General features: G+C 49.2%; 3 long non-coding RNA genes across 3 annotated transcripts; all 3 read left to right on the top strand.

The window, feature by feature from the left end:
* The first annotated feature begins 35811 nt into the window (after window positions 1–35811).
* On the top strand, window positions 35812–41478 carry LOC146894318 (uncharacterized). The gene is made up of 2 exons (XR_015002376.2): window positions 35812–36329; window positions 36633–41478. It is a non-coding gene; the product is annotated as an uncharacterized LOC146894318 (long non-coding RNA).
* Window positions 41479–57592: 16114 nt separating this feature from the next.
* LOC146894317 (uncharacterized) lies at window positions 57593–61081 on the top strand. Its single transcript, XR_015002052.2, has 2 exons — window positions 57593–57868; window positions 60560–61081. It is a non-coding gene; the product is annotated as an uncharacterized LOC146894317 (long non-coding RNA).
* Window positions 61082–63752: 2671 nt separating this feature from the next.
* On the top strand, window positions 63753–66156 carry LOC146894316 (uncharacterized). The gene is made up of 2 exons (XR_015002051.2): window positions 63753–65016; window positions 65975–66156. It is a non-coding gene; the product is annotated as an uncharacterized LOC146894316 (long non-coding RNA).
* The last annotated feature ends 5175 nt before the right edge of the window (window positions 66157–71331 follow it).

The following is a 71331-nucleotide window of genomic DNA, read 5'->3' as shown; positions in this document are numbered from 1 at the left end:
ATGCCTGACTCTCTAGGGTTGTCATTACGATGATTTTAGTTATTTGATTGTTTACCAGTGTGTGTAGTGTGCTATGTGTGTTGAGCTGTGTGTATGCTCTTCTGTGTACCTGTCTGTGTTGGGGCTCGAGGTAGATGTTGCAAGTCTTTCCTGGATTACTGCCCATCTTTGTTTCTTGAGACAGGGTCTCTTGCTGAACCCGAAGAGGATGGACATGGTTAGGCTGGCTGACCAATGAACTACGGGACCTCCACCATCTGCCTCCCCAGGGCTGGGATTCTGGGCATGCATTACCTTGCCTGCTCTTTGACATAAGTGCTGGGGATCTGAACTCAGGGCCTCACGCTTGCACAACAGGCCTTTCGCTGACTGACCCATCTCCCCAGTCCTGCAGCATGAGCCTTAAACACATCTCACAAAACAGCACAGGTCCACAAAGAGTAGTCGAGAATTACGAGGACTTATTTTGTGAGTATTTTTAAATATATATCTTTTATTAGTAAATTAATTTTTTTAAACTATATTTTCTCATTTTACATACCAATCCCAGTTCCCACTTTCTCCCTTCCTCCCGGTCCCTCCACCTTCCGTCCAAACCATCCCCCATCCACTCCTCTGAGAGGGTAAGACTTCCCAGTGAGCCCTACTTCCTGAAGAGGACCCACATCAGGATTGGTTGTAGACTAAAGCTGATGGAACCCTGCTCTAGGATACACCTCACCTGCCAACAGCATCACCTTGCCAAAATGGCCAAGGTGGTGCTGGAGGGAAGTCAAAACCTCGAGGCCAGCTGCAAAACTCCACCGCATTTTATACAGTTGTCCCCTGGGATGGGACGTGGACATGCTCTCTTAATTTTGTCTTCGTTTGCATGTTTATTTTCAGATTTACCGAAGATGTTTTTGTTGTTGTTGAAAACCATAAAAAAAACCAACAACTCATTCAGCATCATGGTTCCTATTAGGAAAGCCCCAGTTGCTGCTCTTTTGTTGTTTCTCTTGCTGCCACGGTCACTCCACAAGACACTGAGGCCTGGTCAGTGTGCCCTCTGTCCACCCACCTCCCAAGTTTGAGGCAATCGGGAAAGAAGAGATGGTATTCCACAGTCAAGGTTGGTGGGACTTTTATACGTGCTTCAATCTCTTGTCCAAAGTTTGGCCCTTGATCTTGGAGCAGTAAGAGAAACCCCCTTTGGGAGGTCTCTATGGATTGGTACCCAGCCTACGAGTTCTAAGGCTATCATCTCAGATGCTAGGGTCTGCCTTGTTAGAAGCAGACATCCCCAAATACTTCCAAGTATTCAACCTACAGGCCATTCTTATTTACATCAGTCCCTGAAATTTTTCAAACCTTGGATTGTTGATGAATGCGTGTGTGTGTGTGTGTGTGTGTGTGTGTGTGTGTGCGTGCGTGCGTGCGTGCGTGCGTGCGTGTGTGTGTGTGTGTGTGTGTGTGCGTGCGTGCGTGTGTGTGTGTGTGTGTGTGTGCGTGCGTGCGTGCGTGCGTGCGTGTGTGTGTGTGTGCGTGCGTGCGTGCGTGCGTGTGTGTGTGTGTGCGTGCGTGCGTGTGTGTGTGTGTGTGTGTGTGTGTGCGTGCGTGCGTGTGTGTGTGTGTGTGTGAGTGTGTGTGTGTGTGTGTGTTGAGACAGGATCTCTCTGTATAAGCCTAGTTGTCCTGGAACTCATTATGTAGACCAGGCTGGCCTCAAACTCACAGAGATTTGCCTTCTGCCTCCTGAGAATTGGGATTAAAGGTTATGTGCCTTCATATCCAGCTTCCAGCTTGACTTATATTTTTAAATAAAATATTGTTCTCTCAGAACATGGAAGCTATAGTCTTCTGTTTTAGAATAAAAGAAAGTTTTTAAAAATACTGTACATACATCATATAAATTGCTGAAAAGACATTGTCTACTCTCTACATAAGATTAGAATTCTTACTACTGTGGTGTTCAAAAGTACCCAGAAGCCCAAAGCTTGGAGTCCAGAGTAAGACTCTGTTGAGAGCCATCGGGTGTCCCAGGCCATCGAGCAGTTCTAAGAGAGAAGGGTCACTCACAAATAGAGTCCCCCTGCCCATCTCTGCTGTGGGGAATTAGCTTTGGTACTCCCAGACTTACTGACCCCTAACTAACTCTTCTAAATCCACATAATCCTCTGAAGATCAGCCCACGCACCCATCACTATCAGCTCGTCAAAGCCTGACAGCTTCCAGGGCTGGGCGGGAGGGAGGCTGGGAGGCTTGTGACTGATCCCCTGTTCGCTGTTCAGAATGATCTTCCAGGTCTGGTGGGGAGCATTCTGGCACGGCTGCCAGTCTGGGAGTCAGGGGGCTCTCTTCTTCTTTGCACATGGGGTCTGTCGTGGAGGAGGAAGGCTAAAGCCTGCACCAACATTTGCTTTGTTCTCTTTGGATCTCTTCTGCTTTGCAGAGGTACCCCAGAGGGAACGCTAAACATGGCACCCGGGTAATGCGCCGGTTACAGAAACAGATGCTGGAGGATCAACTGCAGAGAACCTGAAGCCCATTCCCAGACAGCCTGGGCTGGAGGCTAGATCAACAGAGACAGACTTAATCCCTGTCCTCACAGAGACCTGCCCACTGGGTTTTAGCAAAAGCCACTGTGCTTTTCCTGTGTTCCTGGAGAATTTTGACAAAACAGCCCCGAGCCCTAGGAGGAAGAAGGAGGGCAGAAGGTCCCTCTACGAATGGGGACTTCAGAAGTCTGTTGAACTCTGCCTCTGGAGGGACTGAGCAGGCTGCAGTGAGGAACAGGCCTTGTGAGGGAATCAAGACCAACCAGTCTCCAGAGTTGAAGGGAAAAAGAAGATCCACTGGATCTGATTCCTTCTCCACACAGAAATGAGCACTAGAAACAGTGTAAGACCCACCCATTTCAGACACAGCCGGGACATTCCAAGTGTACAACTCCCAGACTCCGGCCTAACCCTCTGCTCAGAGAATACAGTCCAGCAGAGGTGAGGTGTGAAGGTTTGTGAACCCTATGTAAGAGCTGTGGGAGACTCAGGGGAAACACATGCTCTGGTTAATTCCAAATGCCACTGCACGCACGCATATACACACGTGCACACAGCCGAGTGTACACGAACACATACAGACATGCAGACACCCAACAAGGAACAGTTCCGTTCTGGTATGAGTCCCTCCCACAATGAATCACGAGGACAAAAAAATGCCACAGGTCACTTAAGTATGGGTGTGTGCTGGGAGAGTGCACAGGGGCCAAAGTGTTGTGTTTCTCAAAGAACTTCCTGCCCAGCGTCTCAGCCAACTTCTCACCCCGAGCCCCAGCAATAATCTTATTAGGGTGCTCTCTGCCCAGATCCCCCAGCCTGGGTTTGCTAGTAACCTAGGGGTTGAAATCAGTAGATTTGACTCAAAGCAGGACTGGAGGAGAGAACAGAGATACCACCTCTTCCTGGTCTTTGAGAATTCAAGCCATTTAAAACCCGGGGCCGTTCTTCCTCCTGGGGTTTCAGGTTATGTGATGCTTCTGGAGGCTCTGTAACTATCACCCAGGGACAGGGGGACTGTGTGTCCAGGGATGGGTTTCTCTAAGGCAGAGTCGTGAGGAGGCTCTTCCTGTCACCTGTGGGATCATGGCTGTTCAAGGTTTCTGTGCTGGGAGGAGGAACACTGCTTCTGTCTCTAGGCCCAGTGGAGAGCCATGAAGGAGGGGCACAGTGTCCCCTAGCTGAAGGCCTAAGGAGAAAAGATCTGAAGGCAAAGGAACAATCAAAGCTAGTGACAATGAGCATCCCCGAATGGTATGACTAGCAGTGGTTGATGGCCACAGGCTTTCCCACCCAGCAGTGGCACCTACCAGCCTGGCTACAGACGCGCCACAGTGACACGGTCATCTTTAAATTTCAGGGCTCAGCCAGAGGCCTTATCCCTTGAGCCTCAGCATCCTTTTGATTATCCTCAAGGGCACTGATGTGCGCTCTGTGGGCAGCAAGGAACCATTCACCCTCATCCCGGATCGATGCAGGATGTTGCCTTCTCTTCCTCTCGATTGAGTAATGGTTCGTGACCTTCTGCAGCATTCGAGACCTTGCCAGAGCCTCTGGGAATCAGATTGATCCCATCTCTGACTTCTTGGAGCCAAAATCTTAGCAGGAAAGATAGACACTAAATAGCGCTATTGGAACACATACCACACCCTGAGGTGTGGGCCAGAGTTGGTCAGACGGACAAGGGAAGGGAAGGAAGAAGACACTGTGGGTTGAAGGATTGCAAGCACTGCACCCCCCGCCCCGCCACTGAGTTCCTACTGGGGACTGGGAGATCTGTGGAAGTATAAACTGGTATAATCTCTCAGGGGATAAAATGCTGTGGATAAAAAGACATGAAGGTGTGCCCTCTTTCACCCAGTGTTTTCATTCCTAGAAATGTATCCAAAAGACATAATTAAAAACACACGCAGAGGTATACGATGGGGGACATGGCCTAAACATCCCTCAGTAGGGTTGGGTGGATCCATCATAGAATATTTTGCAATAAAAGGCTATGTAGTTTCAAAAGTAAATACATACCATGGCTGTCCCTCTTGGTCTATGTCTCAAAGTCACACTGGCGACTTTGCACGAGAGGAGTCTATGAAGAGAAAAGGAGTGGAGACGCCTGGGTAGTTCTAGGGGGGACAGGGAGGTCAGGCAGAGGCTGGGCATGCAGAAGAGAAGGGAGACTCAGGTCCAAATGATTCTGACCTGGGGGAGGGGGTGGCGTGCTCTGGCCCTGGGACAGCTGGGGCCCTGGCACCGGCTCCAGGCTCCGGGTTTAAAGAGCTTTAAAAGCTTATTAAAAAGGTTCCTTAGACATCAAATGGCTCTTAAAAATCAATATTTTGATGATTTGAGTGCAAGGGAATCAGAAACATATGGATCAAATTGCCCTCAAATTATACACACTTTAAAAAATGTGTTGGTCTTTAGCGGGCTCCAAATATTTGAAAAACAGACAGGCACATTGTCCTCATCTCCAGTCAGAGGTCACCTTGAAGAGTCCATGGGAGCTGGCAGGCTCGAGTGGGGAGAGGCTCCTCTAGGGAGCCTTCTGCATAGGTAGGACAGCAAGGAACAACCACACACACGGGCACCCAAAGAGGTTTGCTACAATGGCTCTGGTTTCCCCATAAGACAGGTAGGATCTCAGAGCAGAGTTCAAAACCACAGTTCTCATCTTAAATCCCCGTTCCACAGAAGCCCAAGGCAGGAAGAAGAACAAAGGTGTAGCTAGACTCTAAAGAAAAGCTGTCTCATGCATCAGCTTGGCTCCATTCAAACCCACCCTGCTTATGCATCCACTCCGTTCCTTTGTTCCTTTGCTTCGGGAGACGTGCAGAGTCCGTGAGGATTGGTAGTCAGTCTGGTGGTGATGCCAACAGGGGCCTTCAGACTTCATTTTGGACAAAGGGCTTCCGTCTTCCAGTTTGTGGAGACGGCAGTTGAGCCGGGAGTGGGGGCACTGTGCCCTTTGAACTCTGTCCCTGGAGCCCAGAAGAGGAGAGGAGGCACACCTGGAGGGCAAAACAGCTCCAAAGGAATAAATAGGGATCTGTTTCCTCCTGGGTAAGCTGCGCAGAGGGAGAAGATGAGAAAGATGGTCCTGGAACGGAGGCATGAAGCTCAGCCAGCCCTGGATCTGTCCTTGGCTACCCCATATCCCGGCCTAGAACCACTTGTGGGCTGGGATTTGTCTTTCTCCTTGGACCTCTGAGCCCCCCATCGCCTTTCCATCAAAGAATATGCCGGGTTTGCATCAACATAGTGCCCACCTAATGCATTCCAGTCCCCCAAACGGCTGTCCCCCGGGCTCCACAGCTCCACTGCTGTCTCATTGGGTGGCCCTGTGTCTTATGCCTCAGGTGCCCCACTGTCATTCATAATTGGTGTGTGATGATTACACCTAGATGAATAGGCTCGTGGGTCAGGATCAAGGCTTGAGTCTCTCCACACTTCCCAGTCACTGTGCAGTCTGAGGATGGAAGCAAAGGGAAAGGCCATCAGAAACTGAGATGAGGGCATATCGGGCAAGGTCTCAAAGGGGACGTTGGCTGTCACAGGCCTGTGGGGACAGAACAGGTTACTAATAGGTGGCCACTGGCCTTAGGGGAGCCATTAGGAGATTCAAAGTAGATAAACAAGCTGTGTCTGCTCACTCTATAGATTCTTTACAGCCCTGCCCCCTGCACTTTCTTCAGGGAATTCTGGTGACAGACCTCACCACACCTGAATGGGATTAGGAGGGTCGGTAAAAGGTGGAGTGAGTGGGGCGGGCGGGGTGGGGTGTTCACTGGGATCTGGGTAGGATGCACTCACGAGGACATCTGGATGCTATCGGGTGCCTCAGAAAAGTGTTGCGAGCTAGTGAGTGATCCCTGAGGACTGTGGCTACTTTGTCTGTACAGACTCGTGTGTGGCATTAAAAAAAATGCGAGGAAAACAACAAGCAGGGACTTACAAGTGTCTCTTCAACACAATGAAAGGAAGGGGAGCAGGAAGTGGTCCCCGCCTCCAGTCGCTTCTCCTGTCACTTAGCGCTACCTCTGGAAACCCCAGCAAGGAAAGAAACAAGGGCCTGACACCCTGGAATGACAGCTCTGGAGAAAGAGCTACCTCTGTGTGCATGGCTACTTTCTTAGGGTGCTGGAGTCTGCTCCCAAGGACTCCCAGATGTGTCTCTGAGCCAAGGTCTCTGACCCTGCCTCTGCATTTCTGACCTCAAAGCCACACCACCACATACCAAACCAATCCATCCCCTCTGAAGTTTGGTGCAAACTCCCCACTTCTGACAGCAAGGACTAATGGCTTTCTCCCACAGCGACATGGTAGGGGAGTCTGGGGATCAGGCTAAGCTCAAATTTAGCAGGGGTGCATTCCTTGCCCCGCCCATTCCCTAACCCCCGATCCTCTCCTCTCCCCAGCACACGGATGTCTAGTCCTAGACTTCTCCAGAACCGTTACAATGGCATCCTTCTCCTCAGATCCACACCCTTGACATTCCATAAGATGCACAGACAAAGCTGACTGGTGACTCCTCCTCGTCTTCTGGATTTCTGTCTGCCATTGCCACTCAGTCAAACAGATCCTAATTGTAGGATCTGTCCTTGACATTGACCTTGTCCTCATCCCTCCACCCCCAAGCCAACGCATCATAAGCCTCCCTTAACGTCTCTAAAGGTCTGTCATATCTGTCCTCTTCTTCCCACGGTCCCTAACTATTTTTGTTTTTGTTTTTTGAGACAGAGTTTCTCTGTGTATCCTTGAATGTTCTGGATCTTACTCTGTGGACCAGGCTGAACTTGAACTCACAGATATCCTCCTGCCTCTGCCTCTGAGTGCTGGGATTAAAGGCACATACCACCATGGCCTGGCTCACAGTCTCTGACTTTACCCAGCCTTTTCCCTTTCTTTCTTCTTTAACACTAGAAATGGAATCCAGGATCTCAAGCAAGTTAGGCAATTGCTCTACCCCGATCTAGTTCTTTAACTCTCTTTTTATTTTTGAAATTTATATGTAAATGTGTGTGTGTGTACATGTTCAAGTGTGTATGATGGACGAAGATCAATAGGAAGTATTTTTGCCAATCATTCTCTACCTTATTATTCATTTACTTATTTATTTTGGTCACAGGCTGTCACAGAACCTGGAGCTTCCTCATTTGACTTGACTGGCTGGCCAGAGAGCCCCAGGGATGGGATTGCCATGGCTGGCTTTTATGTGGGCGCCTGGGAGTTAAACTCAGGCATGCGGTCCTGAGCACTTTACCACAAAGCCGTCTTTGCCCTCACTTTTTATTTTTATTTTTTGATTCAGAATCTCACCTAAGTTGTTCAGACTGGCCTTGAGTTCACTCTGTATCCCAAATGGGTCTTGAACTTGTGATAGTCCTGGCGGAGCCCCCCAAGTAGCTGGAATTACAGACCTGTACACGCCTGATTGACTTATGCCAGGTCCCATCTTCCTTCCCGCCAGCCTTTGCCGCTCTTTCCCACGGAGCAGGCTATCTAAAATGCAAGGCTTCTCAGGCTTTCCCTCAAGGACCTGGCAGGTTCCCCATTGCCTACCCTGCGTATCCCTGATTTCTGAGGCAGCACGTGGCTTCTCTGAACTGGTCCCATGCTTCTTCTAGTCTTCTCTCTGGCCTACCTCGCCCCACCTTCTGAGCCAGGCCCTGGAAACTCTTTGTTAGCCCAGGTATCTCCATTCTCACTATCTTCGTGCCTTTGTGTGTGCTGTGCCCCAAGCCTGCACCCATCCTGGCCAGCCCCTCTCTGGGCCCAGGCCTGGGGGGTCCCTGACATCCCCAGCTCCCGGAGGATCACACTCTGCATCGGCCCTGAACATTTATCTACTGCCCTGCTTCTTTAACTTCCGCCTAAAGGGCTAGCTCTCTGTGAGGGCTTAGCGCCTGCCAATGTCCATCCCCCAAAGGAGGCAATAGCTGTGTCTAAGCCCCTGTCATCGGCCATGCTCTCAAAACTTCTTTTGAGGCCCCATTCAGTATAGTCCTTTGGCATGCCTTGTTTCCAGGCATCTGGCCCTTTGTACCACACAATCCAGTCGTGATTTTTTTGGTGGTTGTTCATTTGTTTATGGGGGGGGGGGGCGTGCATGCCACAGCATACGTGTGGCTGTCAGTCAGAGGACAGATTTGTGTAGTTTGATCTCTCCTCCACCTTCTCGTGCGTTCCAGAGATTGATCTCAGGTTGCCAGGGTGGCACGGCAATCTCCATTCCCTGATCAGTCATTTCCTGACCCTTTTTTTTTTTTTTTTTTTTTTAAATTAGGTTGTTGTGGGTAAAGTCAGGCTACTCAGGCAGGCTTAGGGACTCTCTTTGTTCCTTATGACAATCAATGGAAAATACAGAGACCAGGGTTCCCAGCCAGTGAGCCCCTCAAGGGGTGAGCTTCAGACCTGGCACAAAGCAGAGCCTCCACATAGCTGTGGTAAGAGAACGGACAAAAATGTCCCCAAGGTCTCACTGCACATGGAGCCGGCTGGGCCCCTTCTGTAGTCTGGGTTTTCTTCAGCATCCCTCCCCAGCCTTCTCCCGCTCTGCTTGCTGGGGTTCGGAGCACTAACGCTGTCACTGGCCCAGTGGACGCTTTTTGGTGGGGCCGGGGGACGCTCTGTGTGTGTGTGTGTGTGTGTGTGTGTGTGTAGGCACGAGGGGCTCTGAGGGGGTTGGAAACAAAGGTCCAGAGTGAGATCCAGGGCACAGCTGAACTGCCCTGAACTCGCCTTTTTTGTTTTCAAGGAAATGCATAATCCAAGAACCACCCACGGCCCTGGCGGTCCAGCTAAGCGGGGCTGGAATGCATTGCCTTTCCCGTTAGTAATTGTTTTTTCTAGTTAGCCTGTAACCCTTCCCCTGCCGCTCCCAGCTCCCAGCTGCCCAGCTGCTGGGGCCTAGCTCTGCCTCAGCCTTCCTCAAAGATCCATGGGGCGGGATGGACACCTAGGCCAACTTCCTGAGGCATCTCCAGCTCTGACCCACTTGTGCAGATGGTGCCAGTGGGTTCAGGGACAAACTGTGGCCCCGCAGTTTTCTTCTCCTACTCAGACAAGCACTAGAGGGAACCTAGGCTGGAGAAATACAAAAGACAGGGTAGACCTGAGGGGCCCCAGGGTCTGCCTGTCTTCCAGCGGCTCCTCTGTGATTGTGGGTGGAGTCACTTTGAGCGAGTGGGAGAATAAAGGGCGGGAGCTTTCTTGTGTGTCTAAGCATATCCTTGGGCGCTGTGGCCATGTGCTGGTGCCAATGTGCCGGGAGGGACAGCCCTGCTCTGGGGTTACTTTAGACCCTCTCTGCCCACCTAACCGTGCCAGCATCCCTTTGAGCCTTCACTCTAGGAGGAGGCAGCACCCTCTGCCCCATGTTTCTGCCCTCAGCGACTTACACCTCACAAACACAAGGGCAGAGCTGGGTAGCTGTACATTTGCAATCCCGGAGGACAAGAAGTCAGGCGCTTAACCGATGCCCATCTCATCCCATCTCATCCTGTTCCAGCCCCAGCCAGTCCGTCTGATCCAAACTGGAGACCTCCTGCAGCATTCCTTAAGGTGGCTATGGCTCCAGGCAGGCCTCTGCTCAGGTGGAGGTGGGTGCAGGAGCAAGAAAGAGAACTGGGTGGCACTTGTGGTGCCCTCCGCCCCAGAACTCCCTGTAGCATGTACTACCCATGTCTCATCTTCGGTAGGCCTGGCCTCTGCCCAGGAGAGCTAGCTGCTAGTGGGGGACTTAGTGTTTTTCTCTCCAAAGGATGGGAAGGCCTGTCCCTTCCAAAAGAGATGCTTAGAACCATGATGGAGCTACAGACTTAGGAGGCTGGGAAATTGGAGCCTCTGCTGACAAAGACCTTGTCTTGGGTTGGGTCTCAGACCTTGGGGCCCACGCTGGCTAGTGCCCTGGGCTGCTGGCAAGACAGGCAGAGCCAGGACGGAGTCCAGCATGGCCACTGAACATTTGGTGTAAATCAAAGGCCTTTTCCCAGCCAGGATAGGAATGCTGCCGAGTGGGATTTGGGACCAGGCCTGGCAGGGCTAACACTGCCCTAATTGAGGCCCTTTTAGACTTTTAATTATAAGCAATATTTTCCCAAGCTTCCTAAATTGACCGTGGAGACCCGCTGGTGTTAGTGCCTGTGCCATGGACAGAAAGGGGCGGGGGGGGGGCGGGAATGGTCGTTAAAGTGTTCAGAGCAGGTTTATTTTAGTAAATTCTCTGAGGTGAGGTGGGAATACTCACACAAAGTAGAAACTGAAGTCATGTTTCTGGGAGGAATGGCCTGAGTTTAGAGGCAGATGCCTGCAGGCATGATCAGACACATGTGGGGGAACATGCACGTAGACAAACACCTGTAGAGAACCAGGCAGCACAGACAGTTGCATAAACACCAAGCTGGAAATCCCTCCCCGGCACCTGGAAGCTTCAGAAAGGAAAACACGGTCGGTGACTCCACCCACTCCTCACCTTCGCCCCCTCCCAGCCCTCTAGGCTTCTGCTGCCTTCCCAAGGCCTACTTACAGAGCCCAAACCCGTGTGCAGTCACCCCCAGCTGGGAGTTTCTGCTTGTGCTCCGGCCTCAGGGAGGCTCAACTGTCTGGGAAGGAACACCAAGCCTTTGTGGGGATGAGGAGTCAGCCTGCTACACCCCAGTTGAAATCTTGAGGCACCTTCCTGCTGACATAGCCACAGTAGTCTGAGAAGCACCCAGTCTGAATTACAGAGGCAGCGCCCTGAGGTGTCTCTGGAAAGCAGGCCTCTTAGGGAGCAAGCTTCTCCAAGCACAGGGCTGCCTACCTTCCAGCAGGCCTCCCAGAGCAGGCTATGGGGATTCCACAGCCGGCCTGAGGTCTAGCCTGTCTTTACACTACTGCTTGCTTCCTTGTTCTCCCGCCACCCCGGGAGCCCTTGATGCCTTTAATGTCACATGGAACAGTCAATGCTGGACTCTGAAGGCCCCCGCAGCTCAAAAGGGTAAACCCCTGATTCTTTCTCTGTTCCTGTCATTCGTATTCCATTGCCCATTCCACCCAGGGGGGACACAGAACCCCTTCCTAGTATCCATCAGTGAGTTCAGGAATGGTCACAAGTAGGGCCTCTCAGAGGGATGGGGACCAGACACAATCTTGCCTGCTTCAATATCCTGCCAAGAGTGTCCTGGGACCAGGACAGTGTGATTTGGGGAACCCAGTAGCCAGACCAAGACCTAGACAGAGCTGAGGCAGAAGGAACCTTGGTGCTTGGTGGCTGTTACAGGCCGTTGCTGTTGTCCTTATCTGGGGTTCCTTGTTCTTACACCACGTCCTCAACGGTCTCTGGAGTCAAGGGGCCCCGTTGTTCCCTCCCCAAACAGACCGTTATGGTTTCCGTTGTTTGAGGAGGGGGCTGGGGGGGCTGTCTGCTTAATTAATCATTTTGGGCCACCCTGGGAAACTCATTAAACCACCTCAGGCTGGAAGCCTGAACGCTGCCCTCGTAGTTAGATAGCACTTTCTAGGGTCCCTTTTTCTTTCCATTCAGACTCATGTGTAGGCAAGAGTGTGTGTGTATGTGTGTGAGTGTGAGAGAGAGTGTGTGTGTGTGTGTGTGTAGTGTAGCAAGCACGCCCTTGTATCTACCATTCTCTGTGTGTTTTTGTTTCCTAGATTCTGCAAGGAACTTCCCCTGATTCTTCTTAATTACCAGTGGAGAAGAAATTCAAGATGCCTAGGGCAAAGGTCAAACTCCACCTGCTTTCCTTGCACTTTATTTTCTGGCAGTTCCCACAATAGTATAGATAAGTAAAAGATTAAGGCAATCTTTTCTAATTAAAGTAATTAAAAAACGGGGGGGGGGTGATTGCACCCTTTCATCTGAAAGGGAAAATATTTACTCATCTAACTGCAGGCCCTTAAAAGCATTCAGGAGGTCTATTTGGACAAACGGATGCTCCTCCTGCCCCCCACCAGCCTACTCTCCTCCTGTGTGCATGTACACACACACACACAGACATGCACATGCATATGGACACACATAGAGGCGGGTTTATGGAGCTAGGGAACAATCTAACAGGGGCACCTTGAAAGTTAGGCAGGAAGGAGGGAGCCTAAGGACACTTGAGTCTGGAGCCCTGGGAACTTGGGTTTGACCTATGGTGGGGTTTTCCTTTGTGGTGTGTTTTTTTTTTTTGTTGTTGTTGTTTTTATGAAGTAGGGTCTCCTCAACACATCATCAAGGCTGGCCTGGCCTTGAACTCCTTATCCTCACTCCTCAGCCTCTGAAGCACCGAGACCTTAGGCTTGACTCTTGCTCTACCAGTGATGCTTCACCATTGCTCTTTCTTCCTAGGGTAGTGGCCCAAAGTTCTTGGCCTGTCTGAATGCTGTAAGCCCTTCCCTCTCGCTTGCATTGGGTGGAGAGCTCACCAGGAAGTTGGTCAGTCCCCTTTCCATCCTCCCTGGCTATGGCCCGACAGACAATTCTTATATTGGCCTTTTGTACAAGTCCCTGTGCCTGACAAATAAACACTTGATCAGTGACAGAGGGTGTGTATATGGCACAGGCTTCCTGCAAAATGGGCAAAATTCTAGGAACAGTCCTCTGGTCCTACCCCCAAAACCAAGCATGTGGTATGTTTTCTTTTGAGTTTCTAGAGGTAAAATACTCACCCACTTTTCTGATGGGTGATTATTTTGCCTCTAGAAACTTGAATGGCAAGTTGAATGGCAAAGTTGAAACCTTTCCCTAGATAGAGCCTTCTCTAGTGAGCTGTGGCAGTAGAGACAAAGGCAACCTGCTCCAAGGGGAAGGGGCTTTGAGGAATGGGATGTGTGCCCAGGCAAGGTGTTAACACCCAGGCCAAGAGGCTGGAGTGCCCGGTGTCTTCTCCACACCTAATCTCCACTGCTAGGGGATGATTGAGAGCCAGGCAGGTCCTCAGAACATGGCAGGAAAGTTCCAAAAATACCCTAGCTCACTTGTTCCCTAACCGGGATCTGGCCAGCTCTGCCTGTCCCAGGGACAAGCTAAATAGCAATCTTAGCCTGATCCTGGGCTGCTACCTCTCTCAAAATCACCCACATAGAGCCAGCTTGGGTAGATCCACGTCTACAGTGGAGCACTCAGTTCAGGAAGGACTGGGCAAGGAAGGGGGCGGGTGTGGCGCTCCCCCTCTATTGTGAGCTCCTTGTCAACAGCCCTGTCTTTGGACTCTGAACTCTCATAAAGCCACCCTCAACACCCCCCCCCCGCCTCCCTTGGCCTGCCTAGACTGGTTATGGCCTCCAGGATGACAGATCTCACTCTGTCCATTCTGCCATCTCTCTGCCTGATCACCAGCCATAGCTCCCCTGTCCCCCCCAGGGAACTGATCCACCAGTGTACCAGAAACAGAGGCTCCTGAAACCCACCTCACATTGCACGCTTGAGTAGGGCATGACCTTACTCCCTGAAATGTCTTACAGGTCCCCAAGAACACAGACTTGTGTGCACAGGTGTCCACTACAAAAAAAAAAAAAAAAAAGGCAAACACTTACAGGCTGCCCTGAAGCCCGTGCACAGAGCCCAGGGGGAAGCTTTTATCTTCTACCGCAGTGCAATGCCTGGGTAACTCTGGCTTCCTTCCAAGGCCAATGTTATCGCTCTGCACTAGAGCCCTCTACTCCACTGCTGCCTCAGCCTGAAGTGTCAGGGTGCCAGCAGCACAGCCCTGGCCTCCTTCAGTTGAACTGCGGGAATTGTGTCTGACCCAACCTAGGCATGATTTGGTGATTAACTTACTCAATGGAAACTGTCCCTGGGGAACTGGAATCCTTGCTGCAAAAATAAATTCTTCCTCTGGACCAGTTTTGCTAATCTTCCTTTATCTGCATTCTGCAATCACCCTCCTACGCGTGTGCGCGCGCGCACACACACACACACACATACACACACACACATTCCCCCCTGCCGATTTCCTTCTAGATTCCCAGTCAGCATTTATCTTTATTCTTTCCTCCCAAAGAGACCCAAACAAATCTGTTACACAAACTGTCAGGGCACTCTTAAAGAGAGAGCTCATGGCTGTTGCAACTCAGGGCTGCCAAAGATGAGTGGGGAGACAGGAGACGGTTTAGGAGGTGGTCCAGGAGGTGGTTCATCACTTAGGAGTCAAAACAGTCCAGAAAATTGCCCTAGGATCTACCTGTCATTATCCATACCGCGTGGAAATGAGGGACCAGGAAGGAGCTACTGCTGGGGTCATGAGAGCAGAGCCCTCTGAGAGGGACTGGCTGTTCAGGTCGAACATCTAGACCATTGCTTCTTTTGTCCCTGAGATCAGAAAAAGATTTCTTCTTTAGTAGCACGACTTGTAAAATGTTTTCTCATATGTACCTCCTCTCCTGCCACCAGACCAAGTGAACACATGTACGAAATGATAGAGGATTTAAAAAAAGATAATCACGGTCCTAGCAGTCACACACCGTCTTCCCAGTTGGGAACTGTAGGGTCTGTGGACGTCACCTGTAGCTGTTCAGATGTGGTGGGTGTAGTGACTGAAATCACGGCACGTGCGTGCGTGCGTGCGTGCGTGTGTGTGTGTGTGTGTGTGCCAAGTATGTGCACTCTTCATTCCCATCCAAGTCCTGGGTGGGAAGCTGGCAGCTTATGGAGGGCAGGCTGGGTTCATTCTATCCCCAGTGAATGGGACAGGTGACAGGTCTTGAAGTCTTCAGGGGATCCTGCACAGGCTGCTTGCTAAGATCCTGCAGGCCATTGGCTGCTCCAGGACCAAGTAGTGAAGTCTGGGAGAGTTAACTGCTCCTGCCGCTTCCTTTGAGGGGGCAAAACCTCCTCTGCCCATTTCTGCACCAGCTTTCAAGTGTCCAAAGCTGTTATCCTGAGCCCCCAGTGAGCCAAATGACATTGAGCGCGGGTGGCTTTTCCCCTTTAAGAGACCGCAGAGCCTTTCTCACTCCCACTTAGAGCCAGGAAGGGAAAAAAAAAATCTCCTGGTGGGCAGGATTATGTGTGTGATTACTCAGCTTTCCCAAAGCAGATCTGAAGGCTTGGGTCTAGAGTGAGTTTTTGTGTGAACCTTCCCAGTGATTTGTGACAGATGTGTCGGCCATCCCAGTTCACCTCTTTCCTTCCCTCTTCTGCACCAGTGACTTGCTACCACCTTCATTCAGGCCCCTGAGGATTCAGTTGTCAGAGAAGCCTGGGGTTCAAGTGGCTCTCCGATTTGGTGGGGAACGTAGCATGTCCTGGGCCCTGAATCTGCTTTGTCAAGTTCTTGTCATTCCATCACGAGCAGTTCTTGCAGCCATTGGAAGAATGACGAGAGGCTCTAGTAGGTTTTAGCAGGTCTGGCCCCTTCTTCAGTTTCCTGTAGTCTCTCTGTCTGTGCTAGACCCAGGACCCAGCTTCCTTGTGGCCCTTCGTTACCCGTGTCCGTCCTGCAGTTTCAGCTTAGATGCTACCCTGTACTTTGTAGTAAGCAAAGCCACAGAGCCCTGGCTGTTGTGCTGGGACAGTCTGAGAATGTCACTATGGATAGATCCAGGATTTGGCTTTCAGCTAGGAATTCCCAGCCGCCCTCCCGCACATACAAGTTCCCTGTGGAGAAGCCACATTCTCATAGCCGGCATCTCTGTAGGGGAACTTCTCCTTGGAGAAGTTGGTGGCAGGGAAATGAATCTGAAATAAATTATTCTTTCAGTAATGCCTGGGACCCTTACAGCCAGTATGATCTTCTTCTTAGACATTTGCCACCTCAAAAGTTCTCTAGGATCTGCTCGGATGGTCTGCAGGGAGGGGAGATTCTGCCAGTTTAACCGTGTGGCAGGCACTGGGGACTGCCAGGCCAGGTTCTTCTGGGCAGTTAGATCCCAGACCGTTTGCAGGAACCAGAAGCCTGAGCCCAGAGCAGCTTCCAGAATGCAACAGGCCCACAAGCTGAGTTCAGGCCGTCCGAAAGCTCTGCTGGTGTTAGCTCCTTTGAAGACCACCACAGTTATCACAGGTACAGGATCTAAAGCTCATTAACTGTCAGAGCTGGGGCTGGGTATGCACAGGTATGTCAGAGCTTACCTAGTATGCACAAGGGCACGGGTTTAATTCCCAGCACTGCGAAACAAAGTACAAAGGCTGGACAGACATCTACACGTCTCTGAACAGTCAGCTGGAATCACCTGGAGAGCTCTGGCTTAGTCAGAATGGGGCTCGAGGACGTGAATTTCCAGTAAGTTCTCAGATGATGCTGATGCTGAAAGGCGTGTGTTTTGGGAAGTAAAGCTGGGGACCAGAGAGATTGCTCACCTGGTAAAGGCTAAGCTCACAACCAAAAAGAGAAAACGGTGGTCCTAGACTGTCTCTTCAAAGGTACAGAAACCAAGGCCCATGGGTATTGTGGAAAGGGGGAATAGTTTAGTTCAAGGGGGTCGCCCAGGAGTAGGTTATAGAACTGAAGGAAAAGGTCTCGCACAACTTGGGTTGGTAAAGTTCTGCCTGCTGGCTGCCGTAGCTCGTTGGGCACCGTTTAGAGCCAGTCCTGACTTGGAAAAGCGGGTGTGTATCCCCAGCAGCAGTTGGTGCTAGAAATGGAAGTGGCATGCTTTGGCACATCCTGGCCTCCAGGTTGCAACTGTTTATTTGGACAATTAAGAACACAGCTTCAGCTGAACCACAAAATCAGACGGAAGCCTTTATCTTGGGTGGCACACTCTCAGTTTCCTCCTGTGCCTTGGCAGGGCTGGAGAGTGGGGCTGCGTTGGGCAGGGTGGGTCTGGGGGAAGGGCATAGCAGCTCTGGTCTCCACTCTGGGAATGGCCCTAAGCTTTTACGTTAGGGGCCCTAAAACATGTGGAGTCCCTGGAGGTGAGCGTGAGACTGCTTCTGAAATTGACTGTAAGATCAGTAATGTCTGGACCATCCTCCCTCCTCCAGAGATGTGTCTCAAGCCATCTTCCTTCCTGCCTCCAACCCAGATACGGCTAAACTCACACAGCCCAGCACCAAAGTCAACATCCCCAATACTAATTTCTCCTTCAATCCCTATCTGTATGGGCTTCCTGGGGCCTCCACCACGTGGAGGAGTTCATGGGTAGATAAGGAATCTGTTTGCTTACAGTTCTTAAAGTTGAAGCGGCTCCCACAGCAAAAGGGGCCTGAGGCCCAGGATTTCAACTCCCTCTGAGGATTATGGTTGGTGTGTGGGGGGGAACCAAAGACAATAGCCTTCTGGCCACCCCACTCCCACAAACTCCCAATCAAAGCAAACAAAACAAACACCAGGGAGTTGGAAAGATCCATTCTGAGAGGTTATTTCTGTTGACTAAACATTGGCTCAGTCACTCCACCAATATGGGGGCCACAGGGACCTCTGAGAGAGGGGCCATGTGCTGTGAGGGAAATAAGAGAGTCTGGAAAGAGCTCCAAACAGAGCTGCACCATGAGGAAGGGCAGCGGTTAGCTGAGGGCAAGCCCACACTGGCCTCATGCTGAGTAGCCAGATGGACTCAGAAAAAGCAAAACTCAAGCATAGCCCTCCCCGGGTTCAGTCTCAACCCTACAGCTGTGAGCAGAGCTGGCCCACTCTGGTCTTAGTTGGTCAAGGTTAGCCACTTCATGGAGACTTAGTCTCCTGACTGTTACTGCGGGCTGGCCACTCTGCCTCCTCCCTTCTGGAACAGAACAGTACATGCAGGTTTCTCTATCACCCATAGGATGTGTTTCCAGAATTGTAGACCCCTTGGTTATGCACACACACACACACACACACACACACACACACACACACACACACACTGAAAGCTTTTCTCAGGGCAGAAGCCAAGTCTGCTGCCCATCACAAATTCCTTCCCCCGTGACCCACCTGTGGGGATGAGTGGTTTGGGCTTTAACCACTTTGGATAATGAGCCTTATTCTGGGAGTGTCAGAGAAGGAGGATGGGACCCTGGAACACAGTTGGGCACTTTTTATCTGCCTGAGAGGCTGCATTGGAACTCCACCTCCCATCTGCCTGAGGATGGGGCATGAGGGTTAAGGGCCTGGGAGGTGGGAGTTGTCTCCCTTGGGTAGTTTCTTCTCATGTTGCTCAGTGATCAGTGGGGATGGAAGATAAACCAGCAACGGAATGTAGGGTGGGAATACAGAAACCCTGTAACCCACCCCACCCCATCGGTTTCTCCTTCCCAGTTCCGTGTTCAATCTTTTGGTTTTTGTTCGTTTGTTTGTTCTGTTTGTGTTGTTGTTGTTTTGTTTTGTTTTTCAAGGCAGTGTTTCTCTGTAAAACAGTCCTGGCTGTCCTGGAACTCATTCTGTAGACCAGGCTGACCTCAAACTCACAGATTTCCACCTGCCTCTGACTCCTGAGTGCTGGAATTAAAGGTGTGAGCCACCATCATCTGATGTTCAATTTTAAAAGTAAGAAATAGCAACAAAGAAAATAATAACCGCAAATGACGTGAGTTCCAGAGACAGAGATGGCACGTCGGGATGGCAGTGGGTACAGCCGAGGTAAATAAGTGTAGGCGGCCAGGGAGGTGAAAATCAAGCCACAGAGTGAAGAATTCTGCATTGTTTCAAAGCTGGCCATTTGCTTCCATGTTTATACAGACTCGCCAAGACCACATGGTCAGGAAAATGGGAGTGAAGCTTAAGCCGCATGCACACAAGTCTGGGAGGAGATGACGGCAGCCATAAGCCCGCCAGGCTGGTGGCCCAAGTGAGGGTATTTTCTCGTCTCTCTCCTTCTCAGCCTCTAGAGTCCAACCTTGTCCCTGTCGTGGAGTCCACTCCTCCAGGAGAGGAGACAAGGGGCAGGAGTAGAGAAAAGACACAAAGAATTCTCTCCTTGTTCTTTGTCCCGCAAGCATCCTTCAGCAAATGCTCCCTACTCGAGGAGACATCCTCCTAAACTCACGCGTTGGCGAAGAGGCCAGACTGCTGCTCAGTCAGGAATAAGAACCCATCTGGTTTCTAGCGCCAGGCCCCAGCCCCTGGGCTTAGCCTTGCCACTTGTACCTCATTCCCCAATCACAGAATCCTTTTAAGGTGGGAATTATCGTTCCTCATTTACAGAAGAGAAAAAAGATCTCTGGCGGGGGGGGGGGGGCTGTTCAAACCACAGGGTTCTTAAATGGCAGAGTTGGGAACTGGCATCAAAGTCCTTTGTTACCCAACCAGGCCATGATTCGCTCCAGGGGGCAGGGTCTGCCCCCTCAAAGTCCCTGTCCAGGGCAGGCGGGGACCCGACGTGCTGTCGCCAGGCCTGGCCTCTATCTGCAGCGATGTGGGCTGTTGTGACCCTGGCTATGAAGGCTGTCAGGCTTCCTGCAGGCGGGCAGCAGTTTCTCTGAGAGCCTAGCCCAGAGGCTAATCATCTGGGCAGGCCTGACTCCTCACCAGAGGTGTGAACATGCCTGGGTGTTGGGCTGGAATGAGGCTGCTTTAATGGACAAGTTGGAATCCGTTTGTGAGCAGTAAATTGCCCTAGTCCCCAGGGCCATTTTCCATCATAAATCTAAACTATTTGACTTTGCAGATTCCCAGTACTAAAGCCATAGCTGGGACAACAGGACGGCTGATGGGGCCTGTGGGGTGCTAGGACCAGCCCCAACAGAAACCTCAAGCTCTCCTGCCCTCCTACCCCTACTATGCTTAGCCCAAAGCTCCTTTTGTGAACTGCCTCCCACATGAATGGACCATTCGTTCCTCAGGTGGCTTCCTCCCTCAGGCAACTCATTTTATTGCCTCCTCGTGAGTCTGCTCAGCAGGCCTTCTCCTGAGAGTCTCATCTGCACCCGGGGCTTCTGAGGTCTCCCTGTGTGTGACATCAGAGTTGTGTCTGTAAGTACTGACTTTTTCCAAGCATTGTTCTGTAAGCTTCTCCTCCAGATGGTCCCATAGGAATCTCAAATCTGTGGTATCCACCTTGAACTCAACATCTTCTAGTCCTGCCCCACCAGCAGGCCCAAGGCCTATTTGAAATTCCCTCTGGCTCCTTCATCTCTTACCCACCAGGTGGCTCCAGGTCCTGACCTCTCAGAGGTCACGTCTCCATTTCTTTATCCCTGTCTCTTCTCCGTGAAATCAAAGCGTTGGGCCATTTATGGCAAGATCTTTCTGTCAGCCCCTCCAGCTGGTGCGGTGCGGCCTGTGTTCTTGTGTGTTTATCCCCCTGTTTCCCAGCTTGAACAGTCCTGATGGCTCCTTAAACCATCCAGGGTATCACTGATATCCACAGTCCTCCCTGGACCTGGCTCCCAAGTCTGTTTGCTCCCTTGCGTCTTAGAACTCAGATTACAGTTTCTCAACATCAACATTCCTCGACCTGTGGGGTGTGATCCCTTGGCGGGGGCATTGAATGACCCTTTTGCACGGGTCACATATAGATATGTACATTATGATTCTTAGCAGTAGCAAAATTGCAGTCATGAAGAAGCAGCAAAAACAATTTCATGGTGAGGGAACTATGTTAACCGGTCACAGCATTTGGAAGGTTGAGAGTCACTGCTCTGGACAGAGCTGTCTCTGTCCATTCCACTCCTTTCCCTTGTCCAAGGCCCAGTCAGACATCACACACCACCCAACCCAAAAGTTGGTTAGGAGCATGGTATCTATAACCAAACTAACCAGACCCAGGTCTCTCTAATACCTCTCTGTAAGTTTGACCTTGGAGCTAGTTCATTCCTTAGCCTTGGCGCCTTGCTTTACCCATCTCTACAATGAGGGGATAGTAGCCTGGTCCCACCAGCTGTTATGCAGAGAAAGGGAGATTGTGGAAAGCACTTGGGATGGAGGCTGGCGTGTGGTGAGTATGTCACATGCCAGTCTGAAGATTCCAGGTGATGCTTCCACCAGTTCCCTGAGCTGCACCAGTCTCTTCCTCACCCACACTCCCATTGCATTTTCTCTCCAGCAGCCCTTCCATATCTACCTGGTTCTTACAGTAAAATTCTTTGAAGGCAACTGGATAATTGTAAGAAACGAACTGGATCAAACCTGGAGGTTGCATCACAAACATACTGGCAAGCCTTACAGCTCCCAAGTCCAAGGGATGTAACAGGTTCTTGGGACACGGACATTAGCAGCTGGTCATACTATGTGGGCAGTGTATTGGGCAGTGTAAATATCTCACCCCAAACAGCCTGCTTTTATTTTGTAGGCGTAGGCTTAGCTGGAACTCACAGGTACATGCTACAGTTCAATATGGAAAGATGTGCTCCCCTACCACGCCCTGCTGTGTCCCACAGCGCCCCACCTCCTGATTCTAGTTCAGAGACTCTTACTAGCATTTCCAGACACCGAAGCAGGAGTCATGTGATACAGAATGATTCCTGAGGTACCCTAATTTTGGTAAAAGGCTGTGTTTAGGGACTGACAAGATGACTCAGTAGGCAAAGGCACTTTCTGTGCAAGCCTGGGGGCCTGAGGAAGACCTGTGGACTCACACACAGGAGGAAGGAAAGGATCAATTCACAGAGCTGTTCGCTGCGCACCCACACCCATCTCTCTCTCTCTCTCACACACACACACACACACACACACGCATACACGCTTACGCGCGCACGCACACACACACACATACAAATAAGCAAAAAATCAACAAATTTCATGGATATGTTTAGAGACATCCACACCAAAGACCAGAGGACAGTCCCGGATATCTCTTAGTCTCTCTTAGTCCTAAATTCCCAATGTTTTGGTATCCCAAACAAAGGCTACATTTCATAGCCTTGTTTGCACCTGTCACAGACATGTGACTAAGTTCCAGCGAAAGCGTCACTTCAAGGAGATAATATCCTTTTTGGCTTGTCCCTAAATACATCCTTTGGCCCCAGTCAGGGACTGAGGTGTGTACCTGTTAGAGTTGATTGCTTTAAACTTCTGAAGTGGATGGCCCAAGTTCAAATCTTGACTTGGCTTTGCATAAATTGTGTGACCCTGGAGAGCTTACATAATTCTTTTGTGCTCCAGTTGCCTGGGAATCAAAGGTTGTCTACGTGGTAGGACTCTTATGAAGGGTACATGTGTTAATAGGTGAAAAGTAGTTAGAATGGTCCTAGGTGTGTTCTGCTGAGTGTGGCTATGGTGAAGATAGTGAAGGGGTTACGGAAGGCAAGGCTAGAGTTAAAACCGCTATCAGATGGTTTGGGAGAAGCCATGTTTTGTGAATGGCCTGGACCCTTAACTATTGTTGGACCCTTGAGGACCAGCTCTTGACTGTTTACCTGAGATTTACAGGAGGGGTAAAAGGTCGTCTATCTTATTTCAGTCACCATTTTGGGTTTTCAGTTGCTTGTGACCTAATTTAATCGTCAATTATGTAACGACCTTGGAGATTTGCTACATATGCTTGCCCACGTCCCTTACTGCAGTCCCTTGTGGCTATGTCTCCTGTCTTACAGGAAAGCATTCCAAGCTGTTTTTGTGGCTTTATATTCCTTATAGAATCCTCTTCCTAGCTTAGGCCCAAGGACCTACTGAACGAATAGAAGAAAGATGTTCAAATTGTTCTTACTAGATAGACAACAGTTTCTTCAGCTGGTGGCAGAAAATGAATGATTGATGAGAGAGCCTTTATCAGGGACTGGAGAGAAGGCTCCGTGGGTAAGGGTCACTCGTGCAGAGGATCCCTGCTCTGTTGTCAACACCCCTGTAGGCAGCCCACAACCACCTGTATCTCCAGTTCCAGGCCCACACCCCTGGCCTCCTCGGGAGCTCACACACATGCTCACACCTACACACAAACACACATGTGTGCATAATTTTAAAATAAAATAAATCTATCATGTAAAAAATGGCACTCATCAAGCCTAGTGTGTGACCCAAGGACTCCACGTTGTGTGATCCTCATGGTGCACTGTGGTGTAGGTGTGTCATCAGCTCGGTTTGGGAATCAAGAAATGGCTTCCGAGAGCTGGATGTCATAGATCCAGCCAGATTCTAGAATAGGCAGTTTGCCTCCAGAGTCTGGTGTCTTTTAACAGTCTTGCTGTGCAACATCATCAAGGACTTTTCTCTTATGAGGTCTTTGGAAGGAAGAGTGGGATGACTCCCTGCCAGGTGCAGGAGCCAGCCAGACCACATCACAGGAAGCACAACCCCGCTCCTCTGTAGGCTTTGGAGAACTGTTCGCGAGGCTGGACTTCAGGGAAACCGAAGGGGAAGTGTTAGGACTTTCCTAAGATCAACCCGATAAAGACTTTCCCCTCCGTGTTCCCAGCACATTCTTGTTGACCTGGCAGCAGCTGGCTGGACTGGCTACATTTTGGCAACATTTTTGACACTGGTAGAGTTTGTCTTCATTCCTCCCCTTTCTGCTTGTTGTGCAATGCTTCCAAATCTTGTATCCTAAGCCCGGTTCACGCATTTTATCTCAACAAACAATGCTTCCTTCTGAAAACCAGAGCTACAAAGCAAACATCTTAATCCTTCCAGGTGAAAATGAGGGGTGGGAATTTTAGACAGCGGACTTTAGTATTTTAGAATATAGGTTGGGAAATTTACCTGTCTGCCTTCCCTCCTCCCTTAATTTTCTCTCTCTCTTTCTTTCTTCCTTTCCTTCCTTTCTTTCTTCCTGTAGCACTGGAGACTGAGCCTAGGCCCTCATGCATGCTGGACAAGCACTTTGCTTTTGATTTACATCCCCAGCTACCTTCTTCTCCTTTTAAAAAACAAAACAAAACAAAAGCCCACAAGGTCTTATTAAGGTGCCCAAGCTAGCCTTGAATTTACTGAGTAGCCATTGCTGGCCTTGAACTTTTGATCCTCCTGCCTTAGTCTCATGAGTAGTTTAGGATTATAGATGTTTATTTTTTAATTTATTATTATCATGCGACATACCCCCATTTCTTCTTTCTGACTGCAGATCTCACATGCTTTACTTCAGTCCCCTTAACCAAGGGGTCTTCCCTGCCTGGTCCCAGTTTCTTATGCCACTCCTGTCCGCCCAGCTCAGGACACCATGGCTCTTGCATAGGCAGCATGCTTTAGTTCCTCCGTGAGTCCTGCACCTATTTTCCAAGGCACGTCTTGGCTGTGTCTTTAAATTGTGCCCAGAGGTCAGAAGCTGTGTTGAATGCCCAGAGATGTTGTTGCTGGCTTGCCTTTCCATGGCTGTAATAAAGCACTCTGACCAAAGGCACCTTGGGGAGAAAGGGGTTAGTTTGGCTTATACTTTTAGATCACAGTTCATCATTGAGGAAGGTCAGAGCAGGAACTCAAACCAGGACCTGGATGCAGAAACCGAGGAAGAAGGCGCTTGTTAGCTCATTCCCTGGCTCCTGCTCAGCTAGCTTTTTTTTATACAGCCCAGGACCACCATCCTAGGGATGATACTGACCAGTATGCTAGTCTCTCCCACAAGAGCATCCAAGAAAATGATGTCAAGCATGCCCACAGGCCAATCTGATAGAGGCAACTCTTTAACTGAGGTTCACTCATTCCAGGTGACTCTAAGTTCTGGTTAAGTTGGCAAAAAAACTAATCCGGACAAGAACCACTGCCCACTTTGAAAAGACATTTTGACCTCTATAGGTTTTTTAAAATTATTATTATTATTGCTATTTTATACATGTGAGTATTTTGCCTGCACATATGTCTGTGTACCACATATATGCCTGGTACCTGCAGAGGCCTGAAGAGGGTGTCTAATCACCTGAAGCAGGACTTTGAGACAATTGTGAACTGGGTGCTGGGAGCTGAACTTAGGTCCCCTGGAAAAGCAGTCAGTGTTCTCAGCCACTGAACCATCTCTCCAGTACCTTCCGTGGGTTCTTAAAGGTCTTTCTCTTCTGAGATATAATGATTCTTGGGTCATCCACTCCTTCCTGCCTGGGAGCCTGTTTCAGTATTGGGTACAGGTAGGCTCTCACAAAGGACTTACTGTGTGTCTTCTTCCTTCTGGAATCAAATAGGCAGGACACTGAGAGCATCGTGACAAATGCTCTTGTCACCCAAGACCTTCCCACCAGTAGGGCAGGAGAAGCAAAGGACTTGCAAAGACCGAAGTCTCAGTATTTCCCTCCCTCCCTCCCTCCTTCCCTCCCTCCCTCTCTCCCTTCCTCCCTCCCTCTCTCTCTCTCCCTCCTTCCCTTCCTTCCTTTCTTCCTTCCTTCCTTCCTTTCCTCACTCCCTCCCTCCAACCCTTCCTTCTTTTCGATTATTTTATTTATATATGATGAGTTTTGTGTGAATATTTGCCTTGTTATGTGCAGGTTCCAGAGGAAGCCCGAAGAAGGTATTGGATGTCCATGTCCTGGAGCTGGAGTTAACTGAGGGTTGTGATCCTCCTATGTAGCTTCTGGGAATAGAACTCAGGACCTCTGGATGAGTAGCAAGTGCTCTTCTCTTAACCTCTGAACCATCCCTCTAGCCCAGCATCACTAGTTTCTAGTCTAACCTATTCTGATTAGCTAGAATGGACTCTTTAGGGCCTGCTCTGGCCTGGCCAGCTTCATATTCTTCTTGGTCCAGTCTTAGGGTAGTCTTCTGGCCTGGGCTGGGAAGCACAGCTGGCCCTTCATAAACTGACTCAGTATCCAGCTTGGACTCAACCGCGGCCCCTCCCCCAGCTCAGGGCAGCCAGTCCCTAGGACCACAGAGGAAGAGTCATTGTTGACCTAGGGTAGTCAGACCAGAAATTCTGCAAAATGCAAACGCAAGCACTTTCAAGCTACAGCCTCATGTTTTCGGTCCCCACGGCCTCTTTCCGCCAAAGGCAGTAATGTCCAGATGGAATGAATTCATCTCAGCAGGAACATGTGTTTCCCTCTGTGACTTTGCCCAGGACCCAGGTCAACGGCCCCAAAGAAACTGCCTGAACCAGGCTTCAGCAGGGAAGCAGAGCCTTTGGGGCCATAGCCAGAACAGAGCAATTCCAACCATGGAGCCTGAACCTTTAACCCCAGGACGCCTAGACAATGTGTCTTGCTCAGGAGCCTCGCTCTAGACAAATCCGGGTGAAATATTTGGCCTGGGTTTGAATTTGCATTGTGATCTGGAGGGAGGGAATAGCATCCATATCCCAGCATTCACCTCAGGGGCTCCCAACACGCCTTCCTCTTTCCCCTCTCTGCTTTCAGTCACAGGATAAAATGATGGCGGCGTGACTGGACACGGGGCTGGAAACAATAACTCACTCTTTCACATTTTTCTGAGGCCCCCTAAGCTCTTTGCATCTTGCCACATGTAGTTATTTCTCCCTTAGCACATCGAATCCATTACCAGGACAGACCTCCATGTCCTTACCCCAACCGCATCCTCCCCCATGCAACATGGTTCATCACGCCTTCACTTTCCTCCTTACTCTGAAGGACTCACAGCCCTCTCCTTTGACTCCTAGTGACTGAAGGAAAATGCAGCATCAATCCACATTCAACATGTGACAGTGTCTCTTGCTTCCATGTGTTTATAAATTATCATTTGAGCCGGGCAGTGGCAGCCCACGCACTCCGGAGGCAGAGGCAGAGGCAGAAGAATCTTTAAGAGTTAGAGGCCACCCTGGGTCTACAGAGCTAGTTCCAGGGCAGCCAAGGCTACAGGAAGAAAACTTATCTTGAAGAACCAAACATAAAAAACAAAGTGTCATTTGACAAAATTACAATTTAGAACTCTTAATTGGTTTTATTGTCCACTCTAGAATCAACAACATTTCATTCTATAAAATGAAAAAAAAAAAAATAAAGACGTTTTATCAACAGAGAAGGGCTGGAGAAAGCAATAGCAAGATATAATGTAAATTGGCCATTTCTTTGATTTTAAGACAGGATTCTCACCTTGAATCTCCTACATCAGCATCTCGAGTGCAGGGATTAGAGTTGTGTATCATCCCACCAGGCTGAGATTGGTGATTTCAAAGGTACTTACCCTGAAAGGTGGGAACAGCAAGACAGACCAATAGAAAACGGGCCGTTTCGGGGGTCCTTTTTTTTTTTTTTTTTTTAAAGTAAGAATTAAGGCAGAGGGAAGCTTCACTTGTATGCCTATTGCTTAGGAAATCTATCATCTCTCCTGATTTCTGGGGAGGTCAGACAACAATTCTGGATTGACTTTTAGTACAGTAGCTCCATTTTGGTTTTTGGTCTTGTATATTGGGACCTAATGTAGCATAATATAGAAAAATGATCTCCTATAACTTTTTATTTGAGAATATGTACATCTTCAATCCCCAGACAATTTTTTTTTACTTGTAAAACAGGGTTTCTCTGCATAGCCCTGATTGTTCTGGAACTCACTCTGTAGACCAGGTTGGTCTCAAATTCAGAGATTTGCCTGTGTCTGCCTTCCCAGAGCTGGGATCAAAGGCATGCACAGCCGCTACCCCGCCACACCGCCCTTTAAAGATGGAATCTTACTATTGTAACCTAGCCTTGAACTTGAGGTGGCCCCCCAATATTAGCCTCCCTAGTATTAGGATTACAAGTGTGAGGACGTGTGAGGACCAGGCCCTGCTCACAAACACCCTTTTTCTTTCTTTTTTCTTTCTTTCTTTTTTCTTTCTTTCTTTCTTCCTTCCTTTCTTTCTTTCTTTCTTTCTTTTCTTAAGACAGGGTCTCTCTATGTAAAGCAACCTGGCCTTGAACTCACAGAGATCTGCCTGCCACTGCCTCATGCCTGCCACCAAATCTGACCCAAGCATATTTTAAAGCAGTTCTGCCCAACAGAAGCTTAAAGAGTAGCATATATGTAATGCAGAAATTTCTATTGGCCACATTTTAAAGTACAAGTTAACCCAAGAAAATTTAATTTTAGCAAAATGTTTTATTTAGCTCAAAATATAAAAATATAAAATATCATAATAATCATTCTACTTTTTGGTCAAATTCTGATTTTGCATGTTTTGTTCTTACCTGCACATGGGAATTTGACTGTTATGTTTTCATAGAAAACTCAAAACTCATCTGTGTTTAGGCTTGTTTTGTTGTTGCTTTGTTTTCTATTTATTTCTTTTTGTTTTCTGAGACTAGGTTTCTCTGTGTACCCCTGGCTGTCCTGGAACTTACTCTGTAGACCAGGCTGGCCTCGAACTCACAGAGATTCACCTGTTTCTGCCTCCCAAGTGCTGGAACTAAAGGTGTGCGCCACCACTGCCCATCTCTGTGTCCCTTTAATGACGTCTGTCCTGTCCACTTAGCTTCCCTTTGACAGACTCCAAGATGGAGTCCAACAAACCAAGGCATTCTGGAAGTTAAGCTCCCAGCACCTGTGAGATCACAGAGCAGCCCTTGGAAAGTAAGGGCAATGATGCTAAGTTGACAAAGGACAATAGAGTCCACTGTCCCATGGGAGGGGCACACCTATAGGAGTGAGCAGAAGCAGCAACTGGGGTTGGGGGAAAAACACTGTGGGCAAAAGGAAAGAGCCTGGGGAGAACGGGGGACCCAGGGCACCCCAACAAAAATGAGCCACCTAGGAGTAGAAGCAGACAAGTGGGCAAAGAAAGAGGAGATGGGGCAGACGCTAGGGGCTCCTTAAAGTGCTGAGCCAGTCAGTACTCCAGGGTCACAAGGTAGCCTGGCCTGCATCTCAATGACATTCCTCCAGAGCTGGAACAAGGTGATTGCTCCTAACATCAGATATGCCAACCTTTTAGGAACAAGAGCCTCACCAAGTCTTCTAAATCACATGCAATCTTGGATCTGTGGACACCTATCTGGGCTGAGCAGAGCTTGGGCAGAGGCCAGAAGGAGTGGCGTGCAGAGGCTCCAGCATCCTCAATAGCCAAGGCTTCGTCTCCAAGGGTAATCAGCCAGAACAGAGGGGCTGGGCCATTACACCTTGCCAGTGTAGACCACAGAGGCCCAGAGAGAGTCAAAGGTCAGCTTAAAACAATGATTAGAGTCAAAAGGATCAACTCCAACATGTCTGCGTGGAGAAGGAGCAGGATCCTGTTGTCATGGTGTTGAGGTCCCTGAGCCATGTGATTCCAGCTGATGAAGGCTGAGCCCAAGCAGGGGTGAAGCTTTGAGAAGAAACTCCAGCTTTCATGGAGAGGTCTCCACAACCTTGGAATACTTTCCCCTAAATGAGGAGCCCCTCAATTTAGAATGCCGGAGTAGCCTCACATCAGAAACTGTAGGGGCTATGGCCTTTCTGTTCCTGGTTAGGAATGTCAGGGTTTTAGGGTCTAAAGCTCATTTAGCCCAAGGTCATCTTGTAGAAGAGAGACTAAAGCAGGCTAATAGTCAAGTTGGAATGAGGTCTGGTCGCAAGGCTTTTGCGTACCCCCCCCCCCCCAGATCAGGCTTTTTCACTGGTCCCTCATCCCCCGTGGTCCTGCATCCCACCTTCTGGTTCATCTGCTTTCAGGGCTGAGCTCTCTTTTCATGATTCCATCTTCTGGAGAGGAATTATTTCCAGTTCATGATTGATTTTAGAAGCATCAGAGCAAAACCTAGTGGGGTTGGCCAGGTATCACCTAACGGTCTGCAGAATTGGGGCAAAAAACAGGCAAAAAGAAAAAAGTCTTTGAGATGTTTAAAGCCAGGTGGTGGTGCATGAAACATGAAATAGGATTCAACCGACAAGACTGGTTGGTCCCTTGGAGTCTTGCGTCTTCCCACCCTGGAATTTATACTTGCAATTCAAGTTTCTGGCACCAGATGGCAGCGCTACTCTGTCTGGCATTAAAGATTGCTTCATCTGCAGAGGCGCTCTGAAACTCATTCATTCGTTCATTCATTCCACAAGTATTTATTGAGTGTTTACAATGTGCTGAAAACATTTCTAGATTCTTGGAATACAATATTGAATGCAGCACAGGAAAAACAAAAAACATCATGCCCTCTGGGCGCTTCCTCCTTAGGCAGGAAGACAGTGAGTACAGGAGAAACACATCTGGAATGTGGAAGGGCGAGAGAATGAAAACAGGGGCCCCGAGGAGAAAGATGAGAGTGTGAAGTCAGAGCAGACATCAGAGACAAGAAAAAAAGCAGTGATGGAGGAGGGGTGGGATTGCAGCCGAGCCTGGAAGGGAGAAGGATTTGTGGGGGTGGGGCTTGTAGCATAGCCTGGGTTTGTTACTATCTTCCTTACTTGTCTTGTTGCTGTGATAAAACGTCCCAGAGAAAGGCCTTAAGGAAGGAAGGGTATATTCCGGTTCCCAGCTTGCGGGTCCAGTCCGCCGCGGTGGGGAAATGTGGCGGCAGCTGTCTGAGGCGGTCCATCTCGTTGGCATCCACAATCAGGAAGCAAAGACAACGGATAAGGCTCCGTTCGCCTGCTCCTTTTTGCTCAGTTTTCGACCTCAGCCCATGAAATGGCGGCACCCACGACAGGTTGGGTTTTCTCACCCCAATCAATCCAGACGAACCCTCACGGTCCTGCAGAGATTTATTTCCACGGTGAATTTCAAACCAACGGGCTGACAGTCAAGATGAACCATCGGCAATCACACTTGTCAGAGGGGAGACTGACAATCTGAGAGGAACTGAGACTGTCCAAAGTGAGAAGTCTAAATCTGGGGGGCCCTAAGTCTCTCCTGTCCTATCCTGATATGCCATTTGGTCCTGGGACCACATTCCCTCAATTTGGCAGGGTCACAGGCATACCAAATCCTGCCTGCTTTTCTTTTCATGGTTTTTTTTTTTTTGGACAAACTTTCAATTATTTATAGTTATTGAGTTCTTGACAATAAAATACAGATCAGAAGCAAGGCCTACCAACCCGCACCCCATCAGTCTTTTATTATGTATTCTCCCTTTGTCTATCTGAGAAACTAGAAGAGGCATGGGAATCCAGAGTTCTGTGAACAAGGCAGTCCCCAAACTTACTGCCTGATGACTCACTCCATGGAGGTGGATGAGCGACTGTCTTAGTCTATTTCCTGCTGCTGCAACAATGCCACAGACAGACAGGTGGTTTCTCGTGAAAAGGAAGTTTTTCTCATAATTCAGGAGCCTGAGATATCCAAGAAACCTTCATGCTACATCATAGCATCACTGAGGGCATCATATATTGAGAGAGAGAGAGAGAGATTGACTCTGGAGAGAACAAGTCTACTCCCTCAATGATGGCATTAATCCATTCATAACAATATGGTCCCATGACCTGTCCACTTCTTAAAGGTCTCCCTTCCTGTGTCATCACAGTGGCCATTACATTTCAGTAAGTGTCCCAGAGAGGCCACTGAAACCCTAGCAGCTGGAACACTGTGAGGTTCTGGGAAACGGTTTGTGTATAGCCGCTTCCCCTACGCAGAGTGCCTGTTGTTAGAGGCCTCCTCCTTAGTGAAGCAATTTGTTTGTCTTTTAAGGCAAGCACTCACTAGTAGCCCAGGCTGGCCTTGACCTTGCAATCCTGCCTTGACCTTCCGTGTGCTGGTAGCCTGAGAACACACTCCCTTTGCTAAGAGATTGGTTCTGAGATTAAACACAATGCAAAGTCACACTTACAATTCAAGCTGCAGGTACCAAAGAGTCTTTTTTTCTCCAATACTCAGAGCGATGTGGACCAGGAGGGCACAGAGAGGTTTTGGAACTAACGCCCAAGGCCCAAGGAAGGCGTCTCCGGTGGGATGAAGCTAATATGTATGGGGAATATGGGAAATAGACCAAACAAGCCAAGAAATCACACTTCTCTTCACCATTCATATTCTCCAAGCCTAGGGCCAGCTTGCCCAGTGGCAAAGGCCTTTGGATTATCCTTCGACAGTGACCCAGCTTGAGTTTGTCCTTTAGAACAGAGCTCCGAATAATAAGTGACCATTGAACTAACATACATTGCCCTCCTACCCATGGTCTAAGTTCAGAAACCGGGATAAAATAGAGAGCTAGTTAGACCCTGGCCCTCCTTCCCCCATCCTCTGTGCACAAATGTCTGTGGTAGTGTCGACCCCCAGGTAACTGTACAGAACAGCCCAGTTAGGTCACATTTGTTCCCTTTCTCAGAGTTGAAGCTTATCAGTAAGAAGCAGGAAATGGAGTTTCCTTCACCCTTCTTGGCTTTGGAGTTCTTGAGGTTTGAACTTTCCTTATCATGGGGAGGACGGAAGTCTTTGGTCTGTGTTTCCGACTGAATGGAGAACTTGTCAGGGTTGGGTGGTCCTTGTGATTTGGAGGCCTGTGACCACTGGAGGGTGAGCAGGTACCTATGGATAGGACTGTGGGAGAAGCACAGGTTTTGGGGCTATGAGACCTTTTGGGCTGAACAGAATTGCTGGAGAGTCTGTTGAACCAAACGTCTAGGGACCAGGAATCTGTCCTCAAAGACTCTGAGCTGGCAACATCCTAGACAGTGAGTGGTAGGGGCTGCCCTGTGCCTTGAAGAGGTGAGCCTGTATACCAAGGCTCTTGAACCTTGAAGACAGTCCCCAGCTCATATCTCCATCGAAGTGGACCGGCTTCCTCTGTATGACTCTCATGGACTGCCCTAGGGATGACTGTAGTTTGACAATTAAGTACCCACTGCCTGTTTCCACTGTCGCTAAATCCTGATGCCATCTGTAGTCTTTGCCAGCAACTTTCTACCATCATGATAAATATTACTTTATTTATTTAAATTTAAAATAAATTTAAGAAACATAACACTTATTTTTAAAATTAGAGACGGACAGACAAACAGAGAATACATGCCTACAAATGGAGGGCTGAGGACGATTTTTGGGAATCTGTCTGGTCCTCGTCCATCTTGTTTGAGATAGGATCTGTCTCATTTTTGTTGCTGCTGAGCAGAATGCTCTACATCAACTGACTCAGGGGCTTCTATCCAAGGAATCCTGTCCCCCTCTCTCTCCCAGTGCTGGCATTACAGATGCAAGCCATTGCATCCTGCTTTTTATATGGGTTTCAAGGATTGCAGGAAGGTAGGTCATCAGGTCTGCGAGACAAGCAATTTTACTTGCAGAACCATCTTCCTGGCCCACAGCACTTTTTGAATGCTAAACTTTCTGCCTTAATTCGTACTTTGTTTAATTTCTCCTTAATATGAACTATGAAGTGTGATTTCAGGGCCCTGTGAGTCCTCAGAATAAGAGGGTCCAATCTTTTCAGGAGGAGCCAATGATATTTCTATTTCTCTGTGGAGTTTTGCCAATGCTTGTAGATGACATCAGAATAGGTTCCATGGTGAGTTGGGAATCTTGCTTCCTGGAGGGGGGTGTAATTTACATTATTTATTTGTTTTATTTTGCTTTGGTGATTTGTTGAGACAGAGTCTCAGCGTCTTGAGAGAAAGCGGAGTCCAGCCTTTGTTTCCTGCTGCCTGTGAGTGGCGCTCACCATGTTGGACTTCAGCCAACTCTCTACCGGGGCAAACACTAACAAGCACCAAGTTTTAGTTCAACGTTTCAGGCTCTCTTGATCCTTATTGTTCATTTTTCCAAAGAAAGAAAGCAGCACAGATCTTAAGCAGGACTCTCATCAGTGCCATTGGGTCATTTGTCCATTCCCAGACCAACCAGCTGCCCAAGAGGATTGGGCATGGCAATATCAAACCTAGGCCATCTTGTTTTATCTATCCCTCGTCTAACCTCAAGGGGCAAGAACAATCAACTCCAGTTTTATAGATGAGCAGCTGTCTTGGAAACAGAGAATTTACTTCTCCCAAACTGCAGTGAATGGCCTCACTGAAGTTAGCATTGAGTTGTGGGGAGTGGAGCGGAAGGCTTCTGAGACAGTGTTCTTATTGGTTTCCAGGTCTCTCTTCAGATAAAAGGCGCACAGGAGGAAATGTTTTCCCTACTTTTATTACCACTTTACATCCTCGCTTTGGAGAAAGTCTTACTGTGTGACATCTGTGGCAGTCACTGTTTAGCTGTGAGGAGATTTAGAGGCTATCCAGACGCTGGCCTCTTGGAGTCATGCTCAACACCACTGACATCTGCCCACCTCAAAGTTCCTTCGTACAGAACCACAAACTGCTTTTGCGGTACAAGTTCTTATTAGTTAGGATTTCTATTACTTACAGAAAGATGCATGGGCAGTTGGTCAGAGGGCAGCATCCTTGGACCTATGGCGTTGGTCAGAGGCAGCATCCCAGACCTATGGAGGTTGGTCAGAGGCCAGTATCCTTGCACCTATGGAGTTGGTCAGAGGCAGCATCCCTGGACCTATGGAGTTGGTCAGAAGCAGCATCCCAGACCTATGGAGGTTGGTCAGAGGCAGCATCCCAGACCTATGGAGGTTGGTCAGAAACCATCATCCTTGGAGTACATCTAGAGAGGTTTGCCTGAGGTATCCTGGTACTAAAGAACTTATTGTCCCAGGCAGCGGCTAAGCATGACTATGGATAAGATAAATGATGATCTGGGGGTTCGGGAGCTGTCTGGAACACGAGGGAGGAATAAGGAGCCACTGCAAGATTCTCAGTATGGGAGAGACAGAACAGGGAAGGTCCCCCTGCCCCGGCCCTACGCTTGGGGGTGGGGATAGGACTTTAGCCAGAAACATGGAGGCAGACCAGCAGATGGGCCGTCCAGCAGGGACTTCCTGTGGCTGAACTACAGAGGGCCCGCAGGAAGGAAGGAAAGGCTGTGGCAGGGACTCAACTTGGATTCTAAGCACCTTAATTTAGATCACACATCCAGGAAGACGCTAGGAAGTGGCTAATGATGGCCTCTCACCCTGAAAGGCTTTGTCTTACGCGGGTACATCCAGCTATTTCTTATTTGCCCCTCCTGGGCCAGATGCGCACCACCAGGAGTCTCCTGAGAGCATTCACGGACAGAAAGAAGCAACGGTCCTGAGCCACTAAGCAGAGGGGAGTGAGCCCTTTCCTCAGCTGTCACACTGGGCAACAACGGGTGACATTTGCTAATTCTGTGGTGGATGTCTCCACCAAGGGTGACTTTACCAACATTTTAGCAACTTTCTCACAAACTTGTTGGCAGTGAACTAATTACTGGCTTGTGGAGCCCATCTTAAGATCTGCCAGTCACTACCTGTAGTCCCCTGTCCCATCTCCTCAGTTAAGACCCTCAGGTCCTCTTTCTGGTGACAGGCCTGCCTCAGATCTCTTCTCCACAGCTTGGTCCACATGTATCCTTAACTTCGTTCTTGACTTACTGTCTTGGCTTCCTCCTAGTCCTAGTCCTGTCCCCTAAAGTCCTGTTGCAAGTCCCTGTTGGTGACTTTTTAGATGGCTTCTTGTAACATGCATTATTTCCCACATCAACCACGCCTGTCTCTCACCCTTAACAGCCTGGAGTGGTCCTGAGGGCTTGTCTGGGGAGAAGCTTCTACCCTCTGACCTGACAGTGGGATTCTGGGAGATTACAGAAGAAAAAGTCCTAGGAGCTCACCCTAGGTTCCTCTCACCCTGCCCCTCCCACAAGCTCAGAGACACCCAAGGAAGACTGTGTCCCTTCTATATTCTTGGCGAGCACTCTTTATTGCCTTGATTTGCTTCCGTACCTCAGAGCGTGAACGAACACACCCACTTCACCCACAGCCTTTCCAACACCTGCCCTTCTCAACCTCTGTTTCAGAACACCGTCCCTTCCGGTGCCAGAGCTGGTTCCCCTGGGCTCACACCTGTGTAGTGCCCTTCCCTGCTTTTATCAAGGGCTTATCACATCCACCACCCAAATCCTAACCACCCAGCGGCCCATGGAGCTCCCAACCCACCTCCTCGAGCACACCTGTCCTGGCCAGGTGTACTTGTCTGTTTCTCCTTGCCCACCCCGGTTGTGACTGGATTCTGATGCTGACGTAAGCCGTTCTGATGAAGCCTGGGCCAGAGGACATTTCTCTTTCAGCACTGGCCTTCTGTCCTGCTGCTTCCTGGTAGAGACCTCCAGGCTCCTCTGCTGCCATGGACATTTCCCGAGACCGTGGCTGTGTGTGTACTTCTGTCCGACACGGCCGAGACGCCACGAAAGCCCAGGATACAGGTGTGTGGTGTATAGCTTCTGTCGTGAGTGCTGAAAACATTTGTTTCGAGAAGCCACAAAGTCCAAGCAGAAGTTCTTTTGTGGGTCTGTGTGCACACACGTGAGGGCCAGAGGTCACCCTCAGATTTCTGTGTGCCTTCCTCACTCTCCACGTTATTCTTTGAGACAGGGTCTCTCACTGAAACTGAAGCTCACGCATTCAGCTAGCCTGACTGACCAGCAGGCCCCTTGGCTTCTCCTACCTTCACCTCCCTACTGGGGGTGGGGGCACAGACTTGTACAGATGCACTTGTTTTTTTACAGGGTGTTGGGGGATCAAAACTCAGGGCCTCCAACTGGTGTGGCAGGCACTTTACCCACTGAGCCATCTCGGCAGCCCCCAAGAGCAAGTCCTTCACATGCTCCACAGCCTCCTACTTATTAGCAAGACCTATGACAGAGAAGAGACACAGCCACTAAAGGAAGGATCCAAAGGGAACGTGGACTGCCCTGGAAGGCAGGGAAGCCAATTGTGAACAAAGACAGAAGAGCGGGGAAGTGGGCTCTCCAGCCCTGAAACAATCCACCCCCAGCAGAAGGCTGAACTCCAGGGAAGCCCGAGGTCAGGGAATCTTTGGATGGCCCTGGAGGATGGGACAAACCCTCTACCCAACCCCTCTGCCTCTGGCCAGCCTCCTTTGCAGGGACTATGGCCTCCAGCTCCCGCCGGCAGGAATGTTCTCGTGGTTTTCCTGTTGGAATCATCTGGGCAGGAATGTTCTCATGGGTTTCCTATTGGAATTCCATGAAAAGCACTTTCATTCTTCCAGCTGTGTGCCCCTGGAGTTTGTGGGGTGTGGAGTCCAGGGGGATCCCCAAGCCCAGCCCTCCTGGTCTACCCACAGCCTCTAGGCATCTGATTAGTGTAGACTCCTGGAGCAGTGACCAGTGTGCAATTGCACCAGCAACAGAGAGGCGTGAGCTAAGTCATAGCCATTCCCAATTAGCTGCTGGGACCAAAGTGCACCCACAGGTGCCCAGTCGTGACACGGGGAAGGGGTAGGACAGGGTGGTGGTCAGGTAGGTTCATCCTACCGGGTCTTGGAGTCCAGTTTCTTACTAGGTGGCTGTCCAGTTTCCCCAAACTCCAGTGGTAACAAATATGTACAACAGAACCGTTGTTACAGTCACAAGATAGGCCCCTATCTCTTCCCTGAGCCTGGGACCTTGCTACATTCTTGTTGTCGTCTGGTCACGCATTGCCTTTGCTGGGCCTTTGTCTTCCGAGGGTTTCCTGTACCCCTCACACATCCTAAGACCTTATCCTGTTCCTAACAGTCCCAGCCAGGTATCAAAGGTGACAGTTTGTGGCCCCACCCACCTGTCGGTACCCCCGATACTTCCACTCCCGTCCTCAGAGTGCTGCTGGGCAGAGTTGTGGCTCTCTGTGGACCAGGATGTTTGGGGAAAGAGGCCAGTTGGCAAGAGCGATTTGTCCAAGGCTCAGGTCCTAGGACAATGACTCAGAGAAAGCAACCTGGAGAGCTGCTCCACGCTCTCACCTTCATCTCCTTCATCCAGCCCCTCACCCATCGCATCCTCTCCTCCACTTCCATCTCCTCACCCTCGTCCCCCTCACCCCAGCCCCTTTCTGTTTCTCTGCATACTCGCGCACTCGGTTCTCTGCGTTCCTACCAAGCATACTTAAGTAGGACGCGCGCCATCACCTCACTTGATGAAGAAGATGACACTCAGAGGAGATGTTAGCACTGTTTCTATGGTGACGTAGAATTTGGGTGTGGCACAGGCTATACCCTCACGTGAGTGGCGAATCTGAGCTACGTGCAGAGGGGTAGTGTCCAAGTCTCGCTCCCACCCTCCCTAGGCCCACGAGGTACCACCAGTTGCTAGCTTCGTATGGATCCTTTCACGATGTCTTGCTATAAATTTGAACCAACAGGGCGTGCAGTCAGGTGGCTCCACTTCCTGCCCAGAAGGGAGGGTGTGGTACGCACTGTTGACATTGTGTTGAAGGGTCCATGTGGGCCACCGCATCCACCACTGCCCCAACCCCAAAGCCTGGGGTGCCATTTTCTTCAAGGAGCCGGAGAGTGGCAAGCCTCATCCAAGTTACATGCAGTTGATTCTGGAAACTGCTCCCATAAGCTACTCCTTGAAGTTCCAGAAGTTTCCTCCCACCTACAGTGAGTGACTTGATGGCATACCCTCCTTGGGTTCTGCTGGAGGCTTAAATAAGCAACCCCCAACTGCACTATCTCAGCATCTGCAAGCAGAACCAGTCAGAACGGGGTTAATGATCCAACACATATACCACTGTTTCATGTCTGACAACTAAAAACAGTCACGTCCTTTTCCGGATGAGGACATGAGGCTCTGGGGTGGGGGCCTCAGGGGACACAACATTTGTAGAGTTGTAGGGAGATAGCTTACAGTTCAGGCCTTGGGGCTTCCTTCCAGCAGTCTGAGTGGTCCTGTTCTCCTTTATTATATGAGTTACTTTTCCTTTTTCTTCCTTCCTTCCTTCCTTCCTTCCTTCCTTCCTTCCTTCCTTCCTTCCTTCCTTCCTTCTTTTTGTTTGTTTTTTGAGACAAGGTTTCTCTGTAACAGCACTGGCTGTCCTAGAACTCACTTTGTAGACCAGGCTGGCCTCGAACTCAATCTGCTTGCCTCTGCCTCTGGAGTGCTAGGATTGAAGACATGCGCCACCACTACCTGGTGTGCATTACTTTTCTGATTTTTTTTCTTTCTTTTTCAAGGCAGGGTTTCTCTGCATAGCTTTGGAGCCTGTCCTGGAACTCGCCTGCCTCTGCTTCCCAAGTGTTGGGATTAAAGGTCCGCACCACCACTGCCCAGAGGGAGTTACTTTTCTTGATGCCGTGACAAACTTTAGAAAAATGTTTGTCAATTTCATCACGGCACAGGAAGCAGATACCAGATCTCCTCACATGAGTCTGCACCAGGAAGCAGAGATCTTAGACTAGCATCCAAATGGATATGATCAAGCCCCTCTCCCCTGCCCGGGAAACCCATTTTTGCCACAATCCCAAAGTTTCTACAACCTCTCAGAACAGCGTCACCAGCTGAGGACCAGGCGTTCAAAGCAAAGCATATGCACCCATTGAGGGCAGCTCAGATTCAAACGTAACACTCTTAGGTCTCCATCATGTCTCCTGAGATGAGGCTGGTTGTCCAGAGACTCTTTCTGAGAAGGAAGAGTCCGGGGGGAGGGCACTGAGGAGAGTAGTTGGCAGAAAGGGGTAACATATGTCCCCTCCCTTACCCGGGGCCCCCTGGGAGCGGCAGGGAGATGCTGTGGAAGCGTTAGCATCAGTGCTAAGAGCCGTCTTTCATCAGAAACTGGCTTCTGAGGCAGCCAAGATGCTAGACCTACCCATGTATCCTGTCTGTCCTTGTATATATATTGGGGGATTGGAGTGATCCCCGAGTTTCTTATTGGTGGGAAAGCTTACCACACGACAGGAGACTGGAGCCCCTGAAGGCGTCTTTGTGTGTATCAGAACAGGGTGAGGTCTGTACAGCCCTCAGGTTACCTACCCTTGGACAGTTTGTAGCAGAGGCGCCTCGGGTGGATTAAGATAGTCTCAAAGGCCATGTAGGTTTGAGTTACATGATTCTATCAGTTCTGTATTGTCCTACTGTGCCCTTCTTGTCAGGTCCCCCCGCCTGCCTCCTCCCCTACTCTCCTCTTGGATACTACCCTTGCCTTTCCCGAGGAGTACCAGCAGTGACCGCTGCCACAGCTGCCACGTAGGGACTGCTCACCCCACACATCAACGCTACTATTGGTATACCAGGAATTTCCAAATTCTGTACACACACACACACTCAGGTATAGGGAAGGGAGGCTTCTCGTGAGTCACCCAGGATAGCCTGTGGAAGGAGGCCCTGCATGCTCTCAGCCTTGATGAATCACAGTACCAATACACAGAGAAAATTCCCACTCTGGGCATCCTCTGTGCTGACCTTCTTAAGGCCCCCTCCATCTGCCTTGACGTCCTGAAGAGGGCAGAATTGTTAGGGAAGACAGCCCTCTCGCGGGGTGGGGGGTGGGGGGCTTCCTGATGTTTCCATCTTCTCCTATGCCTGCTAGACTCCCAGGGCTCCTATTAGACTAGCTATACTGTTCCAGCATTTATGGAGCCCCTCTCAGCTACACCCCATCTCAGTGCCCCCAGATACACCACCCCACCGTACTGAGGACAAAACCATTTCCTCAGAGTTTTCTAGTAGGAACGAATGATCCCAATGAACTCAAATGCCTCGTCACACTGGGGCCACCAGAGCAGGTTTGAGCCTCCCTCAGCAGCTGGATCCCCCACTCCTGCCCCCCTCTGTGTCCTTCCTTTCCTTTCCCAGGCCCCAGATCTGAGGCCTGTGGTCACTGCTGACCAGCACAGTATGGCAGGGGGCTGCTTCCCAGACACACCCACAGGGAGAATCCCCTGTAGGGCAGAAGGACCAGCCAGGGAAGAGTTTACTCTTGGAGAGCACAGCTCTTTCAGCGGGTTCTAGAAAGTTGCGAAAATGTTGGCTTTGTCTGAGCAAGTTAAAAAAAAAAATCCATGCCACCTCCCACAGACGACACTGTTTCTCAGGCCACGGAGCCACAGTTGGTAGACAAATAGCACATTAAAAATAGCCCGTGTTTCCCAATCTTACGGCCTCTGGGGGCTGCAGGGAGAGGCCTTGGCAGAGCGGGGGTTTGCCGGCCCATTGTTCGCCTGCTCTGGCTAGCGTGGGTGTGGGGGCTGTTCGTAGGCGCAGTAATTCCCGGTCAGAGGAGGGAGGAGGCTGAGTTCTTGGCCAGGATGAGCCAGATAACGCACACTTGAATGGAGACGCTGTTTGGTGTTTATTTTTCCTTTCCTGGGCCAAGAAATATAGCACACTTCATTTTGAACTTCTGTTTCCATCAACTCCCCTCTCCCCCTGCTTTTTCTTTTCTTTTCCTCCACCCCCCCCCAACCCCCGACCAAAGCATGCAAAAGAGACTGCGATACAAAGTCTTATTCCCATCTGGGCTCTGGCCCAAGACCTCTGACAAAAAAGTTACTTAAGTCATATTTCCATCCTCTGCAGATGGCCGTGTATTTATTTCTCACCAAAGTAAAATCCCAAATGGACTACAGATATTTGCACGAGTCAAAACGGTTTCCTCCCTGCAGAGCTGAGACGAAGCTTTGATCCTTCAGAGAAAATAGAAAGGTTGGCCCCAGTCTGGCAGCCATGATACGTCCTACGTAGATCCCCTCGGGGTGGGATGCTGTCTGGGGTCCAGAGAGACTGACCATATGCCTCAGGTGGGTCCGGTGCTTAGAAAAAAACAGCCTAGAAGGAGCCAAGCGATGGGGAGGGGTGTCAGAAATCAAAACAGGAGGGTCACTGGGCAGGTGACTGTCCCAGAGTAACCCTCTGACAGACCGCAGCCCCGTCGGAACTCTGAGCAAGTCAGTGTGTGGAGCGAAAGCCAAAAGGTGGAAAATTACCCAAGGAAAACTGCTACCCCCGGACACAGAGTCCTGCTGTTAGGCATTCGGCCCCCATCTTTCTTTGAATCCTTACCCCTGGATACTGAGTTTGGCACAGGTCCTCAGACTGAGTGCCTAATCTGTTTCACGGGAAGCCTAGATTATGACGAGGCTTCCTATGCCTGCCACCAGGGGGCGCCCTCTTGTGGGGCGGACTCCTCAATGGTCCTCGCTGCTCTACAGGGATCCCAGATCCTGGATTCCAGGAGAAGGTCTGGGAAGGACTGAACTCTCCAAACAGGAATACTCTTAGGAGTTCCGAAGCTGAATGTGGATGAGCACAGAGGTAGAGTGTGAAGGCTGGCTGCCCACGGCTTGCTTTCGCATCTCCTCTCATCCTCTTCTTCCCTGATGACCAGAACGTGTTTGCGCTGCTCTGTTTCTCGACTTTTGTTTTCTCTTTTCGCACTCCTCTGGTTGTACTGACTTTTGTAACATGAGTCTCACGTTCCCTTCTTGACCCAGGACAACATTTAGGTGTGTCCCCTTGGCTGTGGGAAGGGAGTGTTGGAGCCCCAGGTGGGGCTGAGACCGCAGACCCGGGGACCTTATCCACAGAGGATCCAGAATACCGCAAGCACTTTGGTGCCCTTTCTAGAATGTTCCAGGATTCTTTAGCACTCTTCTCCACCCTTTTGCCCTAGATGAGGAGTGTCTTAGCTTCATGTTCTACAGAGCTGGTTAGGAATGCTTGAGGTCCCAAGTCTGAATCTGGTGGAGCCCCCATGATACATTCAGCAGTATCTTACAGCTGGGCCCAGTAGCCTGTGTTTGGTTCATTCAGCAAGTTTCTTTGGTTCCTAGTAGGGTAGCAGCCTCATTCCCCACCTGCCCCTCCCTCTCTCCGAACCCCCACCACCACATGTTTCTCTTTTGGGAAATTCAGCAGAACAGTTAGACACTAGTGTCTCTGACCTGGCCCACCTCAAAGCCTGACCCTGGCTCAGGGCCCTGGATCTGGACAGGACGTGGTTCACGCCGGTTTAGAAAACTCTACGGCAAAGTCAGAAACCATCTGCACCTCTCCTTCCGCCCTAGACGTTATTTATGCGTGTGGCTTTGTGTTCGTGGCTAAATGCGGCTATGTGAAGGCTGTTAATTAACCCTACGAGGAATGTGCTTCCCAGCAGGGCAGGGACAGGAACTGGGAACATGCTTCTGATCAGGGAGCTAAATGCTGAAGACTTATCCTGCTTCACATTAGGGGCTTAATGAAGTCAGAGGAAGGCACTTGGGAGACACGGTTGAATAAGGCCTGTTCTGTGCACCGAGATTGTCAAAAGGGCAGGAAATGCTAAATCAACTTCTGGACCGGAGAGAAGGCAGGAGGTGCCTGGGGTCAGGGTCCAAGGGCAGCTGCAAGGGTCAGTGTGTTGGCTGAGATTGGGTACGGGAGGTCTTTGTAGGTAGCTCCCCAGTGACTCTGGCCATCCATGAAATGGGGCCATGCCTGCCTCAGAGGGCACTTGTAGCGGGAGAGAGGCAGGGAGACCCCCAAGCTTTCCAGAACAGGCTTTCACCTGTGACAAGGGGTCTTTCTCGAGCATTCACAGCTGGCCGTACAGCTGTGGCTTAACCAATGTTGTAAATGGTTTGCCCGCTGCCCTGTGTAGAGCACCCATCTTCTAAAAGCTGGAGAAGACAACTTGTGTGTTCCTCTAGGCTTTGGTTTCCTAGCCCAAGAACCATCCCTTACCCCACCTTTCCCTAATATACTAAGGCTGGTTCTGTCTGGAGGGGTGGTGGGGAGGACTGCAAGCAGGAAGTCCCACATGGCCCTGCTGGGTATGTTGTGGGGTCTCAATGGGTCACCGAGCGAGGCCTGCTAATATTTATAACTGAGACTCTTTACATTCTGTGGACAGACGTGCCTAAAAAGCACCATTGAGAGTCAGGCCTCAGACGTCCGCATGTGGCTAAGCTTCCTGTCACAGCCGAATGAGCCCAGAAAACAAAAAAATGTATTCACAGCTCTGAGCCTTCTATGCTTCCCAGGCTGATCTCATTTGAAAATATTCAAGACTGGAGGGAGGGAAGGAAAAGGAAACAGAGTCCAGCTGGATTCCCCAGGGACCACGTGAGTGCTGGGATGCCGTGGAACCTCTCTGAGCCATGGTTAGCAACTTAGAAGGCCATTGTGAGGAGTTGGTAGTATGGTGTTCAGAAAGAATAATTCAGAAAGAGACACAGTATAAGCTGTCTCCTAAATTCTATCTCCCCTTCCTCATCTTTCTTTCCTCTTGTTCTTTCCCATAACCCATCCCTTCACCCCTTTCACCGTATCCCTTTGAAATGTACCTAAGATCAGTTCAGACCAAGGTTCTCTGGTGATTCGACACAGAAAGGTCAAATACTAAGGACCTCTAAGCTGAACTGAATCCAATGTCTCTGATTTACCAGACACAAGCTCAAGTTTGAGAACCTGTGCTTTGGAGCCTGCAAGAGCTCCCCAAGCTGGAGGAAAATGACCTCTAACTCATCAGAGGAGCGACCAGAGGAAGTGACAAGATTTCTCGTTTGGAAAGGGCTTCTACAGAACCCTTTGCTGGGAAAGTCATCTCTTTTGGTCATCTCCTTCTCAGAGAGTCCCCTGGCATTCCTAGCCAGTCAACAGAAACCCAAGAAGTCTGCTGTCCACTCCAGAGTTCAAGAGTGCATGCCTTCAGCAGATACCAGGTTGGATTCCTTTATAAGAGGTTTGCCTCCTCAATGTTGAGGTCAGGGGAGAGTTGAGAGAATTTCCTGAATGTCCTTCTAGATGTTCCCTCCTACCCAGGGCAGCAAGGCCACCAGTGTCCCCAGCAACTTCAGTGATTCACCCAGGAGTCATAGCGCAACAGAACTTTCCAGGGAGATAAAAACATGTCATCGCGGCCATTATCCAACATGGTAGCCATGAGCCAGTGTAGCCAGCCTTTGAGCTTCAGATATGACTGGAGCGATCCAACACTGGAAGTTCATGTCTTCCACTTAAACGCATTTCCATAACAAGGTGTGGGTGGTACCTGCTCTGTTGACAGTGTTGGCACCCCTTCCCAAACCCTGGCACTTCCTCTATACCCTGGTACCTGCTCCAGTCCTACAGAATCCTGTCCCATTACTCGGAGGAGAAACTGAGACATTAGAGAAAGCACTTTGGAGAACATAGCAAACTGAACCAAGACCGGAGTCTACCCTCTCATCTGCCTTCCAACCCAGGCTTCCAGCCAGCAGCTCCTCTGGACCCTGGCCTCTGGCCGCTGCGTGGGAAGTTGAGTTTGATGAAACTCAAACCCCCTTGGCTGGTGCCCAGCTGTGGTTTCGAACTTGAGCTCCAGAGCTGGGTGGGAGCAGCTGGGGTGGGGGGACAGCTGTCAGAGAGTGGGAATTCACAAGCCAGGTCAGCAAGCCCTGTGAGCAGTTGTACCCAAGGGGGTTTCCAGGTCAAGCAGGCCTCCAGCTCCCGATGGTGCCCCCTGGTGGTTGAGGACCCTGTGTGACCCTGGTCCTCTTGACACCATGGGTGTGTGTGGGGGGGGGGGTGAAGGACGTCAGCTCTGCTAAGGACACACAAGACAGCTTGATCTTCCCACCGTCGCCACTGGCTCCGAAATTTATGGGACCCAGTGCAAGAAGAAAAAATGCAGGGCCTCTGGTGTGAAAATTAGGAAGGAGTTCAAATGGTAACATCTGGATGTAAATCCAAGCATGAGGCCTTCAGCCATGGGGCCCTATGCAGCTTGCGCTGGTAACCACTGCATGAAGCTGGCCTGCCACCAACATCTCTGACCTTCGAAGGGCTCAGAAGACCTTCTGGATCAGGCTTAGGGAAAAACCAGCCTGCTATCCAATCCCAGGCTCTCTGTGCTTCTGGAGGCAATGATGGTTTCCATCCTTCTCCAAAACGAATGTCCTCATGTCGTGTGTGTGTGTGTGTGTGTGTGTGTGTGTGTGTGTGTGTGTGAGACCAGGGGAAACATTGCATGAGCCTTGATCCTTGTCCCAGCCCAGGAGAGATTGAGACTAGGGAGTAATAATAGTGAACCATTTATCCAGCATTTCCACCAAGCACCAGGAAGGGCCTTCCCTGGTTATTTCCCCCCAGCTCTCACACATACAGAGCCCATGCTTTCGTCTGCACCTTTCACAGATGGGCAGAATCAGTCCTGGAACCAGAGGCTTCCCTGGGGAGAGAGGATGGCTGATCCTCAGTGAAGCAGTTGTTCTACAGAGATGCACATTCTTCAGACTCCATCAAGCTGTGCACTTAGAATCTGTGTGCTTTTTATGCAAACCATTCCCCCAACAAAGCTGAATTTAATGAAGAACTATGTTTAAAAAAAAAAAAACCAGGACACAGGGCTGAAGAGACAACTCAACAGCTAAGAGCAGTGACTGCTCTTCCAGAGGACCTGGGTTCATTTCCCAGCACCCACATGGCAGCTCACAACTTGTCGGAAAGACAAGCTCTTACACCTATGACTCCCTTCTCAGAGAAAAGCTGGCTTGCAAGGTCACAGTTGAACGTTATATGTTCGGGGGACATATTGATATTGAGACCCACAGTGCCCTGAAAGCTACAAACGGCTCTCAGGTCCTGCCTGCTTTGTGGAAGTGGGGTTGAGACAGGCAGTCCCTCTTGTTAGCATATCCTTTTGGCTCTTTCTCCAAGTAGGCATGAGGCATCAGTGGTCTCAGAGTGGCACACAAGGTGTGGACCTCCTTTCATATGCGTCACTTCTGAGTTCTTCATCAGGAAGTTGGTTTGGATATCAGAAATGTGGAGGGTGGGAGATTGGGGTCCCCCTAAAGAGGGATTGCGTTTGTTATAGACAGAATCAGTACCAAGGGGCTGGAGATGTAGATCAGTTGATAGATGCTTGCCTGATATGCTTAAGTCCCTGGGTTCTATTCCCAGTGCTACATAAACTGTACCCCAGGAAGTCTAGCATTTGGTGTGTGGACACAGGAAGATTAGAATTTCAAGGTCATTCTGAGATTCACAAAACTCCCATCTGGTGGGGGAAATCAAAAACAAAAACAGTATCAAGTTAAAACTGTCTTAAAAATTGCAGGTCTCCTCCAACAAACGGAAGGAGATTGAATGTTGCTTCCGGGGCTGACTTGGCCCTGTCCACACAGATCTCCAATCTGCTGGATAGATTCGGTTTATTTTTACATGTGGGTCTCTCCTCCACCAAGGAATGTAAGTTGCTTATCGCTATAGACTCCTAACTCTTGCCCAGGGACCAACACAAACATCCTGGTGCTTAATAACTGTTGGCAGACAAAGACTTAAAATGGGACCAGACTCTTCCAGCACCACGACCCAGCCACAACTCCATCAAATACAAAGAGTGGGTGTGAATAGGACAGAGGCTTTGGTCCCACCATCTCCCTCACATAGGCCAACTCCAGCAGCCACACCCTATTTGGTTTTCTATCCCTAACGAGCTACCTCGGTTCCCAAATCTTTGTGATCCCTCCGTCTGTAGAGCAACAACACATTTTGCCAGTGAGAAAATCGATGCTCAGCAAAGTTAAGAACGATTGTCCCGAGGACACACAGTGAGGAACTCACAGAGCCAAGCTCAGAACACAGGCTTCCTGGCCCCGGCCCTGCACAGACGGTGTGAGCAACGCTCCTTCAGTTCCTCACCCCGCCCTACGCTGTGCTGGAGCTGGGCTGGGTGGGGCTGGCCAAGGGGAGGCTTGAGGCTTGGTTTGGGCCAGGCACTCATGGAAATTGGACCGTTTTCCTGGGGCGGAAATGAGAAACAGATGTGGCTCAGGAGCTGGGGTGCAGACTCATGCCGCGTCAGGGGGCTCAGGTTACATGAAGGGACATGTGACTGCGGTTATAGAAACTGCCTGAAACCCCAAAGTTGGGGTCTAACCTGGGCCTGGGAAGCTAAGCTCCCTTCTCCAACACTCGACTTTCAGATATCTCTGAGCCTGTTGGAACCAGTGGAACAGGAAGTGCGGCGGGAATGCAGCGGGGCAGGACAAGACCCCAGCTGTTGTGGCTGATCACCCTACTCTGTGTGCAGTTTCTCAATTCAGAGCTATACCCCTGTACCCCACATGTTTCCTCAGGAGGATGCCTAGAAAAGCTGCCCCACAGAGGATACCAACAGCCTAGGACAGGCTGGAGCGCCATAGAGCATCCCCAAACGTGTTTGCAACACTTCTTAGGTCACCAATCTGTCCCCGGACCTTTGGAGTGAAGGAGTGGCCCAACTCACAGCACCGTCCATGGTTCTTGGAAAGCATCACGTGCTGGCGAGGCTGGAGGAAGCCTCATCTGAATGATGATTCTAGACACCCCCCCTCTGCCACACCACACACACACACACACACACACACACACACACACACACACACGCTTGTGGTGACTAGAAGCAAGAAAAACCAGATTCTACAGCAAGTGAGGGTCCCAGGGAGGCAAAGAGTCCAGAATGATTGAGCAATACATGAGACTGTGCAGATCTGAGCTGATCTGCGGAGGTCCCCAAACCTCACATTTGCCGTTCACTGACATACTCTTCATTCATTTAATAGATGGTTTTTGCACACCCACTATGGACACTAGGGTAAGCCCTGAAGATCCAGAAGTGACAGGGAATGAATTCCTTCTCCAGGACCTTGTTGGCTGCTGAAGGGGCCCAGATGGTTTTACTGGTTCAGTTGTTATGGAGTGGAAGGTGCACTTTATGTCAGTATCCTTCTGGGTTAGGGGAATCTGTCAAAAACTGCCATAGCGAAGTGGATGTCCGTAGGGGAGACAGACTGTAAAAAACAAAACAAGATGGGCGTGATGACTCACCTGCAATCTGAGCACTCACAAGGCAGATAGGATTAATGAATATTCAAATGCAGTCTGCTCATAGCAAATTTCAGGCCAGCCAAGGCTACATAGTGAGATTCTATTTAAAAACAAAACACTAGGCTGGGCATGGCAATGTATACCTGTAATCCCAGCATTTAGAAGACTGAGACAGGAGGATTACAGTAAATTCGAGGTTTGCCTGGATCACATGGTAAGTTTCAGGCTAACCTGGATAAGAACATGATATCCTGTCTTAAAAAGAAAGAAACAAAAACCCCCAATTACTTAAACAGTATGTTTGGAAAGTGGTGAGTGCCGTGGAAAGGTACTAAACAGGGTATGGGGAGGTAGTTAATTACTTTCTAATTGCTGGGGTAGAAACAACATAAAGAGAGAGAGAGCTTTACTTTGGCTCACAGTTCAGAGGAAACTGTCCCTCATGATGTAGAGAGCACGGCAGTGAATGAGTCCACCCGACACGGTAGGAGTTTGCAGGGGCTTCTTCCACTATGACAGCTAAGAAGTACAGTGCTATAGCCAGAACCAGAGACAACTGTTAACTTCAAGGTCCCCAAGTGACACACTCTTCCAGGTAGACCCCACTAACAAAGGGCTCCACAATGTCCCCAAACAACACTAACAACTGGAGACCAAGAGTTCAAACATACGAGGCATTTTACATTCACAATGCATCAGAGAGTCAAGGAGGTAGGCCCAGGCCAGGAAGGGATAGAGATTGCAGAAGGCCTTGAGGATGGTGGAGGAGTTGAGACGAGGTACCCAGGGGGTGTGCAAGGGTCCAGAGGCAGGAGCAACAAGGAGACCACTGTGGTGTAGGAGTGGCCCTTTACTTGCTGTTTGGATGGACCCCAGAGAGGTTTTTAGTTTTTAGATTTTTTTGAATTTGTGCATGGATGTATGCTTGACACACTTTGTGGTACCCATGGAACCCATGGAGAACAGAAGAGGGCACTGGACTTCCTGGAGCTGGAGTTACAGGCGGTTGTGAACTGTATAATGTGGGTGCTGGGAAATGAACTGGGTCCTCTGGAAGAGCAGTAAGTGCTTTTTATTGCTGAGCCATCTCTCCAGCCTCACCAGAGAATTGTGAGGAGAGAGATTTGTATATCTATACTGCCTGAATATATAGGTATGTATGCAAGTATGTATGTATGCATGTGTATATATGTGTGCATATATATACACATACATACATATACATGTACATACACACACACACGCACGCACACATACACACACACACACACACACACACACACACACACACACACACGAGGTCTTCTGTACCCCAGCCTGGTCTTGAACTTACTACGTAGCCAAGAATGACTTTGAACTTTTGATTCTCAGACTCCTAATTCCTGTGTACAGAAGTTACAGGCTTGTTCTACCACACCCAGTTTATTTGGTACTGGACTCAAAACCCAGGGCTTCATACTTTCCAGACAAGCACTCTACCCACTGAGCTACAGCTTCATCCCTTCCCTGCATTTTCAAATGTCCACGTGGGCTGTTAAGCCCACTGTAGACTGGAACTAGCCAGGGCAGTGAGGAGTCAGGGAATAACTATGACAGTTGTGGCAAGAAGATGGCTCTACAGCCAGGAGGTAGCTGGGGGGAATAGTGGAAGTTCTAGGGAAGAAATCACACAAGGTTTCATGTAACAGGGAGAAGGGAGTGATTAACTCTGACTCAGGACTCCTTCCCACTGGAAGTGACTCAGGCAGGGTCATGAAAGACAAGAGGCTAACAGTACTCCTGAAAGTCACAGCCTTCTTCACTGTCTATGACAAGGCTGACGGGAGAGGCAAGCAGCTGGTAGCATGAGGTGGCTTGGCCAGAGAGGCGGGAGCTGCTGAAGACCCAAGAAGGGCACCAGCAGTTCAGGAAGGAACTGGAACCCCTGAGGCTACCTGTCCAGTTAACACCAGATCCTGGCCACCGAGACGGGGTGGAGAGAGAAGCCGGTGGGAAGGAGTCACAGTGTACCTGGTCCCAGGCAGTGCTGGGGGAGGGAGGTGTAGGGACCCTCCACTGGAGGAGCAGTCCAGCACATGGGCATGGGGCTGACAGGAAGGGGACCAGGTGGCTATGGGGACAAATATAAGTCAGTTGGCCTAGATGGAATTGGAGACGTCAAGGAGAGTGGCGGGGCAGCTGATGGAGCCAGGCAGAAGACATTCGAAGTCGCTGTGTGCGTGCGTGCATGTGCACACACCACACACACACACACACACACACACACACACACACACTTACATACCTCCCTCCATGTAAAAAAATAATTAATAAGTCATTTTAAAAGATGAGAATACTATAGGGAAAACTGAAGACACTGATGCTCCATATCTACACTGTAAAAGGTGATTAGCCTAACTGTGGTAGCTCGCTTAGTTATGAGGTGCTCAGCTCCAGGCATCTCCAGCTCTGTGTCCTGAGGAAGTTCTGTTTAGAAGTATAGTTCCCTCCTCTCCACCCTAGTCCCAAGGCCAAGGAGAGACGGGGTCCAAAATGAATCTTAAAGGCAGATCCTGGTGTGTGTGTGTGTGTGTGTGTGTGTGTGTGTGTGTGTGTGAGTGTGAGTGTGTGTGTGTGTTTCCTCGGATGATACCAGAAATGACAGACAAGTGTGCTCCACAATGACCCAAAGCCCCACTTCAGGTTGAGGGCTATGGTATCTCCAAAGGTCTGGCAGCAGCTTACCAATGGATCGTCGTAGCAAATGGGAGCTGTGTGCTCTCGTGTGTCATGGGATGTCATTTATAAACAAAGAGATGCCTCTTCATGACCCCGAGAGTCTTGTTCTCCTTCCAGGCCTTCCAGGTGAAGAGTCAGGGTCAGATGCACTGCAGTGGAGGACTGGTATCAAAGCCCAGTTCTCATCCAGGAGGTAGGGAAGCAGGATGTGATGTCAGGTCCCAGAGAGGACCCAAAGAGAGAAAGTGAAATTCAAAGTCAGTTCCACCCCTCACTGCAGAAGGAGACTTGGATGTAAGGGATGGGAAAGTCCCAGCTGGGTTTGTGGGTAAACAGGCAGAACTGGCGTCCCAGGTGGTCTAGCCGAATTCGCCCAGCAGAGCAGTGACTAAAGGCAGTGCCACGCAGGGGACTGTCTTGTACACTCGGGGAGGGGGATAAAGGCATGGCATGCGGGGGAGCATCATGTACACTGGGGAGGAGGGTAAAGGCATGGCATGCAGGGGAGCATCATGTACACTTGGGGAGGAGAGTATTTAGAAATGGCAGCCATCGGGGTCTAGGAAGTGGTGTCACAGAATAGCATCTGTCCTAGTGTGGTGGGGAGGATGAGTCTGGATGGGACTAGTTCCGCAGAGGCAGGATCTGTGCCCCAGCGTGTGCAGAGATCACAAACTTCAGCATTACTTCTCCCTCCGGCACAGGAGTGCCAGGGACTGAGATGGAGCAGCTCTGTCCAATGATGTGCGTGGGGAAGTAGAGACAATTCCATGGCCACCGTGGAATCCTCTACACTTCCATGTGGGGTCCATAAATGGTTTCCATAGTACAGTCTCTGGGCTGTGAGTGGGAGGGATGAGAAAATTCCTGGGGAACTCAGCATTTTATTCTAAGGACACTGAGTTCAATTTGTAAACATTGAGCTCTCTTCAATGGGTAAGTCAAAGATCTCTGTCTCTAAATGCTTTCATTCATTCATTCACTCACTCATTCATTCATTGCCTGTGAGCAGCAGGCATGAGCTCATCAGACCAGGATGAAGATAGCAAGGCTGGGAGACAGCTCACTCAGCAGTGTTTGTTATGGTAGCATGGGACCTGAGTTCCATCCCAGAACTCATATATATGTATGTATATATAAGATAGATAGATAGATAGATAGATAGATAGATAGATAGATAGATATAGATAGATAGATAGATGATAGATAGATAGACAGATCTAGCCAGGCATCTCAGCACACACTTGTACTCCCAGAGCTGAGGAGGCAACCTATCTTAATCAGGGGCTCCTAAGCCAAGCGAGAGACTCTGCCTCAAAAAAAAAAACAAGGTGAAGAGCAATTGAGTATGAAATTGGAAGTTATCACACATATGTACACTCATGGATATGCACACACAGGCACACACCACTAATGATAAATAATTTTTTAAAGATAAGACTAATACAAGAAAAAAAATAAAGGCACTAGTGTTCCATGTCTTCTTTGGAGAGCATGATTTTCAACCTTGCCACCCACGTGCCTGTGCAGGTTCATCTGGCAGCTTAGCACTTTTGATTCCAAGAATCTAACCGTTCTTTGAGACTCATCAAGGGCTTTGCTTTGTGGCTAGGAGTTTACGGTGGTAAAAACATCCAAGTCTACGTTAATTACCTATTGTGGCATAATGAAGTGCCCTAAAAGTTGCACAGCTGAAAATCATAATGAGCAGGCATTCTCTCAAACTCCTGGTAGTTGAGGAATTTGTAAACAGCTTTGCCTGGTGGTCCTGCTTAGGGTCCCCTGAGGCTATAATCAAGATGTCAGTAGGGGCTGTGGGTATCTGAGACCTGAATGAGGCCTCTCTGGTCATCAGCATACAGTGGGACCTCTCTGTAGGGCTGCTTAAGTGCATCATGGTACCGTGAATGGTTTCCCTCTTACAGCGTCACGTGAAAGAACAGGTAGATTCTTTGGGGGCCTTCCATGGCATCCCTGCCTCAGAAGCCACACTCCCCATGTTTTCCTCGCTCTCAGAAAGGTCTTGGTGGTGAGATGTCCCTCTGACGACACCAGGTTGAAATGTAGTAGGAGCTTTCTGAGGGCCGACAGTTGCACACTCAGACGGCCAGGTGAAACAACCTCTGTGCCTTGACCAGTCGTGAGCAGCTCCCTGCTACAGAAGGAAATGCTAGTAAGATGGGGAACTTTGGGGGGCTGTTCAAGAGATGGGGTTAGCTTCTGTCTGTAACTAATAGAGTTAGTTATATAGCGTCAAATGAGGACATTCTGAGCTTGGGAGGCCTGTTAGGAAGCTCCTGGAATGGTGGCCAGGTAGGCCCCCTAAAGGATCTACAAGCAATCTGGTAGGATGAGGGTCAGGGTTTGGAGAAGGAAAGAGAGTATAAGAAACACGGGGCCGGGGACTTGGTCTTTCCTTTTGTTTGGTCAGCGTGCTCCATTTCTGGGTCCTCATCCTGGCCTTTGGCTCACTCATGTGTTCGTTCCTTTGTTCCTGCCAGATTTTTAGGTTGTTGGCGTGGGTGCCAGTTCTCCTCCTCAGGAAGCTCAGTTCATTGGTGGAAACTCCCAGTATGGAAGCGCTGTCTGGCTATGAGGCCTAAGGAGGGTGGAGGGGGATGCCCTGAGCTATCCATGCACATGGGAGCTCATCTGTTGGGATGATAAAGCTTGACCAGGTACAGAGTTCTACACCGTGAACCAAAGTGTTGCAGATAAAGCTGGGCAAGTCGGAAGAGATGTGTAAGCCAGGCAAGACAGTTTGGTCTAGAAAAAAGCAATAAGACAGAGCGTCCTTGTGCGATTATGGGGCAGCGGGGAAGACGGTCTGTAAAAGTGAGCCCTGGAGGGGAACATGGGAGAAAAACAAGAGGCTTTTAAGAGGAGGCACAGATACCAGCAGTGCCCGCTCAACTCCACAGTGGAGTCCACCCTGCTCGACTAAGATCTACCAACTCAGGTGCCAGGCTAAGCCTTGCCTGCTTAGAGAAAGCGCTCGGACCTTGCAGCCTTGGCTCCAATCCCTGTTGTTCAGTCTGAGCTTTCTCCTGTGAGTCTGAAAGCCAGCCCTGAGGCAGAACCTGCAGGCAGAAGACCACATGAAGCTGAGGACACTGGGCTGTGGGCAGAGCCAGGCAAGGTTCAGTTGAAGACGAGAGGCCTGAACCCGGGTCTCTCAGGGTAGCCTGAGTGGGAGGGGGCATGGAAGGCAAGGAGAAGGGGAGGAACCTGATGGTTTGGCATTATGGTCTATCTGAGAGGCAGCTGAAGTCCCTATACTCAGCCCCACACTGAGGCTCTGGTCCCTGGGGAACCTCCACCTAAAGTTTTCCAGTCCTACAAGAAGCAAGCGGTGCTGCTTCCTCCCCCACAGCAGGTGGCGCCCTCCTGCTGGGATTACATTCAGGAGCTGCCCAGAAAACCTAGGCATGGAAGAGAAGAGCAGACTCTCTGGGAAGCTGGCCCCTGGGCCCTTCACCCAGCTTCACTTTATCTCTTCACTGCAGCCCACCTGCTAGCCTCACCCTCAGCCTTTCCCACCTCTCCCTTGGGTGTCTTCCCCCTTGCTCTTGGGTCCATAGGGCAAATCTGGCAGTAGGAAGCTAAGGGAATTCTAGGTCCAGGGCAGTGGGAATGCAGTTGGCAGTGGCACGCCCCACAGGGTCTTCCTAGCAACCCTCAGCTCCCAACAGCTCTCCCCCGCGTGCCCTCAGAAATTACTCCCTGTGCTTAGCTGGAGGGGTCTAGGAGGGGAGCAGGGATGTTTGCCTGTGACAGCATAAACTTCAACATCTCTTTGCACAGTCCTCTGTCGAGGTTGTCTGCTGTCTCCTGCTCACCAGTGTTTAGTCCTAGAGGACAACCTGAGTCCTGCGGCCTCTCCATCTCGCCTGGCACCCATCCTTTCCCTACTGTTTATGTCCTGGGAACTGAAGTCCCCATCCCTGCCAGGCAGAGCTGATCTAGGTCCTGCACCTGTAGGCTGACGGGTGGGCAGCAGGGAATGGAAGCAGAGGGTGCCCAGAGCAGGGGGACCCCGGGAAGAGATGAGCACAAAGAGGTAAGATGTGTCAGAGGGCCTACGGGAAGGAGGGGGAGCAGGATGACAAGCTAGGAAGCCCACGGTGGGTTCCTGAAGGAGGAAGAAGGGGAAGGAAGAGGGGAAGGATTTCCAGGGCAGTGCGGACATTGCAAGGAGAGGCAGAAGGCACAGGGGAGGTTTGGGGTTTGGAGAGAGACAGGGGACACTATGGACCTGCACGGAGAAAACACAGCAGCTTTTGTGAGGAAGGAGACGATATTGGAAGGTGGGGCCGAGGCTGCTCTTAGAGGCAGACGACTGTCCCTCATCAGCCCTGTGGCAGGCAGGTATAGAGACACCCTGACTTGGTGAGTCGCCCGACAGACCCTCATCCTGCCAGCCTCCACCCCGCCCAACTTCCAAACATAAAGCTGGAGCTTAACAGCTTAACCCATCCCCCACCCACATTGCCCAGCCAGAGGTCAACACCCTCCACCCTGGCTAGGTAGTGGGGTTGACAGAACAATCAGTAACCCTTCACTAAGATGGTGGCTCAGCCAGACAGGGGGGCCTTTGTCTGGTCCCAGCCCTGCTGGGAGGCCTAGCTTGGCCCTAGGTTTGCTCAGTATTAATCATTGACCAGCACCGAGGGATACAGCCCCTCTAGAAGCACTCAAGACTGGGGCCTTGGCCTCCCACAGCATCAGGTGAGGCTCACCTGGAGCTGGGATGGGAGGGAAAGCCCAGGAGAGGAACGGGCACTGACTGAGAATAATCAGGGATATCACACTACCACCCATGCTTGCCAAATCCAACTTTTGTGAAAGTCCCCACCTGTAGGGACTGAATATTCTGCCCTTGGGCACCTCTTCCTCCAGAGGAATGGACAATTCAGAGGAAACACCTTTTCCCAGAACAGTAAGGGGCACAGATGAACAGAGGCCCTGGATGTGACATGAGGATCTCTTAGTAGTGACTTCATTGAATGAAGCATCCGCACAGATGTAGACCCCGTTCTCTAGCCCCTGATGGAGGACACAAGCTGATGGGAGACTGAGGGACTGGCTCACTCTGTGCCAGAGGGAGGATGAGATCCAGAGATATTGTAGCCTTCTCTGGTCTCTGCCTAGATGTATATGCACTGTTCACCCCAGTGTCACATCCAAGAAGCTTGGCCAGGAGCAAGGAAGAAGACATAAAGAGATGCACACAGCAAGAGCAGAGGTAGAGAGGGATACCTTTTGCAGGAGCACCCATGCCTGGACATGGCCTCCTTTGGTTATCCTAACAGCTTAGTCACCAAGGGCTATTCTGTGGCACTTTGACAAACAAGAAAAGTGAGGCTCAAGTCCGTCAGTGGTCCAAGTCCCCAAACAGGAAAGACAATGTCCAAACCCAGGAACTGTGGGCTCTGGCACCACTGCGGTCAGAATAGAGCGGGTTCAGAAAGGTAGGGCCGCCAAGAGTTGAACCCTAGTTCACAAACTGCATTTGAAGGGGAGCAGGCAGGAGTCTGACTTCTTCAGGCATCTGAATCCTGGTTCCTATAGTCTCCGCAAGAAAGGAGGCCAGGTTAGCCAGGCCCTGAGCATCAATAATGCAGGGTAAACCTCCCCCACCAGCCCCCATGTCCCCTTTGACCTTACCCTGAGAAGTCAATATTGATGTTTTATGACCCAGGGTAAGCACATACTTTCTTCCCCCATGAAGGGCTATCTGGTCCGAAGGGTTAATCAGTGACCACTTTGCAATGGGTGGGGACCCATGAGAAGAAAGCAACTATTTAACCTGTGCCCTTCAAACCAGCTTCCCCCAGTACAGTGGGGCTGATCTGTTCTCGCTTGAGGGTGCGGACAAGCCCTTTGGGAATCTGAGACTGAGTCCACAGGGTGTGTTTGGAGGACTACTGTGCCCAAGAAAAGCATCCCCAGTACAGAGATTGCCCAGGGAACGGGCAGGCAAGACAGGTGTGTCCTTCATGTGGCTGTCACGGGATGAGTCTGGCTAGAAGAGGGAGGGCACAGAAGAAACAAGAGTCAAAGTATGGAGGAGTTCTAGATGGCCTGGGATGATGTGGGCTGCCCCTCTGGAGGGTCAGGATATTGGAATTTAATATGTGATCTGGTCCTACCTATTACCCAGTGTAGCCTTGGATAGGTGGCTTCATGTCCCTAGGAGCCAGGTGCCTTACCTCTCTTCCAGGATAGTTTCAAAGACTAAATGAAATATTACACTTAAAGAGGGGAGAAAGCATCAAATAAATCTTTTAAAAAAGAGATCTGGGGATGTCTAGGGATGAGCTCGGCGGTTACAAGGGTTTGACACTCTTCCAGGGGATCTGAGTTCAGCTCTCAGCACCCACACTGGGAGTCACACAAGCACCTGCGACTCCAGCTTCAGGGGATATGACAGCTGTTCTGGCCTCCACAGACACCTGCACTCACATGTAAGTACCCATACACATAATCACAATGATTTTTAATGGAGAGGGTATAAAATGACTGTTTAAAATGCAAACTGAGTATAGCCTCCCATGAAAGAGACTGTTCTCTGGACGGACAGTCCTGCTGCTTAGGAGAAGACAGTAATGGGCCATTAGGGTTTAGGAAACGAAGGACACCCGAGGCCCCTACCTACAGGTGAGTTAATAAAAGCTGAGCTGCTCTGCTAGAGGACCCCCTTGAGCCGTGGCCTGGAACTTGCTGTCTTATTCCTGATGTCATGAAAACCCTCCACTGTGCCTGAACCCGCGTCACCATCTGCTCAACAAGAGCCTTGCTTTCCTGAGCGCTGAAAAGGACAGAACAGGAGCCTGGCATCAGCTTAGAGAAGGGCAGAGAGGGGAGAAAGGCACAGGGCTGAGGCAGGGGGATGGTCACGGGAGATGCAGAGACCTCAGACAGGCACCCTGAGCCAGGAAAACGCAATGCCCAGGAGCTGGTGGGTAAAGGCAATTTCAGTCAAAGCTGACTACCTGAGTTCAGTCCCTAGGTCCCATAGACTTAAGGAGAAAAACCAACCCCTGAAAGCTGTCCTCTGACCTCTCAGGTAAGCTGGGCCATACCCCTCCCCACCACTCCACACACCGAAGCACACAGGACATAAGTAAGAGAAATGTAACTTAAAAACCAGCAACAATGAAACATAGCATCTTCCTCAAAACCCCTCTGGGGTTCTGGGCATGGAAAATGAACCAAACACCTAGCGTCTTTAACTTGTGAAGGTTCAAGACAGTATAGCTACCTAAAGAAAACCGCCTTTCAAAGGCTATAAATGTTCATTGGGCATGGGTTATAGTTTGGGAAGATGAGAGGTGATCACATGTGCTCATAGCTGCCTATGGATGATAAAGAGGGCATGCTAAGGCCCTTGCTCCTTAAAGAGTTATCCAGAGAGGAGACAGCCGTGGGGGATAACCAATGTCTACCTCCTTGAATCATTTATCCCCCCCCCCATTTCCGTATTGTGCTGGAGCCAGCAAGTTTTCTGCTTGGCCCAGGGTGACCAAGAGTAAAGATTACTTTTCATGGTCTTCTCTGCGATGAGGCTCAGTCATGTGACGGGGCTGAAACGGAAGGAAGCTTGTCCTGGTCTGTTTGAGAGACTGTGGCAAAACCCTGGAGTGCAGGTGTGATGTTGATGGTTCATCTTGGGTCTCAACTCGACTGGGTTTGGAAGCAACTGAATGATAAGCCATGGGGCACAGCTGTGGGGTGACAGGACCCACGTCAAATCTGAGTGACCCCTCGTAGTGGTAGCCAGATAAAAGAAGGTCCAATGGGAAAAAGCTGCACTTTGGGCCAGCAGGCCTTTGTGCTGCGTTCCCATGTCCTAAGTTCGCCTCTCTGACTTGCACCTTGCTGAGTTCATCTGCCCTGTTGCCAACAGTCTTCACTGACATCGGAATTCAGCTCCTTCAGCCTTCCAAAGTGTGCTGAGGACCGGTGCGTCTCCAGAGAGCATCCCTCAAGCCCGTTATGGAATATTACATTAATTATGTAAAGATGTGTTGCATTTGTTTCACTTTGCCTGCCTAAGGCACCTGATTGGTCTAATAAAAAGCCAAATGGCCAATAGCTAGGCAGAGGAGGAATAGGCAGGGCTGGAGAGAATGAAGGAGAAAGAGAAGGAAACGTCAGGGACAAACTAGCCAGGCAGCTGCTCGTCAGTCAGTCCTGGAGGAAGCCGGAAAGTAGGACTCAGAGAATGAAAGAAAGGTCAAAAACCTCAAGGCAAAACGTAGATGAAGAGAAACAGGTTAAAGTAAGTTCTGAGAGCTAGCGAGACAAGTCTAAACTAAGGCCAAGCATTCATAACTAATAATAAGTCTCCGTGTCATGATTTGAGGGCTGGCGGTCCAAGAAAGCCTGCTACACAGGCGTCCAGTGACAAACTGCTCGAGGCATTCAGCCTCATGGGCTGAGCAGTGCCCAGGTTTCCTGACTTTCCCATGTGAAGACAGCCATTATTGATCCACCCAGACTGTGCCAATCAACCTAATTTAGCCCCTTTAATAGATATTCATTCTATCAGTCCACAGACTGGACAATTTATAACTGACAGAAAGTATTCTACAGAGTTCTAGACATATACAAGTTCATGTGCCTGCTGAAGGCTGTTCTCTGCTGCCAACACAGAGGCTCACTGCTATGTTTCCATAGGGCAGAAGTGGGCAAAGGAAAAGGGGGGTAGGGTACTTGAACCTCTCTTATAAGGTCATTAGCCCTATTCTCATAGTTCATTGTATGTTGCTAAAACCAAAATACCTGAGGCTATGTGTTTATAAAGAAAAAAAGTTTGCTTAACTCCCAGTTTGAAGGACTCGAGAGCACAGTATCTGGTGAGACCGCATGGCGGGCAGCATCACATGACACAGGTGCATGCGGAAGGGGCAGGTGATGTGTGGTTAGATGGGAAGCAGGAGAGGAGAGGTCACGCATGCTCTTTTGTAACAAGGTAGGAACTAAGCCACCCTCAGTGAATCCAATGCCTTCGTGAGAGTGGAGCCCCCAGGACCTGATCACGTCCTACAAGGCATTGCTCTTAAAATCCTGCCACCTCACCACTGCCTCACATGATCCCAGCACACGAGCCCTCTCACTGACACTCTTCCCGTGTGTCCTTGCACTTCCTACAGGTCACACCTCTTAATACTAGAACACAAGTAGTACATTTCCAACACACAGATTCGAGGGGCCCATCCAGAACGAAGCAGATGTGAATATGGATGACGTATGTAACTTCTGGACTGGACACTCCCTGACCATTCTCCTGCCCGCTGGAACGAGAACTGGGGACCAAACCATGCCTGACCATGAAGATGAGAATAACATCACAGGCCTGTGGAGGTGCAAGCCAAGCAACCCAGGGCCTGATGGTCAACATTTCTGTTCCCAGGTTCTCACACCGGAGGAACAAACCTCCATCTTGGTCAAATCGCTTCTCTGCGCGCTCTCCAGTTACAGCTGCCAAAGTCTATTGCATAACGAATTTAGAAGGCAGTCAGCACTCTGGAGCCACGAGCTCCACATGGGCGGGTCGACCCAACATGGATTGAAAATAGTCAAGGAAAAAAAAGTATCTGTACTGAGCACTCTCAGAGTTTTCTCAGTGTTGTTGCCTCAAACAATCGATAAAGCACATATCTACCTAGCATTTACATTGTGTTAGCCATTATAGTAATCAGGAGAGAGTTTAAAAACGTTTCGGAGGGTGTGGCGGGAGTATGCAAGCACTATGCCACTTTTTGGAAGGGACTAGAGCATCTTCCAATGTTGATATCTACAAGGGACAGGGAACCAATCCCCTGTGGCTACTGAGGACCACTGTGCCTGTAACGGTCTCTCTCACGTGCGTGACATTTGGTGTCCTAGTCAGACAGAACAGGCCCAGATGTTGCAGGCTGGAAGGTAATGACCTCTGTTTGACAGAAAGACTTAGTGGAACTGTCATTGGTGACAGGGAATGGGCAGGAAACTCACTTGCTCTTTGGGCCTGTAACTCTAGAAGAATTTGGGAATTGGTGAGTAATCCTCATTACTTCTTGCTGATTGCAACAAATTCCTTTTTTTATTAAAAAAAAAATGAGCTCAGGTTTGAACTGACTAGTTCTCAAGCCAAGAAGGAAGTAAATGTAGCTCTGCCAAGAAAGCTCACCTGCTGATGGCCAGATAGCTAAACTGTGTTAATCCCAACGGCACACCGAGTCTGGTACATTGGAGCCTTGGAGACCGTGGAAGCCGCACACTTCCAGATCCTGGACGGAAGGCAGTGTTCTAGGCTGACTCCACACAGCCAGACTGGGTAGGAACCATGGCCCTGGGCCTTTCTCAGGCTTTCCCGGTTAGGAATTCTCCACCACACAATGGAATAGTAGCCAAGATCAGATTAAGGGTGTTCCCTTTTCACCCAGGCCTATTGTCTCAGATGGCCTGGAGATAGTGGCCATTAAACCCAGAGAGGGACCTGGGAGAGGCCTGGGCAGAGCACAGAGGGAAAAGTACAGCCAGAGTTGTCAGGCCCACAAACTCCGTGGAGACAAGATCTCTGGCTGGAGTTATCTGAACATGGAACTGGCTAGAAATAATATCCAGAAACCTCGGTAGGCTTGCTTTTCAGAGTCTGCTGTAGATTTAGTGACAAAGGGTGATGACCCAGGAAGATCCTCCTGGAGGGTAGAGCCACAGGCTGAGGAGGACAGTGGACAGGGGAGTTACTTCCAGAAGACAGAAGGACAAGGAGTCCTTGTAGCTTCCAACCAGCTTGGTTTGGCTAATTACTACCGACTGGGTTGTCCGCTGAGCTCCCGTTGCTTTGTTTCCTGAGTAAGGGTTGGTTTCAATTGTGGCCTGTGGTTCCACCGCACACTGTTCCCTCATTGTGTGCTGGAGGAGGGTGGGTGGGGACAGATCCCTTGCAATTAGTGTGCTGGTCTCCAGGCCACAGGTGGCTAGAACCAGACGTGACTGTGGGGCTGGACACAGGATCGTTTGATTCTTGAAGTGGTTTCCCTTGGCAGGTAGCATTTGTGCATGAGAAGATAGATATTGAGAACAGAAGGGGCGATTGTGACAGATTGTTAATTTGCCTAAAGCACACGTCTATCCGAGTAAAGCTGCATTTCCCAGACACCTTTTCAGCTGTAGTCAGCTACTGCTAAGTTATGGCGAATAGACTACGTAGAGAGCCTTTCCCCCACCAAGTTCTAGATCATACATTGGATTCACTCTCCCTTCTCTCTGTCGCATCTTGATGGCGAGAAGGTAGACATGTTGGAGAGCCAGGCTGGACCATGCTCAGGAGTGCAAACCCCAAAGGAGGTTGGAGCAGAGTCAGAGGAAGGGACTTGGAAGCCAACAAGGGTATGAGGCTGAGCAAGCACAGCAGCTAGGATGCTGGTGGAAGAAAGAAAGCAGCCTCACTGAAAGCGCGTGGTGCAGCAGCCGAGTCTTCCACCTGACGAATACAGACGCGCCATAAGTATTGTGCGACGGTTAATAATCTCAGTAGCGGAGGGAGCCAGGTGCTGCAGGAGCACAGGGAAGAGTGGTGGTGCCAATCGGAGCCATTTGGAGGGCCTTCCAGGAGGTGATGGGATTTGAAATGAGTCTTGAAGGGTGGGGGACTTTTGCAGGTGCATGAATGAGAAGGGGAAGAGCACACTTGACCGTGGACAGCCTGAACAAACACTCAAAGTGATAGAAGCACCTGAGAAGTGGTCCACTGTGGGAGGTGGGGCCTGCGAGGAAGATGGGGCCAAGTGTGAGGGATCATGGATGTCATTTGGTGGGAACTACTGAGGGTTGAACTGGAAAGTAGCTGCTCTCTCTGTCTCTGTCTGTCTGTCTGTCTGTCTGTCTCTGTGTGTGTGTGTGTGTGTGTGTGTGTTAAGTCTGGAAACACTGTATAAGAAGGTCTAGGGTGGAGGGAAGATGGCTGGAATTTCTGATTTTCCTATAGAAACAGCATCATGACAGAGGACTACGTTCCTGACTTTGCGTCTGTTACACAAACTCTTCAAGAGCCAAGCACAAAATCAAACTTATGTAGGTAGCCATTAGGATGCACCAATCTGAACACAAATTTTCTAAGTAGTTCCTGAACAATCAAATAAGGTTACAAAGAAACTAAAAATATGAATATATAATTACAATGTCCTTATTCTCATAGTCCTGTTGAAAATGATCACTTCAAAAGTAACACTTTTTAAGGATTGTGTATGTGTGATTACGTATACACACACACATGTGCCATGCTGTCTTAGTTAGGGTTTCTATTGCTGTGAAGAGACACCATGACCATGGCAACTCTTATAAAGGAAAACATTTAATTGTGGTGGCTTGCTTACAGTTCAGAGGTTTAGTCCATTATCATCTTGGTACAACATGGTAGCCTGCAGGCAGACATGGTGCTGGAGTAGTAACTGGGAGTCCTATATCTTGACTGGAAGGCAACAGGAAGTGGTCTGCCTCACTGGGCGTGGCTTAAACATATATGAGACCTCAAAGCCTTCCTCCACAGTGACACACTTCCTCCAACAAGACCACACCTACTCCAACAAGGCCACACCTTCTAATAGTGCCACTCCCTTTGGGGGCCGGCCATTTTCTTTCAAACCATCACACATGCAGAAGCCAGAGAGAGCATAAGATCACCTCCATCTTGGTGATCATCAATTTGGTCGTGAGTGGCAGGACAAGCATGCTGAGAATCGAACTCGGAGCCTCTAGAAGAGCAGCAAATGCTCTTAACCATTGAGCCATGCATGTCTCCAGCTTCTGGATGATGCATTCCTAAGACATAGAATCTTATCAGTTTTGAAATATTTATACACTCTTAAAACTATCACTACAGGGCTGGAGAGATTTCTCTGTGGTTAAGAGCACTGGCTACTCTTCCAGTGGATCCAGGCTTGATTCCCAGCTAACATAGAAGTTAACAACTGTAATTCTAGTTCTGGGGTGGTCCAATACCCTCTTCAGGCTTCTGTGCAGAAACTTGGTGCACAGATGTACGTATGCAACCAAAACACCCACAAAAAATACAATAATAAAAAGAAAAAAATCACTACAATCAGGAATTTGATCCATTTTTCATGTTCTGTATTTTTCTTCTTGAAGGTTCCTTCAGGAGATGACTGGTCTTCTTTAGTTCACACTTTTAAATAACTTCATATAAGTAGAGTCATATGATATATACTTTTGTCAGACTTCTCTCTCTTAACGTGGCTGTTCTGAAAAGCACCCATGTGGAAGCACTTGTTAATAGTTAATGCCTTTTGCACTCTGAGTGACGTTCCCATATATACATAAAAGACCTATTATTCCCTCCCCTGCCGTTGGATGTCTGACCTGTTTCCAGTTTTAGGGTTCTGCAGATAAGGCTGCCATGAGTGTTTGTGAACAGGCTTGTGCAAACACATACTTCTTACTTCCCTGAGTAAACACCTAGGAATAGAAGGGCCGGGTCACATAGTGTGTGTAGATTTAACTTTTAAAGAATGTGCCAAATGTTCTCCGAAGTGGCCCGAGGTTGGAACTCTCATGCACTGTGTTCCTGTGCAGTTCCTCCAGGCCTTCATCAGCACTTGGGATGGTAAGTTTTTAATTTAGCTGCTTTGTAACAGTGATATCTCAAAGCTTTTGTCCATTCTTCACTAGTTTTCTTCTTAGCAAATTTTAGTGTTTAATATATTCTGTATAGAGTTCTGTTACCATAGATATAATTTGAAAACACCTTCTTCCAGTGTGTGGTTCTTTTCATTCTTTGAACGGTGTCTGTTAAGAACAAAACATTTTAATTTTCCTAAAGCCCAGTCTATCAGTTCATTTTTTTATGCACTGTGCTTGCTCTTGGTGGCGTATTTAATTTTTGCCAACCCCACAGCAACAGAAATTTTCTTTTGGATATTTCATAGTTTTGTATTTGCTCTTAGCTCACGAGTCCATGCTGTGTCCTCCTGACATTTGGTCCATGGAACAGTTCTTTTTGTGTTTATGGGAATGTGGTTGTTCTAGTACTGTTTATTGAAAAAGACTTCTGGGGTTGGAGAGATGGCTCAGCAGTTAAGAGTAAATATTGCTTTTGCCAATGACTCAAGTTCAGTTCCCAGCACCAAATTAGAGCGTTCCCAACAGTCTATAACTCTACTTCAGGAGATTTGGCGCCCCCTTCTGGCCTCTACAGGCACTGCACTCATGTGAACAAACCCACATTCACACAGCCCACACAATTCAAAATAATAAAAATACAAGCAGTAGTGGTGCATGCTTTTAATCCCAGCACTTGGGAGGCAGAGACAGGCAGCTCTCTGAGTTTAAGACCAGTGTAGTCTACAGAGTGAGTTCCAGGACAGCCAGGGCTACACAGAGAAACTTTGTCTCAAAATAAATAAGTAAACAGATAGGTAGGTAGGTAGGTAGATGATAGATAGATAGATAGATAGATAGATAGATAGATAGATAGATAGATAGATAGACAAATAGATAGATAGAAAAAAAGAATGTGGTCAACAAGATGGCTCGGTGGCTAAGAGCACTTGCTGTTCTTGCAGAGGACCCAGGTTCAGTTCCCAGCACCCCCACATGGTGGCTCGCGACAGGCCCAGGGAATCCAGCGTCCTCTTCAGGTCTCTGCTGGCACCAGGTGTGGTACATCCATGGTGCGCAACATCATGCGGGCAAAACACTTCTACACAGAAAAGGAAATAAATAAATCTAAATTATTTAAAATAAATTTTGAAGCGTGTGTTTCCTTTCTTTAACTGCCTGTGCCTTGTTGAAAGTCAGTTGCCTTAGCAATGTGCTCGGCTGCTGGACCCTCAGCCCTGCTCCCCGGTCTTTGGGTCTGTTTTTATGCTAACACCACACACTTTGTCACAATAGTTTCATAATACATCTTGAGATTTTCTTTGTCTTCCAGCCTTATTCTTCTTCAAAAGTTTTCTGGCACCTTCTGGTTCCTTTGCACTCCCATGTAAATGTCAGAATCACTTTTCCATTACCCTTTTTAAGTTTTTAAATTTTGTAAATAGAAAAGTGACTTGAAATAGTCACAATAATCTTGCCAATAATCCCTGAAATTATTTTGGGTATAAATTCGCAGACTTTTTATATCCTAAACATATACTTTATTGAATGCACTAGTGCCTGTTTTGATAACATCTGGCTTACAGACATATAATTTACATACAGTAAAACTCACCATTTTCAAGTGCTCAGTTCAGTGAGTGTGGTCCACGCAGAGGTAACCACCATCACAATCAAGATATGGGTGCTTCTGTCACTCTGACAGGTTCCTTGACAGTTGCTCCTCTCTTCCTACTCAAGTCTCCATGGTCAACTGATTTCTGTACCCATAATTTCACATTTTCCCAGAATAACTCTAAATGGAGCCATATGTCCTCTTTTGTGTCTGGCTTCTCCTTTCTGCTGTATTCCTTTTGAGAGTCACTAAGGTTTTCTATGTGAGTAGTTCGTTCTTTATGATTGCTCCATAGCTACACCATTTGCATGTTAAATGAATTAATTCCACAGGTCTGTGGGCTAACAGCCCGATCCCCAGATGGCACCATTGGGAAGTAGTGGAGCTCTAACGAAGTGGAGCTTAGTGAGGGTTCTGTAGGCTCTGGGGGTGTTCTCCTGAGGGACTGTGGGGCCCTTGGCCCTTCTTCTTCCTCGTCTTCTTCCTTTTTGGCCATGAGGTGAGCTGTTTGTTCCACACACACTCTCCACTCTTGCCTTCCAGTTTGCCCACCAGTGACCCAGAGCAATGCATAGGTTTAATCTCAGACTTTTTCTCTTCATAAGTTAACTATGTCTGTTACGTCATTGCAATATGTGGGTCTGACTAACAGTTTGCCTGTGCACTCAGTAGGAAAGGGACAGTTCGCTTGTGTATGGTCTGAGGCCCTTCTGGGTAAAGCTGCTATAAATCTTCACATATTACATTTGTGAATTTTATTTTATTTTATTTCTTTTTGTAAATATTTAGAAGAAGAATTGCTAAACCATGTGATAGGTGGATTTTTGGAAGAAACTGCTCAATTTCCCCCTGGGCATCTGTACCCTTTGGTATTTCCATTGGTGATACATAACAGTCTCAGACACTCCACATCCTTTTTTAGCATCTGGCAAGTTTGCTTTTTAAATTGTAGCCAGGATCGTTGAAATATAGTGTGTTGTCTTGTATTTTCTTTTGTGTTTCCCTAGCAACTAATGAGAGTGATCATATTTTATGTGTTTTGGGGCCTTATCTATATACCTTCTTTGGTGAGATGTCCAATTTTGTGCCCATTTTTAAGTTGCATATCTTTTCACTATGGAGTTGTGAGAGTCCTTTACTTAAATATTCTGGGAAGCATTGCCTTGACTGCTTTACAAATAACAGCTAAACCAATCTTACTTAAAACCCCTATGATGGAGGCACTATGGTTTCCCTCCTTTTGCAAAAAGGGAACAGCAGTACAAGAAGGTTGAGTGCAAACCCAAGGTCTCCTGTACTAGCAAGTGGAGGAGCAGGGCTGGTAGGATGGCTCCACAGATAAAGGGGATTACTGCCAAGCCTCACCGCCTGACTTTGATCCCCAGAACCCATGTGGTAAAAGAAACGAACCCACTCCTGAAAATTGTCATTTGACCTCCAATGTGTGTGCACATGCACCCAAGCAAACATAAAATAAGCAAATAAATGTCATTTTATAAATTCAAAAAAAGAAAGTGAAGCCCACAATTGTTGTAGGAGACTGCTCCTTAGTTTCCCAGCTGCCCAGACTCGAATAATCACACAAAGCCTTATTAATTACAACACTGTTTGACCTATTAACTCAGCTTCTTATTAAGTAACTCTTACATCTTAAATTAACTCATTTCTATTAATCTGGGTATCATCATGAGGCTGTGGTCTACCAGTAAGTTTCCGGTGTGTCTTTCTCCTTCAGCAGCTACATGGCATCTCCCTGACTCAGCCTACTCTCTCTCTAGATGTCTGTCCGGACTTCCTACCTGGCTTTATTCTGCCCTGCCATAGGCCAAAGCAGCTTCTTTATTAACCAGTGGTAAGAAAACATATTCACAGCATACAGAGGGGACTCAATCTCACATCATACGATGATCCCCAGACATCCTAACTTGATTGCTGGCCCTGTTTTTCCTTGTTAGTACAGTTTCTCTGTGTGCGTGTCTGTCTGTCTGTCTGTCTATCTTTCTGTTTCCCACCTCAACCTTGCAGGGGTCCATATATTAACTATTTGTCAGTGTGGCCATAACATTTGGTGGAAATAGCTTAAAGGGAGAAAAGTCTATTTTGACTCACAGTGTCAGAGGTCTTTGGTCCATCACGATTAGGAAAGGATGGAGGCGGGCGCTCCATCTGCAATGGTGGAAGAGTGTAGCTGCCATTCCATCCATGGTGATGGGAGCGTGTAATTGCGGCTCTGCATTTCACATTGTCGCTGATGAGGAAGCAGAGAGCATAGGCCGGAGCCAAAGCAGTCTAGGTGTCTTAGCCCCACCCCTCAGTGACCTGCTACCATCATGAAGACTCTGTAGTGTTCAAAACAACATCAGGAGCTGGAGACCAAGTGCTCCCTTAGGAGCCTGAAGGGGACATTTCACACTGAAGCCCTAACTGTCCACAGAGAAGAGGACCAATGTGATGGGACAGGAACCTTTAAACGTTGTTTCGAGGGACTTCCATGTGAAATTTTGAAGGAGTGTGGTCGGCTGCACATGCCCCAGGGGACAGTCCCACCTCTGCTATAAGAAATCCTACAGCCATACTTTAAGTTATCCACCCACATGGGTGTGGCCTCATATACTATAAATGCCGCGTGCATCCCCTCTCTCTTCCGGCTGCAGGATTCGGTTCCTGTTCCCCATTCCAGCAGAGGACTGTGATGAGAGTCTACCCCTAAATAAATAATCCTTTATTATACTCAACTCTGAGCTAGTGTGGGATTTCTTTTTAGCGTCTGTCTTCACACCTCCAAGCCCAGGAGGTCAGCACTAGTAGTTGTGAGTTATACACACACACAATGGGCGTGAAAGTGAGAGCCCAGAACATGGCGGGCTTGTGAGGCCCAGGGGCAGTGGAAAGGGGTAGATATGAGATGTATATATGCATATATGAAATTGTCAAATAATAACTTTTTAATTTTAAAATATGTTAACAGTCATCAGAGGCAACTCCAACATGCCTGATAACTGCTAATGCTTCTGCTACTGAGTCCCGAACTGGATCCCCAAACTACCCCTAGGGACCCATCAGTCTGGCACACATAGACAGGCTGGCTGAAGGCAACCGGGGGTTGAAGGTGGGAAAAAAATCTCCCACTAAACCAGTTTATGGGAGAATGACTTGACCTGGACATGGTGGTGCACACCTGCAAGCCCAGTTCTTGGGAGGCAGAGGCAGGGGGATCACAAGTTCAAAGCCTGCATGATGAGACTCGGCATCACAAACACACACGAAGGGGGGGGGCTTTTATTATCTCTTGAACAGATGGATCAGAAGGAGGAGGCAGTAGCTGGGTAGGCCCACCTACTCAGACACCACATATTATTATTAAAAGGAACACTTTTCCGTTTGTGACTGAACACATTACTTTTCCAGAATCTTTCTTTGAGCACAGTACAGCAGTTGGAAAGTCTGGGGCAGTGCGGCTTGGGTCAGGAGTCCAGTGACCATCACTAAGAGACCTCGGGGGACAGAAGAGCATCATCGCTCTGTCCATTTAATCAGGATACTTATATTTCACACTCACTGACCAACTGCACAGTTAGCCAGCCAACATCTATTTCCTTAATGTCAAAGTCTTATTCTTATAAAATAATTGGAAAATGTGAGTTTTTATATTTTTAACAAACTAATTCAAAATTATTTTAAATCTTTATTGAAAAATTTCACAAGCCTTTTATCTTACCTGTGCGTGTGTTGGGGGGATTAAACGATTCATTTTCAATTTTTAATTTAAAATTCTTCTCCCACTTGTATTTTATGTGTATGGGTATTTTGCCTGCATGTGTGTCTGTGCACTGTATGTGTGCAGTGCTCCCAGAGGCCAGAAAAGGGCCTCCTAAGTGATTCTGGGAGTACAGGCAGCTGCCATGCTTACCTGGCATTGACATGGATGCTGGGGATCCAAACTCTAGTCCTTGCACTTTACAGGAAGTACTAAGCCGTGTCCCCAGATCCCTGTACAGAATTAACAAGAGAGGTCGGTGACCAAAACAGGCCTGAATCCCTCACAGCAGGTCACCATGCAACCAAAGCAGGTCTGAATCCCTGTTTTCAAGTGGCTCTTACACTTGCTCATGTTTTGTTTTGAGGTTTTTTTTGTTTGTTTGTTTGTTGTTTGGGGGGGTTCAAAAAAGGGTTTCTCTGTGTAAGAGCCCTGGCTTGTAACATGAGGGCCTGCATATTGGGGTTTATGTTCTGCCCAGTTCCCACAGCCAGTAAGCCCCCAAAGAAAATCACACAGACGTCTCCATAAGATTATAAACTGATTTGCCCATTAGCTCAGGCTTCTTATTAGCTCTTGTAGCTAATATTAACCCATTATTCTTATCTATGCTACTCACATGGCTCAGTACCTTTTTCAGTGGGGCAGGTCACATCCTGCTTCTTTGGTGGTCTGGGAAGGACTGGAGAAGAGCTTCTTTCTTCCCAGAATACTCCTGTTCTCATCATCCTGCCTCTACTTCCTGTCTGGTTGACCCGCCTATACTTCCTACCTGGCCAATCAGCGTTTATTTAAAACATGATTGACAGAATGCTGACAATTCTCCCACACCACTGGCTGTCCTGGAACTCACACTGTAGACCAGATTGACCTCAAACTCTCAGAGATCTGCCTACCTTTTCCTCCTAGGTGCTGGGATTAAAGGCATATGCCACCACCACCAGGCACAC

This window comes from Myodes glareolus, chromosome 6, assembly GCF_982192425.1.
Source record: "Myodes glareolus chromosome 6, mMyoGla1.1, whole genome shotgun sequence".
Taxonomy (NCBI): Eukaryota; Metazoa; Chordata; class Mammalia; order Rodentia; family Cricetidae; genus Myodes; species Myodes glareolus.
The sequence above is the reverse complement of the archived record's forward strand: the minus strand, read 5'-3'. Positions and strand labels throughout refer to the sequence as shown.